This window comes from Lycium barbarum, chromosome 6 (assembly GCF_019175385.1).
Source record: "Lycium barbarum isolate Lr01 chromosome 6, ASM1917538v2, whole genome shotgun sequence".
Lineage (NCBI taxonomy): Eukaryota > Viridiplantae > Streptophyta > Magnoliopsida > Solanales > Solanaceae > Lycium > Lycium barbarum.
In genome coordinates, this window is record NC_083342.1 from 16,928,993 (window position 1) to 17,000,430 (window position 71,438).

General features: G+C 35.4%; 6 protein-coding genes and 1 non-coding gene across 8 annotated transcripts; 5 read left to right on the forward strand and 2 right to left on the reverse strand.

The window, feature by feature from the left end:
* The first annotated feature begins 8,710 nt into the window (after positions 1 to 8,710).
* LOC132643517 (uncharacterized) lies at positions 8,711 to 10,537 on the forward strand. The gene is made up of 2 exons (XM_060359947.1): positions 8,711 to 8,850; positions 9,638 to 10,537. The coding sequence occupies exons 1-2, from the start codon at positions 8,815 to 8,817 to the stop codon at positions 10,442 to 10,444; spliced, it is 843 nt and encodes a 280-aa protein (XP_060215930.1). The 5' UTR covers positions 8,711 to 8,814; the 3' UTR covers positions 10,445 to 10,537.
* Positions 10,538 to 11,578: 1,041 nt separating this feature from the next.
* On the forward strand, positions 11,579 to 12,190 carry LOC132643884 (RING-H2 finger protein ATL1-like). The gene has a single exon (XM_060360413.1). The coding sequence runs from the start codon at positions 11,579 to 11,581 to the stop codon at positions 12,188 to 12,190; it is 612 nt and encodes a 203-aa protein (XP_060216396.1).
* A 945-nt stretch (positions 12,191 to 13,135) lies between these two features.
* On the reverse strand, positions 13,136 to 17,428 carry LOC132643516 (monofunctional riboflavin biosynthesis protein RIBA 3, chloroplastic). Its single transcript, XM_060359946.1, has 6 exons — positions 16,903 to 17,428; positions 15,362 to 15,580; positions 14,703 to 15,028; positions 14,382 to 14,511; positions 13,977 to 14,273; positions 13,136 to 13,618 (listed from the first exon to the last, which is right to left on the reverse strand). The coding sequence occupies exons 1-6, from the start codon at positions 17,239 to 17,241 to the stop codon at positions 13,355 to 13,357; spliced, it is 1,575 nt and encodes a 524-aa protein (XP_060215929.1). The 5' UTR covers positions 17,242 to 17,428; the 3' UTR covers positions 13,136 to 13,354.
* A 9,148-nt stretch (positions 17,429 to 26,576) lies between these two features.
* Positions 26,577 to 36,881, forward strand: LOC132643518 (UDP-galactose/UDP-glucose transporter 5B). Of its 2 annotated transcripts, XM_060359948.1 has the most exons (11): positions 26,590 to 26,973; positions 30,038 to 30,151; positions 30,340 to 30,432; positions 30,544 to 30,609; positions 31,365 to 31,463; positions 33,450 to 33,529; positions 34,650 to 34,762; positions 35,635 to 35,723; positions 35,895 to 35,981; positions 36,067 to 36,135; positions 36,217 to 36,881. In XM_060359948.1, the coding sequence occupies exons 1-11, from the start codon at positions 26,878 to 26,880 to the stop codon at positions 36,343 to 36,345; spliced, it is 1,035 nt and encodes a 344-aa protein (XP_060215931.1). In that variant the 5' UTR covers positions 26,590 to 26,877; the 3' UTR covers positions 36,346 to 36,881. The 2 variants fall into 2 exon arrangements, with proteins under 2 accessions (XP_060215932.1, XP_060215931.1); XM_060359949.1 differs by lacking the exon at positions 30,038 to 30,151 and having other exon boundaries at positions 26,577 to 26,973.
* A 16,128-nt stretch (positions 36,882 to 53,009) lies between these two features.
* TRNAH-GUG (transfer RNA histidin (anticodon GUG)) lies at positions 53,010 to 53,081 on the forward strand. The gene has a single exon. It is a non-coding gene; the product is annotated as a tRNA-His (tRNA).
* Positions 53,082 to 55,252: 2,171 nt separating this feature from the next.
* LOC132643519 (12S seed storage globulin 1-like) lies at positions 55,253 to 57,290 on the reverse strand. The gene is made up of 2 exons (XM_060359950.1): positions 56,809 to 57,290; positions 55,253 to 56,277 (listed from the first exon to the last, which is right to left on the reverse strand). Exons 1-2 carry the CDS (start codon positions 57,002 to 57,004, stop codon positions 55,403 to 55,405), a joined length of 1,071 nt encoding a protein of 356 aa, XP_060215933.1. The 5' UTR covers positions 57,005 to 57,290; the 3' UTR covers positions 55,253 to 55,402.
* Positions 57,291 to 69,165: 11,875 nt separating this feature from the next.
* On the forward strand, positions 69,166 to 71,350 carry LOC132643520 (12S seed storage globulin 1-like). Its single transcript, XM_060359951.1, has 2 exons — positions 69,166 to 69,654; positions 70,341 to 71,350. The coding sequence occupies exons 1-2, from the start codon at positions 69,459 to 69,461 to the stop codon at positions 71,213 to 71,215; spliced, it is 1,071 nt and encodes a 356-aa protein (XP_060215934.1). The 5' UTR covers positions 69,166 to 69,458; the 3' UTR covers positions 71,216 to 71,350.
* The last annotated feature ends 88 nt before the right edge of the window (positions 71,351 to 71,438 follow it).

Below are 71,438 nucleotides of genomic sequence, written 5' to 3' on the forward strand. Positions count from 1 at the left end.
ACACAAATATCTTTGGCTTATTTTAAACTACAAGATTCAAAAGTCTTCCTTCTTTTCTTAAACTCACTTGAATATATTTTGGTGTGATGACCCAACAAAGTGGGTATCTTGTATTTATAGTACAATTACAATACACAGAATGGAAATATAATAAATACAAGGCTACATATAGGGTAATACAATCAATCATAGTAAATACTAAATATCCTATGAATCTGCTAAATGATTGCAGAATATTTCCTAACACCCTCCCTCAATCTGAGCGGAAGGTTCGAACGTTCAGATTGCTAACCAAATCGGTGAATCTAGTAGAAGGTAATGACTTAGTAAATATATCTGCAAGTTGCTGGGAAGATGAGACATGATGAACTAGAAGATTTCCTGAGGCAACTTTCTGACGAACAAAATGATAGTCTATAGATACATGCTTTGTTCGAGAATGCAACACTGGATTTTGAGCAAGATATAATGCGCCAATGTTATCACAGTAAGCTCGAACAGGCTCTTTCAAGAAAATGTGTAAATCACACTATAGTTGTTGAATCCATGTGACTTCAGCCGCAGCAGAGGCCAGAGCACGATATTCCGCTTCAGTACTTGAACGTGCTACTGTGGGTTGCTTTTTAGCTGACCAAGAAATAAGATTCTTTCCAAAGAACACACAATAACCAGAGGTTGAGCGTCGACTAGATTGACATCCCGCCCAATCGGCATCAGAATAAACAAGAAGATTAGGTGATGAATCGCAGTAGAGTTGTAGACCAAAATCAACAGTACCTCAAAGGTAGCGAAAAATTCTCTTGACGTTATGCAGATGAGCATGGCGAGGTTGATGAAGAAACTGTGACGCTAAGTTCACAGCAAACTGGATATCGGGTCGTGTGAAAGCCAAATATTGTAATCCTCCAACCATTTTCCAATATTCAGTCGGATCCTTCAAAAGGGGAGAATCAAGAGTGTGCCAATTTTGCTTACTATGTAAGGGAGTACTCACTGGCTTTGATTCAGACAAATTATGCCGAACCAACAAATCTGAAATATACTTTCTTTGGAGCAGCATTATTCCATCAGAATTAGGAGTGATTTCAACCCCTAAGAAAAATCTCAATGGACCCAAATCCTTCAGGGAGAACTCAGATTTCATAGCATCAATTATCTTCTGAATAAGATGAGGAGAAGAACCAAAGATAGCAATGTCATCAACGTATAAGAGAATAATAATATAAGTACCTGCAGATGAGTATAGAAACATGCTATGATCTGAACGACTTTGGTTGAAACCCAAATCAGAAAGAAATGTGGTAAGGCGCTCAAACCAAGCACGAGGAGATTGCTTTAATCCATATAATGCCTTATTAAGCTTGCAAACATAATTTGGATAATCTGGATGGATGAAACCTCGAGGTTGGCGCATATAAACTGTTTCTGCTAAATTTCCATGCAAGAAGGCATTAGATATGTCTAGTTGGCACATAGTCCAATTCTGAGAGAGTGCAAGAGAAAGGACCAAGCGTACAGTACAAGGTTTGACAACTGGAGAAAAAGTTTGATCATAATCAATTCTAGGTTATTGGGAGAAACCTTGGGCAACTAAACGAGCCTTGTAGCGCTCAATCTGTCCATCAGCTTTTCTTTTAATCTTGAATACCCATTTATTACCAATCAAATTGTGATGAGGAGAAGGAGGAACTAATGTCCAAGTCTTATTCAAAATGAGAGCGTTATATTCGGCGCTCATGGCATCTCTCCAAGATGAATCTTTTACAGCTAAAGAGTAACAAGAAGGCTCACATGGAATAGGGGAGGACACTGCTAGTAAGGAAGGTAAGACTTTTGGCTTCAAAGAACCCGTCATAGAGCGAGTTGTCATCCCATGAATTTTAGAGTGTTGAGCAGCAACCACTCGAGAAGAAGAGGTTGATTGGGACGAGTGAGCAGAATTACTAGAGGGAGATGAGTTTAGGGAATTACTTGAGGGAGATGAATTATGAGAATTATTAGTTGTATAAGAATTTGGACAATTATTAGCGGTAGAACTATTTGGAGAATTAGGAGTATTATTAGATGCAAAAGAGTTAGGAGAATTATTAGGTGGAGAAGAATTAGGAGAGTTATTATATGGAGAAGAATTAGGAGAATTATGTAAATCAGGAAGTCTGTTGGCATGAGAATTGGTTGATATTAAAGGAAAAGTAGAATTTGAGTTGGGAAGGGACTTTATATTGGAAGGTGGCGTATGAATCCCATAATTTGAGGGGAGAAATACATGGGTAGGTGAAGGAGAAATATTAGGAGATGACGTAGGAAAAGTTGAGTTGTGGAAAAAATCAAAGTTGGCAGGAAATGTAGCAGAACTAGATTCAGGAAACATAGCGGGATAAGGAAACATATCTTCTACAAATTTTACATGCCTAGAAATTAGAACTTTATTAGTTGAGGGATCAAGGCATCTATATCCCTTGTGATCTGGTGAAAACCCCAAAAATAAGCACGGAGTAGAACGAGGATTGAGTTTCTGGACATGACCATAGGCAGTATGTGGATAACAAAGACACCCAATTTTTTTTACAAGGGATAAATCTGGTTCTTTTTGGAATAAACATTTAAATGGTGAGGAGAACTTCAAATTTTGACGTGGTAGCCTGTTAATAATATAAGTAGCATAAAGTAGAGCGTTAGACCAAAACGACGCAGGGACATTAGCTTGAAAAAGTAGGCAACGAATGACATCATTGAGGTGGCGGTGTTTGCGCTCGGCATAACCATTTTGTAGGGGAGTATATGGGCAAGAAAATTGGTGAATAATACCCTTATCACAGAAAAAGGATTTAAATTGAGTATTATCGTATTCTTTACCCCCATCAGATTGGAAATATGAAATTGATGAATCAAAGACATTAGATATCATATTATAAAATTCAAGAAATTTGCTATAAGTTTCAGATTTTTGCCACATGAGATAGGTCCAAGAGAATTTGGTATAATCATCCATAAAAATCACATAATAACGATAACCAGAGTTGGACAGTAGGGGAAGTCCAAACATCAGAGTGAACTAGAAAGAATGTTTTATTGGTTGTACTTGTAGAACTTGAAAATGGGAGCCTAGATTGTTTGCCCAAATGACAAACATTACACATAGAAGGATTAAAACATGAAGAACTAGAAATAACTTTATTTCGCGATAATACATCAAGCACAAGTTTTCCAGGATGCCCAAGGCGCTTGTGCCACAATGAACATTGCGAAGCGGATCCAAAGAAAGTAGTGGGACTTGTTGACGGAATGAAGCTTGAAGAAGATGAAAACGGATAGAGAGATCCCGAGTTCCTACATTGGAGCAGTGTATGGTTGGTCCTCGGATCCTTAACGGAAAAAGAAGAGTCAGTGAATTTAGCATAACAATTATTGTCGACACAAAGGCGATGAATAGATAATAAATTTTTCTTGAGTTGAGGAACAAGAAGAATATTTTTAAGAAGCAAAGGTTGTTTAGAAGTAGGAAGAAAAGAATGACCAACATGAGAGATAGGAAGTAGATTACCGTTACCAACCATCACTTGCGCATTACCCTGATATGGAATGGGATCAGAAAGAACATTCGGATTTCCAGTCATGTGTGAGGAAGCCCCTGTATCAGGATACCAGATTGTTGAAGGTACTTCTTTGAGGCTCATCGCTGCCAAACCTTTGGGAAAATTTTGTGGAACAAAAGAATGGTTAAAACGATTGCGACATTCCAAAGCTGTATGATTGTAGTGAAAACAAATCTGACATTGTGTCATCGATTTAGTCGCATTTGGAGTCGGCGGAGGGCCAAGTATGCTTGGAGCAACACGAGTAGAATTATTAAAATTTGTATGATAATTGTTCTGGCCAGATCCGCGACCATGATTCTTATTATGAAATCTCCCATGACCACGATTTTGATTAGAGCCACGACCTTGATTTTGTTGAATAAAGCGGCCAGCATCGTTAGTATTTTTGGCTGCAGTAAAGAGCGCCACTGATTGCTGAGAATCATCAGATGAAATGGCTTTGATGTGTTCCTCTTCAGTAAGAAGACGAGGACGTAGAGCAAAAAATGAGGGAAATGGCCTATTTGCATTTAGTCCAGAAACAAATGTTCTGTATGACGGGGGTAAGCCTTGCAAAGTTTGAGCAACAAGGTCCTCGTCTGATATTGGTTTACCGATGGCAAATAGTGCACTTGATAGAGAATGCAACTGTTGTAAATATTCTTCCATTGAAAGAGATCCTTTCTTGAAATTCTGGAATTTATTTTTAAGATGGATCATAGAGGAAGAAACATGGTCAAGAAAAAGTTTTTCTAGCATGCTCCAAGCTTGATGAGAAGTCTCACAATTGTAATTTAGAAGTGTGTCGAGGACAGATGGCGACAACGTCGCATTGATCCAACTATGAGCAGTTGTGTCACATTGAATCCATAATGTGTATTGTGGATGAGTGAGTTCGAGGCAGGGGACAGAACCTTCCACAAGGTTCAAAAGATTTTGGCTACGCAAGAAAGGTTTGAAAACCTTTTTCCAAGTGAGATAGTTCAAGTAAGTAAGTTCAAGAGGTACAAAATTTTTGATATTAGAAATTGAGGGTGGCTGGAGGGGGAGCACCAAAGTGACGGGTGTGGTGTTTTCCGTAGAGGAAGGAGTGGCGGGTGTGGTGTTTTCTGGAGAAGTGGGTGAAGAAGATGCCATCGTAAAGAAAGAAGAGAAAAGGATCTGTTTTGGCTCTTGATACCAACTTGAATATATTTTGGTGTGATCACCCAACAAAGTGGGTATCTTGTATTTATAGTACAATTACAATACACAGAATGGAAATGTAATAAATACAAGGCTACATATATGGTAATACAATCAATCATAGTAAATACTAAATATCCTATGAATCTACTAAATGATTGCAGAATATTTGAAGAATATTTCCTAACAAACTCCGTGCTCAGTCAAACTATATCACATAAATTGAGACGGATGGAGTATTAGTTTTCCTATATTATCATGTATGTATTTAGGTAACAACAAATCATCTATATTTTGTGAAAAATCTAATATATATATATATATATATATATATATATATATATATATATATATATATATATATATAGACACACACACAAGGATTTCAAAACATACTATTTAAGATAAATAATACAGGTAGATTAGTTATGGTGCGCAAGTTTAGTCTAATACAATCGTTATTTAAAACTCGGTAATATAAATAGAAAAATTAAGGACAAGTGTTATCCAAGGCTAGTTTCTCTCAAGGGCTCTTAGTTATAACTTCCCTTTTGATTAAAAAATGACAAAATTTCCTTGTATTACTATAATATCCTTTCTTCATTCAAGTGATTGTAATTTTTTTTTAAAACTTTGGAACTTCTTTGAGTAATAATTTAGGCGGAGCTTTTACTTGCATTAACCCATTCAAGTACTTATATCTTTTCTTTCCATGCGGACCTTCTACTTGCATTAACCCTTTTCGTAGTGTCTATTTTCTTTCTCTCTTTGATTATTTCTATACCACTCCTAAACTTAATTAAATACAAAAATTTGAATAACTTACACAAAATATTTAAGTTCGTTCTCTCTATAAACCTGTACTCTTCAAAATCTTCCTTAACTTTACGATATCCACTGAATTTTCGAACAACTTCAGAAAACTTGTCACTTCATATGTTGCTCTGATTAAACACAAAACATAACTTAGGAGAATTTGTTACGTACACAGTTCAAAAGTAAAGCTAGGATTTTAAATTTATGGATAAATAAAAAGGCAGTTTACTGGTTCTGAATAAGTTAAGCTAATTTTTAAAAACATATATAGAGTTTAGGAATTAAGCTAAAGCTATTAAATTTTACCGAACCTCTGAACGGAAATGTAGCTCCGCCCCTTACACGCTAGCCTATTGGAGCAATGGGTGCAAACACAGAAAGAAAAGAAGTGCTAGCTTGTAGCTAGATTTTCAATCATGGACGTACAAAAATAAAGTCAGAATTTTCTATACTTATTTTCAGCGAAGAATTCGAAAAAGATCACCGGTAAGAAACTGGGGCAAGTCCTATAATGTTTTATTAGGATACAGCAATTTATTTCACGAACTAAATATCAACAATTGTGTGTTCTTGAGAAGAGAGGAAGAAGAAGAAGATTTTCTTCTCTATTTTGCGTTCTTTTCTTTTTCATTTTTCTTACACCTTTTCAGAGAAAAGCTTCTCTTTTTATTATTTTTTATAACAAATAAACCGCTTATAACTTCAGATAACTATCACTAACTAATTATACTTTAATTTTTCATAATCGGGTCGAACACAGGCGGGTGCAGCTTTATAGTTTTAGTTCAACAGTCATGACTTTTTTGTTGAGGTAGCATAAGTTGATCCGAACGCCATGATTATAAAAAAAAAAATACTTATTCAACTTAACCAAATAGCTTTACGCTGAGTATAAATTAATGTGCTTTCACTAATATAAAGGGGTCCTTTTGACTGAAAATTTTGTAAAAAAAAAGTCACCAAAATTATAAGTAATAAATAGTAGATCTGGGTCTATTATTCTACAAATATTATAGGTCGAATTAAAAACCTTAAGTTGAAAAGATAGAGTTTAAATCCTCTAAGTCGAAAAGTTCACATGCGCAATCCAACTTTCACTCGGTCAAAATTAACCAAACAAAAAGAAAATAAAGTTATTGTCAAAGTAAGAACTATGAAGTGTGTGGAAAGCAAAGCTCTACAACGACACAAGAGAAAAAAAATACTCCGTCTGTTTCATTACTTGGCACATCTCTTAAAAATTATTTATTAGGGTTTTATTTTACTAAATTATTTTTATTAATTATGCTTTGAAAATCTAGTTACTTCATGCTAAGTGTAATATTGGAAGAACATCATAAATTTTTCTTGATTTGCTAAAATAGACCAGTAAAAGAATATATATATATATATATATATATATATATATAGTGTTTAATTAAACGAAACGGAGGGAAGAGTTAATTAAACGGAGGGAGTAACTCTTCTAAGTTGTTTACCAAATTAATATTGCTACTTATAGTAATTGTTAAATTTAACATTAGTGCTCACAGCTTAAAACCGTGTGCCAGTTGTATGGGGATATGGAAAACTTTGTCAAAATGAATTATAATTAGAAAATACACCTATGTATAAAGTCAACAGGTTTATTTCAGTTTCTTGAGCAGTTCACACACCGCCCCCTTCGATTTTTCATTTTTTATGAAATAAAGAAGATATATAAGTAGCACTTCTTATTCATTTTCATGGAGAACTGCGAAATCACACAATCATTAGCCAATTATATATTATCCGATTTCTCTTAAGAAAGACCTTTAATATAGTCTTAACTCTTAAGCATAAAAATATTTGTTTACAATAATTACATATCTCTTTGTTAAACGTCTCATTTAGTTTATTAACATTCCATTAATGGGAACAGGCATTTCGAAATTAAAAAAAAGTACTGTAAATATTATTTTATTTTTCAAATTTAATTTGTCAAAACAATTACCCTTTGTATAAAGGAGGGAGCATTACAAAATGCTAGTGCTTCTTCAAAATTAAATCCAAAAGGCTGCAAATAAATTGTATAACCTTAAGAAAAAATTAAACTTCATATCACTCTAGAAAAACAAGGTACATGATTATACAATTAACATACTTTAAAATAATAAAATGTTTTTCACATATATAGCCAGCTTGTAATAAAGGACATTCTTGCTTAACAAGTACTTACACAATAAAATTAAGAACCTAAAAATGGAAATAGCATTATGGAAGCAGTAGGAGACGGAAAGTTCCATTCTTGCATTCAAAGTAATTTTAGGTAAGAGCTAAATAAATGGCATGATTTTTCTCGAAATTGCCTTTCTAAATAACACCATGCAACATTAAATTCATATCCATATTTATATTTTGGAACCAGCTTTGGCTTTAAACCTTGGTATAGAGTAGTAGTACAACTTCCTTTCATGACTCCTTTTTTATAATTGGGAATTTTCATTTATTGGAGAACATAGTTACCATTTATATTCACCCAAAAAGAAAGAAGAAAAAAAGAGTTATTTTATTCTAACAAAAAGAAAACTTTTTGGGAGATCTAACTAGATATGGTCCTTGACCATATGAATTACATATATGAAAGAGAGAAGAAATGGTACTTATGTATATGTTGGGGGGAGGGGTTTATTTTTTGAGTTTAACTTTTTATATGCCAAAAGTGTAAACGAATTATTTTTATACTATCATATCATATAGTAATAGATAAATATTGGTAATCTTTCATAACAAATATAGACTGTAACACAAAAAATACAACATCTTACATGCTCCAATACTTTAAATATATTGAAAATGTAAAAATTCTTTACACTGTCTAGTAAATTAAATTTCTTTTTAGGTAAGAAGAGACAAGGACCCTAAATGAGCGGAACTAAATTTTCTGTAAGAAAGGAAAAAAAAAAATCAGTATGGGAGAAGTCTTTAGAGAAAATGGGGTCTCTTCTTTTTGTTTTCTTTTTTGTAGTAGTTTAAGTTTTTAATGGAAAGTCTTTAAGATTCCATAATAAACTTTTGTTACCATAATGGAGATTGGTTGCTGCTCTGTACTGGAGCTTATTTTGTCCTTTTCTGGGTACCTTCCTTCTATATAAGTCTTACAACCCCACCACTCCTAAAAACTCCCCGTCCTCAAAAGTTCTTTTCAAGATTTCATTTTTCTATTTCCTATATTTCTTCTTTCAAGTAACTGTGAGTTGTGCGAGTAAGAGAGAAAATGGAAGAAATGGCTTCTTTGTGGTGTTACCAGGAGGTGAATACTTCATTTTCTTGCTTTCCCAATTTCATTTGAGTACCAGTTACTCTGTTTACCACTTCTCAACTAAGTGTGTGTTTGGTAGAAAATGTTTTCTTGGTTTTCCTAGAAAATAAGTACTAATAGACATGAGAAAGTTGGAAAAAAAAAATCTGAAATATGTTTTCCTCCATACCAAACACACCCTAAAGCCTTCTTTAAGGAATATCATTATATCTTGCTAAATTCAACCTTATAGTAACAGTAAATAAAGTGTTTTGTGCTTTCTGTTTCACAGTCAATGATTTTTTCTTTTTATAATTACTGTAGGTTTTTGTTTGGTAAAAGTGGTGCAATCCCATTTCTCCTAATTCCAAACATATTTCACTGTTTCAAGAATCTATTGACAAATTTAAAGAGTTGATCATAGCAGGGCCCAATGCATCAAAAAATTTCTTTAATATGGGTATCCAATGGTGAATCATATGCTTTTCTACTTAATTCTTGAATTTACTGGGATGATTTATCACCTTCCACATGGGCCCTGTCTAAGATGTCATTATCACTATTAAATTTGAATTACTTGTTCAAGGCATGATTATGACCAGATAATTACTGTGAAAGATTTTTTAATTATGATCTTTCTTGAGTAGCATGCCTAAATGACTTCTTTTGTTGTTTTCTTTATGAATCTTAGTGGATCGTGGCAGCAAGGCCACTTTGTCACTTATAATAACTTTCTTTCGTCGATAAAATTCAATGTTTGAAGATTTTTCACTAACTTGATTTTGATCAATTCTTGCAGACCATGGATGAAATGAGACAGAAGTTTCTTTACACAAGTCTTGAACTTGAAAAGTTGAAGGTGCAAATGAGTGAAAAAATGATGAAGAACAAAGAATATGTGAAGCAATTGATCCAACTATTAAAAATGGTTTGTCAAGAAAGAGATGAAGCAAGAGATCAGCTTCAGAAACTACTCAACAAACTTGATAATCCTCTTGTGAAGGCTACAAAAGCAAATTCAAGCATAACTGAATCAAACAGCCTATCTGAAACATACAATTATCAGTCACACTATTCATCACCCGTCGAGTCTTTTTTCGATGCAGTTTCATCCCCTGAGTTTTCCAACATCAACATGGCTGATTCTAATCCAGTAACGTATGTTAACCAGCCTTTGGCTAATGACAATTATGTCCCTCAACTGGCTCCAAAAGTTGATAATGCCACATTGGTTATTGACAGTTATGTGAAAGGGAAAACTTTGCCACAACAAGGGAAACTATTGAAGGCTGTCCTTGAAGCAGGGCCACTTCTGCAGACACTTCTAGTTTCAGGACAACTTCCTCAATGGCGCAATCCGCCTCAGCTTAAGTCGTTTAATATTCCACCAGTTTCCATTAAAGGGTGTCAATCTGAGATCTCAAATCAGAATCTTGGTGCAAATTTGAGCTACATTTCTTCAAGATCATTTCATTCTCAACCATATTTTGACATGTCATGTGGATCTCCACAAATGTTGTCGACGCCTATGCTAAACTTTGGTAATTCTGCTGGTGCAAATATCGGCAGTTCTGTCCACCTCGGAAAGAGACAACGGTTGCAGTAAGACAAGTTGAAAGATGGATGGCTATATTTCAAATTTTTGTACAAAGCATTTTTCCGGGTTTTGTAAATGGGATATTTTGAGTTTTGAGTTTCACAGGATTAGCTTTTTTAGCTTGATGAGTTTCATACTATCTCCTTTGGCTTTTTCCTTACAGTTCTTCAATAAGTATTAATGTGAATTTGAATTTTGATTATCGTTCTTGATATTAATACATTACTCAAAGCTTAAATTATTTCAAGGCAAAAAGAGTTTTACATTTGATATTCACTAAGATTCTAAGAGTTTGTGACTCCATAAAGTGTAACTTAACTTCTTCGCTCAAGTTTTTGCTGTTACGGAGAACTTTTGATATGTTTCAGAAAAAGAATTGCTTTTGTCATTTGCAAAAAGAAAAAGAGCAAAATCCCCCGTTCCGCTAAAGGCTGAGCAAGGATTTGAATTTTATGGGTTCTAAATTTTAAGATAGTTATGTAAGGTTTGTTGGTATTTGGGTTCTGAATTTATTTTTTATATGTATTTAGTGAATTTCTTAATGCAAATTTAGAGTTTAAACTAAAGTTGGGTCGCACCCGTATGTGGTTTCTAGCTCCACCCTGAATTCTCCTAACCCTCTTGCACTTTTAAAGTATTCTGACGGCAAAATTTTGGATTATACTATTTATCAAGCTAGCTGCCTGCAAGATGAAAGCATCTTGGTGGTTGCATAGAAAATGACAAACATAAAAATGTATCAATATCTAGAATCTTTGGTATCATGAAGAGATTAGCTATATCCAAAAGCAATATATAGAATTTGTTCGATCCTATTTTCTACCGTTAAGATGGAGAACTGAATCAAGAATTCACTTGTAGAAATTTGTAACTTCTTTTTAGCATAAGCCTTCCTGCAGCAAAACTTGAAATGAACTTGCCCTCAAGTTAAGTCTGAATGTTCAATTCTTGGATTCATCACCAACCTTTGTCTATATTGATCTAACTTGGATATGACCGTCAGAAAATGTCCTCAAAAGTTTTTCTAAACTTAGAATGCTCTCCAATTACAAAGTTCCTAAACTAAGTTATCCCTCAACATTTCCTTAAAAGCCCTGTCAATTCAATTCTAAGAACTCTTTCCTGTTGAATTTTCAGAATAGCATGTCTAGTCCAGACACCTCTCCAGGCGTTGGACCTTCGCGTTGGGACCCGCTGCTGATTGTCGCGGTCGGGGTAATTTGTTTGATCTTTCTTCTATTCAGTTACTTCAAGATAATACAGACACACTGTTGTGGATTTCTATCTGTGCATTTCTACAGAAACCCAAGGCACCAACTAAACGAGCAAATTCTCGAAGATCCTGATTCACAGGTCCGAAGCCGTGGACTAGACTCTTATATTATGCATTCACTGCCAATCACTCAGTTCAAGAAGAACGACGAACAAACCACCAGACCGACTAATGCAGATTGTGTGGTTTGTTTGGGTGAATTTCAAGATGGTGAATGGCTGAAACACTTGCCTTATTGCTCTCATATTTTCCATGTTGCCTGCATTGACACTTGGTTTCAGATTCATTCGAGCTGCCCCTTATGCAGATCAAATGTAGTTAGTGTCAAGATGCAGCAAGCACATTCCATTACTATGAACTCATTACTGGAAACTCTGAGAAGGGAAGATTTTTATCATGAACGATTAGTAAACAACGAGGATATCCGGTCACAGATACTACATAATCATTCTTCTAGAGCTGTAGAAGGAAGTGTTGACTAGTGGTTTTTCCATTTCCAACTGTGTCTTAACAACTATTAAGAACTTCAGAAAAAGCTCTCTTCTGGTAGAGGACTTCATGAACAAGGAGAATTTGGGATGGATATCATACTTTTGGATTATCAAAGACAAGGCAACGTGCACGAGAGGAAGTTGATAAGAGATAAGTATAATCAGAATGTTTTTTGCCAAGTCACAACTTGTGGTAACACAAAGCGATTTTGACCCTTAAACGCCTTATTCTGCCAGATAAGATTGAAGAGTTTATGTGATGTATCATGTATGACATGTTTTCTTTCTTGTAAGGATGATATCTCCTTGAAATTTCTTTCGGATTCAATGGTTTGGACAGGAGAGTAACTATTCCTTTTACTGAATAGTTTGAATGATCATTCCAAAGTAATAAGGAATTTTTGTAAGAACATTGATATAGACTTAGCAGATACACTCCAAAGTAAAAGTTCATTCTTCACTTCTTTCTCACTGTCCATGAAAGTTATAGTTGTTTATAATAAGTTTGCTTCAGCCAACAGAAGCAGATCTTAATCACTTCAGAGCATAGAAGTGAAAAAATATGTGAAGAACACATTTAAGTAATTTATTCTTTTTTCTGTTTTAGCAGCAATAATCTTGCCAACAGCAACACCAATAAGGAAAAAAGGTACACTTGGAATAGTAAAGTAATAGAAATTATAATTGACTGAGTAAAACTACACCAATCAAATCAAAAACACAAATTACACCAAGCTAATTTGAAGTGTGGTCATCTAAAGTTTGTAGCTCCATTGAGGTATACGTATTTGTTTTAGCTTATCAATTGAAACTCATAATTTCCCCTGTATTGTTAGTTTCATTTGGTTGAACATCGTTGACCTGGAACTTTCAAAATCCCTCAAATAACATATCCTTATACTGAAGGCTGTCCATGTTGAAAGATAAAATGAGATACAGAAAATCAAAGTTCAAAAGAGAATTATTGAACTTTTGGATTCTGGATTAAATCTTTATCGGGAACTACAGTAAGCGCAGAAGAACTATTGCGCATTTAGAAGGTATATATGTATCATTAGTCTTTAGTGTGTTCTTTTGTAATTGGAATTCTACAAAAAAGAATGTGAATCAAGTATGAAACAAATGAAAGTCTCCTTGAACATAATCTGCACTTACTCAACTTTCTTTTCTTTCCTGGGGTGGATATTGTTTCTCTGAACTCCGTTTGATGGATGCCTTAATTGGTCCCTGTACATCAGATCCATACATGTGACCCATCTTTGTTCGTTTGGTTTCCAAATACTTCCTGTTTTCATCTGTGAAGGGTGTCAAAACTGGTACTCGTCCAACAACTGCTAAACCATAGCCCTTTAAACCCGTAAATTTCGCTGGATTGTTAGTCATTAGGCGCATGGTACGAACTCCTATATCCCTTAACATCTGTTGCAATCAATAAATTCGATTAGTTAATAATTACTCTATTAAAATAGGGATAATTACATTTTTGGACCACTCAAAAGAATAATAGCCACCAAATCTATATGTTTTGTATGTTAAGTATAAATATACATATAATATACATATCGTATACACAAAGTATACATTATTATACATATAATATACATAATCAGTATATAGGTTTTGTATATTTTGGCTAGCGTCTATAATTAATTTCGGTTGACTGACAAAATGAAAAGCGACCTAAAAAATAAGCACATGATCATCTATCATACATGGGGAATTGGCCTTAAGAGGAGGTTAGGAAGGCGGGATAGTTATGAGAAACTGTGTCACTAACCTGTGCACCAATGCCATATTCACGAGCATCTGCAGCAAAGCCGAGCTCTAGATTGGCTTCAACAGTATCATGGCCCTGATCTTGCAAATTATAGGCCTGAAGTTTGTGACCAAGGCCAATGCCTCGTCCTTCGTGGCCTCTGAGATAGATAACCAAACCTCTACCAGCTTCCTCAATCAACTGCATTGCCAAATCCAGCTGATTACCGCAATCACATCGCCTTGATCCAAAAATATCACCTGTCAAACATTCCGAGTGTACCCGTACCAACACATCTTCACCATTCCCAATATCACCCTGTTGAAGACGTTGAAATTTAAAGGAATTCCAGATGAATTATGCAAATTATTAGTAGGATAAAATAACTAATCACTAACTGGTATATACTAAGGAGAAACTTTTGACCTTTACAACAGCTATATGCTCTGTGCCATCAAGCTTTGAACGGTAGCAGTAAGCCTGGAATAATCCCCATTTAGTTGGTAAAGGTGATACTGCAGTTCTTTCAACAAGCTTTTCCCTCTTTCTCCTATATCTGCAAGCAGTAAAATATGACAAACAAATAAGAAAGTTGGCCGTGTTTGCCTGTGTACAAATTGAAGGCTGCAATAGGAAAATATGGAACCTGAAACTGCAGTCTAACTTCTCAACACTAGTATGCAGAAATAAGGGAATGAAGAAAGAAATGGGCTACTGAAATGGAATGAACATACATTAATGATTCACCTTACTAAATCAGTTATTGAGACAATCGGAATCTTGTGCTCCAAGGCCAAATTTTCCAAAATGAGCATAGAGGCTATAGAACCATCATTTTTATCAACTATAGCTGAAAGAACAGAAACAGCTTGCAAACCAGCTGACATTACTAAATCTACCGAAGCCTCAGTATGACCAAATCTTCTTAAGACCCCACCATTTCGACACTTGAGAGGGAAAACATGGCCTGGCCTTCTGAAATCTTCAGGAGTAGAAGTAGGCGATGACAATGCAAGTACAGTTTTAGCCCTATCTGAAGCCGATACACCAGTAGATGTACCCATCTTTGCATCCTTTGCATAATTAAACAAGGTACTTCAGTGAGCAAAAATGATATTTTAATATCTCATTAAATTTGATGAATAATCATTAGCACAAAACTTAGCTAATATAATTGTCACATATACAATACGAATCTACTCCTTAAAATATAAATGCAGTATTAATAGAAACTAAGGAGATAGATAGACTTAGTAAAACTGCAGTTTTTCTGTTAATAAGTTGGCCACACTGATGCCAGTTCCCAATCAATTAGTGGTAATATAGTACATTTTTCAGCCATAAAGCATGACAATAAGTACATAACAACACTTTTAGTTATTGAAGGAAGAGAAGAGTCATATTACCACTGTGATTGTGAAGGATGGAGCAGAAGAGTCATCTTCTTTTTCAGGTGACATCAAAGGAAGATTTAGCCTCTCAAGATCCTCTTCTTTCATCCCCACAGAAATAATGCCGGACCCGTGCCTCACCATAAACGCAATTGTCTCAGTGCTAACAAAGGATGCTGCCATGACAAGGTTTCCTTCCACTTCCCCACTTTCATCATCTACAACAATCACAAACTGATACATTTTCACAATCATAAGTTCTACCAAATGAATATCTACTACTATATTAGCTTGTAATATTGAAGTGAAAATAATAAGAGCATCAATAGAACTGTGTGATCATCTCATCCAAAAGTTTAAGCTGTCTGAGAGAACACATGTCCTCAACATAGAGTCTCACATTGAAAGTTTGATTGTAAAAGAAGCTCTTGTCATCTTAAACGAGATAACATCATTTATAGAGCCCAAATTAGAAATGAAATAGGAAAAGTATCTCTTTAAATACTTAAAATCAGTCACTTCGAAAACAAATAATATCATGTATTAGGTGTGCGAATAAAGTCCCACATAATAAAAGTAATCTATACATAAGGTGTATGGATACGTGTGAGACATTTTGGGTTTGGCCAAAGCGGACAATATCAGAGGTGATTTGCACAAAAACCATATGTCTGCACTGCTATTTAAATATGGTCCCCAGTTATGACATTTGTGCAAAAATGGCCTTTTTAAGTTTAATGAAAAAATCCAGTACCAAAATACCCTTAAGTTGGGTGGCATAGAGGTAATCCAATGCCAACAACTATGACATGCAAGTCATGACAGATCGGTATACCTTCATGCTATATTCTACCTAGTTGTCCTGTTCAATTACTCACAAACCATACCGAATCGTAATGAATACAAAAAATGAAGAGCAGTCCTGCAGGGCACACCCCGAACAATATCTTGCAATATCACACCACACTATGTTAAGCAGGGTTGGAACCAGGTGGGAATCCGAACCCCCTTCGACGGAAAATTACATAGTATATATAAGGTCAAAATTTATTTTTATATTTATATACTCCCTCTGTTTCAATTTATGTGAACTTATTTCCTTTTTAGTCCGTGCCAAAATGAATGACCTCTTTCCTAATTTGGAGACAAATTCACTTTATGAATGATTTACAGCTACACAAATATTCAAGACTTATTTTGATCCACAAGTTTCAAAAGTCTTCCCTCTTTCTTAAATGTCGTGCCTAGTCAAATAAGTTCACATAAATTGAAACGGAGGCATCCCGGCTTTTTTCATGTGTTTATTTCTTCATATTTTGAACCCTTTAATGAAAATCTTAGTTCCGCTACTGGTGTAAAGAGTGTCTTTGCCACACCATATTAAGAGCTTTTTTGGGCTGGCTCATCAGACTTGTTGACCGTACCTCAAGCCTTTGTTTTATTTGGTTCTTCTTTCTTTCTTTATGAGATTTCTAACAACTACTAACCCATTCAACTTATTTTACAAGAAATTAAAAAAATTCAAGTCCAAAAACCTAAAATATTAAAGCACCAACCTTTCCTTCATTCAATGCAGCAATTGCCCCTCCAATTGAAGAATAGCCTTTGGAAGGACAATCAGGATCACCCTCTGTTTCACTAACAAAGAAATCAGTAGTTTCAGGTGTTATTTCAGCACTCAATGTTTCAAATACAGAACCATTTTTATTGCTCTCAAATGGATTTTCATTAAAAGAATCTCCAGATATCCCAGTAGCCCAACATGTAGTATTCAAATTAGGAAATACTAGTCTTTTTCTATAGTGGTTAAGTCCAACAATCTGTGAACTCCCAAAAGATGTTGAGTTGATCAAGATTCTTGGAACTGATGGATGCTTAAACATGATGCTGTCCATGTTGGAAGTTAACTGAATTGTTTGTTTTGTTTAACTGGTTTTGTTGGTTGACAGAAAATGAAAATGTACTTAGGATTTGGATTTTGCATGTGGAGGCATTTTGAAGGGAAAAAAGAGCACCTCTTGTTTTTTCTCTTCTTATCCAATAAGGTGAAGCGAAAAAGAAATTTTGAACTTGAACGTAGGTGAACTTAAAACTGCATGCATACAGCCAAATGGATGCACTTGAGGAGTTTAACTTCTACTGCTAGTTACGTACTTGAGGAGAATGAGGCAAAAAAAAAAAAAAATAGATTCATTCGTATTAGAGCTCGGTCCGTCCAATTCATTGTTACGCTCTCATATTAAAATTGACTACCTAAGGGGAGGACCTATGTATAATTTAGTGGTGCTCTAGCACCCGTTAAACTCGACGTAGACTAGGTATAGTTACATAAAAAATATATGAAATTTGGGTATAAATATTAAAAAAGCACCATGAAAACCAACAAGACAGTTGGGTGCTCTGATTTCAGGTGGAACTTTAAAGGTTTGGACGGTTAGGACATCCTGTGTTCGAACCTCTGCTTAGCATTTCAATTTTAGTAATGATAATATTAATTGCAGTTAATTTTTAGTGTTGCATTGGCACACACGCCCCCCCTCCCCCCCCCCCCCCCCCAAAAAAAAAAAAAACAATGAACCAACATTTTCTCTTGTGTTTACGATATTCAAAATCTATATATGTACAAAACAAATTAAAAAAATACCTAATATATACGGTTTAATTTTTTGTCGAGGCTGTTCGAGTGAACACCCTCGACAGGCCCTAGATCTGCCTCTAGTTAAGAGTCCTACATCGGTAGGTTAAAGGGTACAGGGTCTCTTTAGATGGACTTGACAATCATCCCCTCATAAGCTAGCTTTTGGAGTTGAGTTAGGCCCAAGATTCATTTCTTAACGGAGACATTAGAAATTTTGACTACCATTTCTTAACAGAAAGATTGGAAATTTTAACTAAGTCCAAGTAATTATGCTGGTTATATTACTCCCTCTGTCCCAATTTATGTGATACAGTTCGAATTTAAGAGTCAAATAAGAATATCTTTGACCATAATTTATTCGTATGCCATTTAAATATTTTGAACAGAAAAGGCTCAAATATGTCATCGAACTATCAGAAATGGCTCATTTATGCCACTCTTCAATAGTTTGGCTCATTAGCCATCGAACTATAAAAAATGACTCATTTATGCTACTCATCAATAGTTTGGCTCATTTATGCCATTGCCTTTACCAAAATCACTCATCCATGCGATTTTTTCATTAACGTCGATTTTATAATATCAGATGTGACACAACAACAACAACAACAAACCCAGTATAATCTCACAAGTGGGTCTGGGGAGGGTAAGATGTACACAGACCATACATCTACCTTTATGGGATAAAGAGGTTGTTTCCTATAGACCCTCGGCTCAAAATAAATGTAATCGACGCAGAAACGTAGGAAAGGAAAAAAAAGGGATAGCAAAATAGCACATTGAACAAAATAAATGCAACAACGTATATCCATACACATTAGAGAAAAAGAAACTACGCGACCATCCTAAATCATACGATAACGACTTTATTACCTACTAACTATCTACCTTAATCCCCGACCTCCACACCTTTCTATCCAAGGTCATGTCCTCAGTCAATTGGAGCTCTATCATGTCCTGTCTAATCACCTCCCCCCCCCCCCCCCCCCCCCCAATTATTCTTCGGCCTACCTCTATCTCTCCTAACTCATGTTATAGCCAACCTCTCACACCTCCTCACTGGTGCATCCTCACACCTTCTCTTCACATGTCCGAACCATCTCAGCCTTGTTTCCCTCATCTTGTCAGCCACAGAGGCAACCCCCGCCTTATCCAGTATAACTTCACCAATTAGAGGTCTACGTCGTTTAATTAAACCAACCCAATTTTAAATCCCAAATTAATAAAAAAAAATCAATCCATACGCCCGATCCACCAACAACCATAATCTAGCTGAAGACCACGTGTCATATCTGGTATTGTAAAACCAACATTAATGAAAAATGACATGGATGAGTCATTTTGGTAATGACGATTGCATAAATAAGCCAAACTATTGATGAGTGGCATAAATTATCCATTTCGGATAGTTCGATGGCATAAATGAGCCAAACTGTAACGACCCGTTCGGTCGTTATTGCATTCCGACCCTTTTTATCCTTTTTCAAGCTTTATTAGCTCATATTTGACCCGCGCGGACCGTTGGCATGCTTCCCAAGGTCATCGGAGTTGATTTGGATAAGTTTTGGGGGAATTTGGCTGCGAAAAATGATTGGCTCAAAGTTGACTTTTGGGTAAACGGACCTTTTTCGGGAATCAATCAATTCCGAGAGGTCCGGATGGTCATTTAGAACTTGTGTGCATATCTGGTTCGGTTCCCAATGCACTCGGGTGCATTTTGAGACTTGGGTTAGGAAATTGGAATTGAGGTATCGGGGGTTGGCTCGGTCAATGAGACCTTCGTTGGGAATTGCGAGGCCACGAGTGCGTTCGTAGCATGTTTTTATGTGTGTCTGTGTTTGTGGTTTGTGAGCAGATGGCCTCAAGTATTATTGGGATTTCAGGATTAAGATTGTGTTATTTTGAGGAATTTGGTTCTGGTGCCCGCTATAGCGGCACCAACACCGCATCAGCGGCACCGCTATAGCGGTTGCCTGGCCGCTGAAGCGGCTAAAGGCATTGTGAGTGGACCGCCGTGGCGGTCTCATTGGCTATTGAAGCGGTCCCGATGCCGCTGAAGCGGTATTAGCTGAGTCAGATGCCTTTTAATATGTTAAAACCCTTAGACATTAAGTCATTTCCTGTACTCGTTCTTGAGGCTTAAGGAGGTGATTTTTGGAGGGTTTTCACTGATTTCTTCTCTAAGGTAACTATCTTGTCTCTAAATCATTCGTTATCTTTTCCTAATCAATAATCCATGCCTATATTTCTCTTAAATGGTAAGAGCAAAAAAGGGGGTTTTGTGGGTTTCTTCTCTAATGACCTTATGATGATAAAACCTTGTCTATTTGGTGGAATTAGCATGGGTTAGCATGATATTTATGGGTATTAGCTATTGTAACTTGAATCTTCCTTTTTCCAAGGCTTAATTAGTAAATTTAAAGTTAGGGTTTATACCCAAATTTAGGGGTTTTTGCCTAGAATCCGAAATAGAGTGAATTGTTGATTATTCTAGCTTACTGATGATGAGAATTGATCACCTAGAGGTTTAATTTCATGTAGGGACCTTTAGATCCCTAATTTCACCCTTCTAGTTCATAAACCCTATTCCATAGGTTGGGGATTTGGGTCTTAATAGAAGCAGGTTTGTTTTGATGTTCTTCTTGATTCTAATTCCATGATTCGAATATGCTTAGACTTTCTTGATCTCGAACCTCAAAGGAATGGAAAGGCTAAGGAGTGATTACTGGTGTTATTGTTGTTCGGCCTTCCAGGTAGGTTATGGTTTATCCTATGGTGAGACTTCGTTTAGCGAAGCATATATATTTAGATAATATTGTAAAAAGCATATAAACCTTAGGGTATGAAGTTGGGTTGGATATTGTCTTAGGTTAGGCCTTGTTGTGTGATTGGGGTTAGCCACCCCATTGTGTTGTGCCTTATCTTGTTCTATTGTTGTGGGCTTGATGCCACATGTAGATAATGGATATTGGATACTATTGATATATCTTGTTCATGATATTGTGGTATCTTACTTGTTGATGTTTGTTACGAGGATAGTGTTCTACATGGCTTGTGTAGCCTTTCCATGATATTGTAATATCTTACTTGTTGATGTTTGATACAAGGATAGTGTTCTATATGACTTGTGTAGCCTTTTCATGATATTGTTAGTGTTACACCTCAGAAAAAAAAAATTTGAGTCCATAAAATAATTCTGCGGGTGAACAGTAGACGCGGATGAACAGTAGACGCGGGTGAACAGTATCCGGTGAACAGTAAAAATCAGAAATTAAAAACCGAAAAAAAATCTGATTTTTTTCATTTTCTACCTCTCTCTCTCACTCTAAACTCTCTCTAAACCCTCCCAAACCCTCCTAAAAGCTCTCTAAATCTTTCAAGTTGAATTCCTCCAAATCAAAGCAAGATTTCATCTTAGGAAATTGAAAACTAGTTAGGAAAGGATTATAGTATTTGGTGCTTGATGTGTGGCTGATTATTGAAGCTTGGAGCTAGGATTTTAGTTGAGTTTTCTGGGCAATAAGGTATGTAATATACTCTATTCTTGTTAATTAAGTTATTCATGGGAGAATTCCCTAGTTTAAAGTGAAGGGAATTATGTTATGAAGTCATAGATTAGTTGGTTGATATGATTGCCTTGAGGGTTGTTTTTTTATTGGAACTTTGAGAGATTTCTAGGTGATTATATTGCTATATGAGGTTGTTGATATTGTTGTTGATGTTGTTCTTGAATTTGGAAGAATAAAGTGTATAAAGATATTGTATACAAAGCGTATACCGGGTTGTTTTGTGCCGATACTTGGGGCTGTTTTATGTAATTTTTGTGGCTGCTTTATGACAATATTTTGGAGCTGTTTTATGTAATTTTCGTGGTTATTTTGTGACTATATTTTGGGGCTGTTTGGTATAATATTTGTGGTTGTTTTGCGATGATATTTTGGGGACTGTTTTATGGTCGTTATAGATTGTTTTGAGGGCTGGAATATCGGAGGATTGGCTGTAGTTGTTGTTGTTATATTATGAATATACGGAAATAAAGAAGTGTATACAAGCATTGGCATCCGAATGTATATTGGGCTGTTTTGGGAGTAATTTAAGAATGGATTTAAGTCTAGTTTGATATGAAATTGTTGGTATTGTTGTTGTTGGTATTTTGATTGACGTTTGGCTAAGTTGGAATTTCGAGGATTGTTAAGTTTACAGGGGAAATGCTGCCCAATTTTCTCTAGAATTTACGACGCGTTCTTATAGTCGATTAACTAATGTTAATACAAATTCTCCCGTGAAGGTAACGACGTGGCATTGGGGGAGAGCAAGTGAACGATAACATAGCTAAACGACAAAGGTATGTGAGGCTAGTCCTTTCTTTCTAATGGCATGAATCCTATAGCATGAGTTCTTTTCCTCTTCATGAGTTCCTATTTTCCGGAAAGCTAGAAGCCTAAGTCCATAAATGTCTATATAAGATAAGAGATAAGAGATATGATATGATGATGCCATATTGATAATAATGCTATTTATTTCTTACACTCACCTTATGTACTAATTCCTTCAAGGTGAGGCAGAATGTCAATAATTACTCCATAATGAAATCGGGGGATCACGACCTTACGCCACCGCGACAGAGTATAGTTGATCTTGAGTCTTATGCATGTACTATGATAAGCATATTATGATAAGCATATTATTACATGTATTTTTTTATGAGAATGTCATGATCATATTACACCGCGCCTAGTTGGCCGGGCAGTCACCGCCAAGGCGGGCAGCTATACGGATACACCATGACTTTTTGGCATGGGCAGACACCACTAGTGGGCGGCATGAGATGGTACCCCGGACGCGGGAGGCCTGGACGCGGGCTAATGTTATTGATTATCACACCGTTCCGATATGGACGGGCAACTTGCATATTATACATATATGAAATTATGATGAGTATGAGTAAGACATCATGCATTACTTCTTTTATGATTGTCATTCAGATTCAGATGTTTCATATTGATGATCACATTATATTATCACTGTCTTTCTTTATTATTTATGCCTCTCATACTCAGTACAATGTTCGTACTGCCGTCCGTTTTCTTTGGACGCTGTGTTCATGCCCACAGGTAGGCAGGGAGGTGAGCTTGGTCCAGACCCTTAGTAGCTGTCAGCTGATTGAGAGCACTCCATTGTCCGGAGGTGCTTATGATTCTTCTTTGGTATATATGCATATTTTGGACACGAGGGAGTCTTGTTCAGTCTATATGTTTAGTATGTCAGTAGAGGCTCGTAGATACGCAGTGTGGGTCAGATGGTCTCACAAGATGTTATTATTATGTATATATTATTTTGATGGCCGAGAGGCAAATGTATATAAGTATTTATGTTTCTATATAAAATATAATTTTCCTACAATTCGTGTATAAAATTGGTAAAAGGGCATTAAATGAGTAAGATGAGTATTAGAACGAGTGGTGCTCGGTGGCTAGCCCCGGGTACCCGTCACGGCCCCTAGCTGGGTCGTGACAGTTAGCATACCCATGCTTGGTACTGTTGAACTCATACATTGCACGTATTCTGATCCTTTATGATATTTTGTTGACACATTGATGATACTTGAGGAAACACTGTGATGAGCTGGGCTAAGTTGGATAAGAGTGACGTGAGGACCGATAGCTGATGGTTGTTTGGGAATCGTGGTTGTGTGGTAGCGATTCCCGAGGTTTGTGCCGGGAGCGTGAGACAGCGATATCCAGGTTGTTGCCGGACCGTGAGGTACATGGACTCCGCGGGTCCCCCATGGGTTGTGCTACCGAGAAGTCGATACTTCCGTCCGGAGTACATATGCACAGAGTATTGCATTGCATTCGCATTTAATACATTATTGCATTGCATTGCACTATGGCTTGATTGTGATGATGTTGGTGATATACTCGTGTTATTTGGATTTGGATTGGATATATTGAGACTTGACACACTTAGATTTAGAAGTTATAACCTAAGTGATGACGTGTACTCGGTGTCTGGCTTATGTTTGATTTATACTTGTTGATTTACCCATTTATCTTACTTTATTGTCTGGATTATGTTAGCTAAACTTAGTCGGCCTATGATGCCTACCAGTACTGTGGTTTTGTACTGACCTGCACTTGCTGCATTCTTTTATGAATGCAGAATTCCAAGTGAGTTCGACCTCTGTTTCTCGTGGCTGTTAGTCGCTCCGAGAGTTGCTTAGAGTCTGCAGGGTAAGCACGAGACGTCTGCCACCTTGAAGATTCTTCCTTATTAATGTCTTATTTTCTGTTCTGAGACATATTCGGACGTTGATGTATTATTGATATTCCAGACTTGCAGACTCTAGTTAGATGCTATTGTATGGATTAAACCAGACTTTGAGGGTGTATTTTCCTTATTTCTGCATTTTCTCATTTATATCATAATTGTGAGACTTTCGCCGTTTTACTTCTTCCGCTATTTTCTATTATTATTTGTGAATGTTGAGTTAAGGGTTTGCCTAGTGAGGTGGAAAAGGTAGGTGCCCGCACGACTTAGTGAAATTGGGTCGTGACACAAACTATTGACGAGTGACATAAATGAGCCATTTTTCGGTTAATTACTGTGACTTGTAATACTTTTTATGTAGTTTCTATATATGTAAATTATTTTTCAAAAAACTTAAAGATTGTATGTCCGAATTCACGGTCAAAATAAAAGAATTTGACTATCGAAATACGAACTGTATCACATAAATTGGGACATAGAGAGTATAATGTTTTACAGAAAATGATCAAAAATATCTTGAACTATTTGAAATAGGTTAATTTTATCCCCCGAGACCCTTTTTTTTTTTTTTTTTTTTTTTTTTTTTTACGTTTTTGGCACAAAAATTCTCTTGCCATTTGTCAACCAGCTAAACATATTCTCTAACTAGTCAAGTAACTTAAAAATACTCTTTCTATTAACATTTGCTCCAAAACGAAGAGAAAAGAGCAAATTTTGATCTTGAACTATTCAAAATGAAATCATTTAGTTTGGGAGGAAGGGGAAGTAAATGTGTGAAAAATTACAATAAAAAATGTATAAATAGGATAAAGACTTCCCATTTTAACTAGTAAAAGACGATGACACACATATTTTTTTTGTATCTTTTGATTCCTTAAACCTTAGGTATGAGTTGTTATTTCTAAACATGAAATCATGAGAGTAAGAAAATTTTGCAGTCCGTTCAAAACAACGAAAAGATATTTGAACAACCTAAAATTATTTAAACATTTTCAAGTTGTTTAGTTAAAAAATCAGTGTATATATTCTGAGAATTTTTTTTAATATATCATTTTGTTTAGTTCAAACAACCGAAAAATGTTAAAATATTCATTGGTTGTTTAGAGGCCGGGAAGGAGGACCACACCATAGCGGCGGGCCGAGGGGTGGGGCGGGGGGGGGGGGGGGGGGGGAGGAGTACGGGTTTGTGTAATAAAAAAAAAAAATGGAGTTTTTAAAATACGTGTCATTAAAAAAGAATAAATAGAGTTATAGATTTTTTTTTTAGTTTTTCTTTTTATTTATCTATAAATAGAGTTGTAGATTTTATCTTTTAATACAAGAAATAATTTGAGAATCAATACAAAGAGTTATAGTTTATTATTTCTTCAATTTTCTCTTTAGTTTCTTCGATTTTTAATTTAATCTTGCCGGTTAAGCTAATCTGCACCGAATATTTTGCATGAAACATATTCGGATAACGATTTTTAATGTGAGACGTTAACGTGTTCATGAATTACAAATACTTTTGGGAAAAGGACACAAATAGCCATCTGACCCAAACTATTGACAACCGGATGACCCAAGAAGCTTAAAAGACATTTTTAGTCTTTTTAAAATAATTTCATTTTGGAGCCTTTTTTCAACTAATTTTAGCATGTGTATAGAAATTGTATCATTGTTGTATAGAAAATCTATCAAATGTATAGAACTTGTATCATTGGTGTATAATTTTTGTATTATTAATGTATACTTACTAATTATACACATATTATACATGTTTGGATATTTCTTGAAGGCTCAATTAACGTTTACTTACAAATTCTAAACATACATGTTTCGGGATATTTTTTTAAGGCTAGCTCAATATAATTTTTTTTCGACGATCTTTAGTAGTGACTTTTGATCAAAGTCGCCACAAGTAATCCCGGTCTTTTTGTAGTGAATCTTTTAGTGACGACTTTTCGATCTTTTGTCTGATTTTTTCTTTTGTAGCGAATGAGCCGCTAGACTAGAGCTTTGCAATCAGGGGCGGATTTAGAGGGTGCCCAGGGTGTTCACCGGAACACTCTCGGCAAAAAATTTCATTAGATATATAGTGTAGATTTTCTGTGATTATGCACATATATTAACTTTGGAATACTTTGAACCAATGCAAAATGTTAGATCAAGTGGTCTAGGGTGTTGAAAATTTCCTCAAGCGTCCTAGGTTCGATTTCCAGGAACATTAATATTTTTTTATATGGTTAGCTTTTGTTATTTTTTTCGAACTGTATGAGTAAAAATTAAACAAAAAAGTCCTCATTTTGGTGGCAAATGCAAACCCAGTCCAGAGCTACATCACGCTCCTCATAATGTCGTCACTAAATTAGTAGGTGGCATCCATCTGACGTGCCCTCACACTCTCACAACTTTACAGAATAAAAAAGTAGCAAAATTATTACTAGTACTGTATTAGTAGTTAAAAAAGGAAACAAAAAAAGAGGAAAGCGTAAACTTACCGGCGATTGCCCTGACGATCTTCATATTAAAATAAAAATAAATCTCCCTCTTCCCTTCAACCTTCAAACTTGTTGAAATACTGAGCTGTAGCAAAAGAAATTATTAGGGTTAATTTGTTTTTGATAAATAGAGGTGGTGGGATATGGCGGAGCCACCGTTGAAGGAGAACAAGTTAGCCAAAGGAACTTTTGCGGTGGTTGGAATCATGTCTACTCTCGTCATTTATGGCATTTTACAGGTATGTGTGATGGAATACAATGTGTGTTTTGTTGATTAATGTTAAGTTTGTTTCAATGTTTTGACTTTACACGGAGATTAAGAAAGTAAAATTGTGGTGTTAAACTAAAGATAGGTGGAATGTACCAAAATGCACTTCCAATCTCTATAGTTGGCCTCCACGCGCCTATTGTTGATTGGGAACAAATATTTGACCAACTCAACATCGAGGTGTGTTTTAATACAAAAGGGAGCGATAGATAGTTTAGGTAGGTAAATGGAACAATGAATAGTTTGAGATATGAAAGTCGTAAAAAAGTAATAGAGTTTAGGTGTGTTTTTGACCATGAACTCTTAATACAGGGAAACACAGTTACAAGAACTTGTATGTGTTATACGTCTCTCTAGCTTTAGAGAAGGGCTTACTTGACGTATTGCTTGATTAGGTGAAGCTAATATGACAGTTGAAGAGTTTATGAGTAAACATTTTAGTGATTGTATGCTGCCTAAAAGAAAACGAGGAGAAACAATTATAAAGTTTGATATTTATCTATTTCATACTTGAAAAGAAACAAGGAAAAGTAACTGCCTTTATGATGTGTGTGGAGAAGTGCAGAAAGCTCTTGCCGCTTGCCTTGAAGTTGGTAAAGATAGAATTTTTGAATGTTTCTTTTGCAGTTTGGGAAAAAGGGTAAAGGAAAAAGCAGATTTAGTATTTAAGATAAAAGAAGTGTATAGTTTCTTGTCTGATGGGCTTTTGATTTGTTAATACTCAGGCATTTGAATGAACACTTGCCATTTCAAACGAAAAAAAAAAAACTAAGACATTTGAATGTTTATTTGTAATGCATGAGTCTCTTTGATTCATTTGCTTGGCTGGGTGTTTGAATGATTAAGGTTGAGCTTTTTATAACTTCTTCTCTTATGACTAGTTTTCAGCTGCTATGATATTTTGATCTTCTATGAACCGAGACAAGTTATTGTATTCTTTTGTGTGATAGAATGGGATAAGTGAACATTCCTATTTAATATTGTGAGTTCCAAGGTGAGATTTATTCTGAAATTGTGCGAAACTGCAATTAATGTTTGTTGTATTCAAGATTTGTGCTTATGGTGAGGACCCTAATAATTTAACAGGGAAAGCCATAAGATATGAAGATCACCTAGGACATGCACGGTTATAAAGAACTTTTCTTTTGATGAGGAAGTAATATTACAGCAAAGGAGGGGATGACTCACAATACATGAAGTATACATGCCAACTCATTTAACAAAATAAATAATGAAATCCCTCCAAAAAACTCGCCGAATCACCTATACTTGTTAGTATAGTTTGAGCTGTTTCACTTTCTTCATCTTTCTCCATACGTATTTTTTGGATTGTACTACATTATCAACCATTTATGTTTTCAGAGACAAGATTTCATAGCTTACGATCAAAAGAAAGTATTTCATACCGTGAGCGCTTTTTTGGTAGATTTTTGCTAAAATTAAGCTATTGAAATTACCATCACAAGATATGCAAAGACGTTTCATTGAGGGAAGTTATTCTCTCTTCAGACTAGTCTATAGAGTATGTGAGTGGAACTACCAGGAAAAATCCTGAGGTCATGGCTCTTCCCTTTAGCTTGATATTCTTGTGTTATCCGATATCAACAATGTCCCATTCTATATGGCCACTTTGGTGCTGGACATGATAACACACAAGTGTAAATATGAGATCCGTGATGGACATGGTCAACTCACATCTGGTTTTATGGCTTTTGCGACTAAATTAGCATACACAGTGTGGAAGCTCCTTAGAGGAAAAGGAGAGAAGGTGGAGAAGAAAACAACATAAGTTTGTTTTTAGCAGGCCAAAGAAACGAATATGCACAAAAGAAAAACTTAAGTTATTATTGTAGAGTATTTTCGTGCTGATGTCTAATAAATTGATGCATATTCTAGGTGTCATTCAGCACGTGTTCTTAATTTAATGGCCTGGGCAACAAGAACCTTGACATAGAGTTCATCTATGAGCTGGTACCTGACTCCATTTATAATTGTGTCATTTATGGTGTAGTCAGTTGACTCCAGCATAGCCCGTGCCTAGATAATAGAGAAGGCTATTGTAGGTTGCTGGCTAGCATGAAAATAGTCCAAGTATGATGAATTTTCTATACTTGGATATAGAAATCTCATCTGGTCAACCTCAGCTAGTTTGGGGTTGACGTAGTTGATTAATTGATACAGATATTGTATATCATTCAGTGGGGCCACATCTTGCGATAGCGCTGAGTCTCTTCAGGCAGCTTACAGATAATATTAACAAAACAAATCAGTAAATCATACATTCTCGCGAACAGTTATCTTCTACAGTCCAGTCTCGCAGAAGTTGAAGCAAACCTACATGATTTCATACAGTAACTTGATGCCATGAATTTTTCTCGACCCTGCTAGGGGTAACTGTTTAGTGTCTACGCATTTAATAACAGTCTATGGATTTTCCATTAGTTAATTAAGAACTCAATTTTCTTAAAGTATCTACTGTAAGTTTAAGGCACTATCATATGGCTCATGGTTTGTCTTTTCTGTTCAGTATGGTGGATAGTGGGTACTAAAGACTAATGACCTTTTTATCTCTCTGCACAATTTGTTGCGTTGTTTGTCCTTTGGACACATTATAGAGTTTTGCTTATAGTTTAACTAGATAAACTAGAGACTCACAGTACCTTGTAAAAAACAAGCTGTTGATGATGAAAGCTATCGAACCCCCCCCCCCCCCCCCCCCCCCTCTTCCCCCTTTTTCTCTTCTATCAAGGCCTCTTTCGTAAGTGAAATTAGGTTTAATCTAAAAGGAAATCTCCGTAGCCAAGCATATGCTCGTTTCCGTCTTCTTCTTCTTCTTCTTCTTCTTTTTTTTTTTTTTTTCAATTTCCTTCTGTAGCTTCATTAGTGCCTGTTTAACCATCTGCCTATATATATGTTCGGCTCTACTTGACACTTTTGTCCATTATGTACTGGTAAAATAAAACATCTTTGCTTCTCATATTTACAATAATAGGTATTTTTTAACTTTAACATGGTGGTGGGATTTGTAACTGCAGGAAAAGATCATGCGAGTTCCCTACGGGCCGAGTAAAGAATATTTTTCATACTCATTGTTTCTTGTCTTTTGCAATCGGATTACCACCTCTGCTGTCTCTGCTGGAGTTTTACTGGTAGTGGAATGATTCCCGGCTTAGTTCATCTACTTTCTATTGTGTATTAAGAGCAAAAGCCTTATATAGCACTGCAAATATTCTTCCGCATTCTCTAACCCGATGTACTTGTTATTCCTAGGAATCTTGTAAGAACATTTAACATTTTGCTCCGTTCATTATTTGATGTTTATTTTTTTATTTTTCAGGCAAGTAAGAAGGCATTGGACCCGGTAGCTCCACTTTATAAATATGGTGTTGTTTCTGTTTCTAACATCCTTACAACTACTTGTCAGTATGAGGTAAACTAAGAACATTTTGAGAAGAAATTGAAAAATGACTTAAAGCGTTAGAAGATTTATCAAGTTGTTATATAACGAACCACTGGCTTTTTTGATGAATTCTTGCTTCAGGCTCTCAAGTACGTTAGCTTTCCTGTTCAAACCCTGGCAAAATGTGCGAAAATGATACCTGTAATGGTAAGTTGTTGCTGGATAGATTGTTGTAATTGCTTAGTAACTACTGCATGCAATTCCTCATTCCTCTTGGGCTGGACTTCTCTAGTATATGCATGAATAAAGCTCTATCACATGTGTTTGAGTTGTGGTATTGCTATTTTTAGGCTTAGCTTTGGCATTTTGTTTGGAACTAATCACAGCCATGATATCATATTAGTCTACTTTGCATTTATTATTTCTAGAATCTTACTCAATTCTTATGGAAATCCAATTGTCTGGTTGAAAATTGTGTTAACTGAAGTTCATTGCAACACTAAAACTACTGGGATTTGCTAGGTTGTGTGTCAACAAACAACAACAGCTTATCCAGTGTCTTCCCACAACTGGGATCTAGGGAGGGTGGGGTGTACGCAGACCTTACCGATACTTTGTGTGAGCTAGAGAGACTGTTTCTAGTAGACCCTCGGCTTGTGTGTCATTTTAGATATATAAAGTAAACCAAGAACCCTTTGCCCCCGATACTGAAAAAGTCTCTTTGTATAATCTTCTATAAGGCATCTGATAATTGGATGTCATCTTTTTTTTTTTTTTTTTTTGATGACATGGGAATCCACAGCCGCTACCCTTCGGGTGCGCACAGGGTAAAACCAGCTTCTGTGCAATAGGATAATTGGATGTCATCTTGCTTGCAATGTTCTTGTGTAGACAGATTGTAAATTATTTAACTGTCCTTTCTAGTTGATGTCGTTTTCTCTTTAACTTTTGTGCTGATGCAGATCTGGGGTGCTATCATTATGCAAAAGAAGTACCAAGGATATGACTATCTTGTGGCGTTCCTAGTAACCCTGGGTTGTTCCTTATTTATTCTGTATCAGGTAATTACTAATATCTTGTTTGAATTGCCTGTTGGATATTATAAATTGCTACTTTCTCAAATTATGTCAAGAATCATTTTCAGAATACATCAAACATCCATAAATGATGTTTGCTTGTCGAACAAAATCTTTGATAAATGATGTGTATTTGATGTCACAGCCATGGTATCATTTTCATCAATTACTGCAACTTTCTTCGATTATGTTTGAGAACTGCTGAATGATCTCATGCTTTTCCATGTTCGCTCAGTACAAAACACTAAAAATCTTAAACCAATTTAAGATGATGATGCATCAGTTGACTGTTGATGTGGTCTCTGAAGCTGTTGGAAAGTCCAGTGATTGGATTGGATACATAAATATCAATAAACTCAAGTTTCAGAGCGTAGTCTTTTTTCCTATTAACCATGAAATTACCTAGAAGAACCAAACCCTAAATTGAATCTTCCCTGAAGCTAAACTTCTTGTTCCCACTATTGACAAACCTCACCATGGTGCCCAATGCTCCCTTTTCGGTTGAGCACAAGGGACATCCAAGTTGAAAATGTCAAGGCCTTAGTTTTCTGGCTGTCCAGAAGAGAGTGCAAGCAAACATGTTATGGTTGAGCCCTTGAGTCTTTCATAAATAACTGAGTTTCACAACCAAAGAGTCATGACGTCCAAGTATCCCATCAATACTATTAACTAGCTGAGATCCATGCTCTTTGATATTGCGGGCTTTCGTTGAGTACAGCGTCTCTTAAACTATGATTTCACTAGCTTCTTGGGGGAAACAGTCATTTTCTTGTTTAGGTATGGTGTTACTTTATCATTTGTAATGTCAACAATCAATATATTGAAGTTTTCATACTGTTTCCTTGAATTTAGTCCCAGAAGTTTGTCAATGTGAACTCACATAGAACTTGTCTTAATTAGAAGGTATAATGGCCTTACTTGGGAAAGGCAACTTTTATTTTAGGAACTGAAATATTATAGATAGTGTTGTATTGTTTGTTTTTCAATTCTAGAATATACTTCTTATTTACGACTTCCAACAATACAGAGATATATAGCATCCCTGTTCAAAGAACACATGCAATGGCCCACCGTGGAATGGTTGTAGCTCTAGATGATGGGTCAGATTTTTGTTCACAGAGATCATCTAACTAAATTTTCTAGTTGTTATTCTTTGCAAGCTATATCAAACTTCTGAGGCAGTTTTGTACTATACCTCCCTAAAACTCTGCGATAATGGGTAGTTCTTTGTCTCCATCTTTTAGAATGACTGAAAACTGCGCAGGGATCAATTTGGAAAAGCTAAAGGGGATGCTGCGGTTTATCTTGTTAATTTGTGTCACCTAAACCATTCATTGTATATAATTACCAGCACAGGACAGGTTTTCGTAGTTTTTACTGATTCTCCAAAAATGATAGATGCTCACTAAAGAGATTCATGTTTTTGTATAATTTTGGAGCGCTAACGATTCACCCACTTGTTGAGAGGACTGGATTAATTTTGTAGAAAGAAGCTCCAGCTTGCAGAATTCTTTAATGATGTGTACTTCCTGTTACTGGTTAATCCCATTTTTCCAGTTAAATTAATACAACTACTAGGCCTCAGTCCACAACAAGTTGGGGTCGGCCGTATGATTCCCCAGTTCTTCATTTAAGCTTATTGTTATATTATATAATAAATAGCAATAACAATAATAATAATAATTAATAATAATAATAATAGTAATATATTTTATTATTATTATTAGAAGTTCTCCAACGGGTCTAAAACCTATCCTCAACTAGTAGATATCACCTATATAGATCTTTTTCTTCTATTGTGCCCTATCTTTAGCTAAGTCTACATTGATATCAAGGACTTGTTAGTCATCGATGGATAGAATTTTGTTTCTGATAGCCATGCTTTTATTTGATTTGCTAAGTTCTGGACTTACATTAGCTTCACGATTAGTCCACTTGGTAATACTTTTGCCATTTTGTGTTTGGTTTTAGGCTGCAGGTGACATCAGTCCCTTCAACAGAGGAAGGGAAAGCACAGTCTGGGGAGTTTCTTTGATGATAGGCTATCTTGGGTATGGATTATAACTCACATAATCTTCCAGCATTTTAAACCTTTAGTCATTGGATTAACTAAATGCTACACAACTCAATTTGCTTAGCGTCAAGACTTGTTTCCTCAAGAAGATTCAGTACCTGATGTTGTAGAAAATTGGCTTTCAACTTACCATCTCATTGTGTGAATTTGACTGATATTTGAGCATTGAAATGCTATGTACTGTTCGCTTCTCTTTTCCTTGCTCACTGCATCATCTCAATTATTCTGTAAGATCACCAAAAGAATGATCGACTGAATACTGTTCTAACACATACTACATCACAATCTTAACTGCCCCCCCCCCCCCCCCCCCCCAAAAAAAAAAAAAAAAAAAAAATCCTGTAATACTTTGACAAAATTACTGAACTATCAAATAGAAAGTCATGGTATTTACATCAGCTTTTGTTAGTTTGGCTGTTTAGAAATTGTATTTGATATCATATTTACTTATTGACCATTCTCAAACTTATTACATGTCTTTACCCCACCGATAGGATAATTCTACTTTTCTGATGTTGTGGCCCAACCCTCAAAGCCCTAATTAATTGGTTAACTGTAGAATTGTGACAACACCTGAGCGAAATGGAATGGTCAATATCATGGTTCTCCACCCCTTGCTCCGCCCAAGTGCAAATGTAAGAAAGATTATTTGGTGCTGGTTAGAATGAAAGATTTTGATGTTAACTGGAAAGTGGAAAATAAAATAAATATTAGCATATTGTAGTTTCCATGAGTTACATATATATCAAATACTCACAACAACTACATTTACATAATTTTACATTAGAAAGAAAGTATACTTTTCGCAACTTTCTCATTCTTCAATTTTGTTACCTCTTTCCCCTGCCTTTTCTTGTGTAATATTTCAATGGAAGACATTTTTTTTATTTTTTTTTGAATGAATACCAATATGCTTCTGATGTTTTACGCAGGATGTATTGTTGCTTTTTTTTTCTTTTTCATTTTAGGTTGTTGGGATAGTTATCTATTAAAGGGGCAACACCACATTGTTATCCTCCCTACGAAATTGAATTTTGTTAGTGTCTGGATATATTTCTGGGATGTTCACAAGCTTTATCAGTCATCTGATCTCACAGGTTTGATGGCTTTACGAGTACATTCCAGGATAAACTTTTTAAAGGCTATGATATGGAAATACACAATCAAATATTCTATACAACAGCCTGTTCGTGTCTTCTTAGTTTCATCGGTAAGATCTCTCACTTATTGACGCGGGTAGCAAGCCTTTGCAACTATGAAATACAATGCCATTTCAATAAAGCCTTGAGTTTCATGTCTTCTTAGTTTCATCCGTGAGATTTCATTTATTGGAATCGAGTAACACGCCTTTGCAACTATTGGATACATTTCCATTTAAGAAAAAACCTTTGCAACTATTGTGTGTGTAGTTGGTGGACATTTGAGAGATTCCTTTACATTTCCAGAAGATAATAATGCTGAACCATTCAGTTGTTTCAAATGTCTTTTCACTGAGCATGATATATCCAATTCTTTACAGTCTATACCTGTCTGTACGTTTTTATTGTGCACCATGGCAGGGAAGGGTGTGGCTCTTACTTTTAGGTACCTCATTGTGGTTATGTTTTTACATAAGAATCTTTAACGTTATAATGATTTTTAAATTTTGTCACAGAAAAACTGTCAAACACAATGCTGATTGGTTAGCTTTCAAGCTTCAGTATGTTTGGCTTTGAATTAGTTGTGAAAGCAAAAGATTTTGAGTATTGATATCATTTGCACTCAATTAATTTTCCAAAATTATTTCGAAAACATATTTGCTATAAGGATTTATTATGCACTTTTGTTTACGTGATTGTGGATTAAACTCTGGCAGAGACATCTGACCCCCTGCGGGCTACTGGTTATATCTAATTATATGCCTGCTTTCCTGCTATTTAGTTATAATTAGTTTTTACTACAGGTACTAGTGCTCAAATTAAGTAGTGTTATTTGCTTATGATGTCCTCTTGATGCCACGCTTCATATTACTTCGGATGTTTATTTATGTTATAGTCCAATGACTAGATATTAACTGGACTATGTTCTCTGATTCGCATGCAGGTCTAGTTTTGCAAGGCAATCTTCTCATGGCAATAGATTTTGTATCCCGCCATCATGATTGTTTCTTTGATATTGCTCTGCTAACAACTGTAAGTTGTTCCTGTAGAAGTTGATTTGCTTAAACAGCTATCCTGCTTTCACAAGTATCTGTGCTGCCAAACTTGCTGTCACTTAAAGATGCATATCAAGAAGCCAACTCCTCTTTACTTTTGGAATGGAAAAATTCGGAGGACGGAACTGATATCGTGTTCTCATTGCAGGTAGCGACTGCAAGTCAATTTTTTATTTCTTACACAATCCGCACATTTGGTGCTCTAACATTTGCAACCATAATGACCACAAGACAGGTATTAAGAAATAGTTTGAGAGTTTTGAAGTTTTTGTCTTCTTCCTGCTAAACTAAAACTGTGGCGCCTAATTCAATTTGTGTAGTTGGTGAGCATTTTGCTTTCATGCTTGTGGTTTGCCCATCCTTTGAGCTGGGAGCAATGCATTGGAGCTGTAAGCATCAACTTAGCTCTGTTGGTTTTTGTAAGCTGAAAGTTCTTTACTTAAGTGCTCTAATTTGATTTCTTTTTTCAGGTTATCGTCTTTGGATCCCTTTATGCAAGAAGCTTCTTGAAGACTAAACAGAAGCCATCATCATTGGAGACTAAACAGAAGCCGTCATCATTGGAGATGCCTGAAACTAAAGCCCCAGGTCCTTCATAAGGAAATCTATCTCAAAATAACTTGTGACCTTTGGAATAAGTGAATTGAAATAGCTCTCTGCAACTTCAAAGCTGATCGGAGAAAGATGTAATTAAACTAGGCATGAATGGGATTGCTATTCTTTAAAATTCCAGATGGAAGGCTAGCTTGCTGGTTATTGCATAACAACGTGCATATAATGGCCATATGCAATCGAGCAAGATTTTGACGAGCCTTCATCAACTGTCAAATTACAGCCTCACTAAGCAATAGAAGTTCTATGATCTTTTGTTCACTTAACCATGGACTTCCTTTTCCCCATTTTTTGGAATTTCAAAAGAATGTAACAGATGGTTAGCGGTTCTCTCTTTTTAGGAATTTGGAACTATACAAATAGACATAAGAAATGTATGAGTTGTCTTGTGGCTCTAACCTTTTTCAACTCTAACACAATATCAGGAGGTGGGTTTTACTGGGACTTCATCTACGTAAGCAACGTGTAAATGTTATGTTGTGGAACATGACATGTTTTGCATATCAAGTTGAAGAATTGTACATTTGGAACTGTCATAGTAAGGGAAAAATTGAGGAAATATACTACAGATTGCTTCTAAAATTCTGAATGGCGAAGAAGCAAGAAGAGCTTCATGATGTTTGTTCTAACGCTTGAACAGTCGTGTGGTTGATGACATGAAAATGGGGACATTAAGCTTATGGAATTCATGGTAAAGGACTTTAGGGGAGATTTCCCTTTCTTTTGTGTGAATAAGTTGTGAAGAGTTTAACCATAAAATAACCCCTTAATCAGCTTATCAAATAAGTGGAAGATTCATTAAACTGTGAAACCCTGTCATAGTGTGATGTGCTTCCAATACCAATATTGGGGTGCAAATTAAAAAAAGAGAACAGACCTAGCGCACGGGTAACTGGTATGCTATTAGTGAAAGCAAATCAGAAAGAAAGAACAAATGAGCCTGATTGAGTCAGTTGATTGAAAGTAGCTTGAACATTATTAGATGCTGAAAAGTATTTTTTGATGTTGAAAATGGTTTATAAATAAGCTCTTGTATTTTTGGCTTGTAATTGATTCTAACCAGTAAATGTGTTTGGTAAAAAATTGTCGATATCCTTAAATTTATTTACAGAAATTATAAATTAAAAAGTAATTATTATATTATTATTTTACTACTATTAATAAGAGAAAGTGAGGTGCTTCGGGTTAAAGTGAATTTACGGAAAAATCATACCATTTCAATTTATTCCACTTTAGTCATAAAGGGTTTTAGTTAAGGGAAAAGGGTCAAAAATACCCCTCTACTTTGAAAAAAAGGCTAAAAATATCCCCCGAACTTATTTTGGATAAAAAATACCCCTCCCGTCCTTAAAGTTTTCAAATATACCCTTGTCTTGATGAAAATTATCTCCCAAAATAACCCGAAATTATTTTTTAAATCCGCTCCATCATTTAAACCCTATCCAACTAAATAATAACCCATAAGATCCCTCAATTCCCTCAAACTTCATACCTACATATTGGGGGAATAAGGGGATCTTATGGGCTATTATTTAGTTGGGTCGGGTTTAAATAATAGAGCGGGTTTAAAAAAGAATTTCGGGTTATTTGGGGGGATAATTTCCGTCAAGACAGGGGTATATTTGAAAACTTTAAGGATGAGAGGGGTATTTTTGACCCAAAATAAGTTCGGAGGATATTTTTAGCCCTTTTTCTAAAGTAGAGGGGTATTTTTAACCCTTTTCCCTTTAGTAAATTCATAGATGAAGTAAAACTTCGAAATTTTTACTGAAGGTGACTTTTAAGTTTTGAAATTACTAGAGGTGACTTGTAGGGACCACATCAAGTCAAAATGGGGTTGAAAATGTATTTTTCCAAACTTGTTAATCTTTTATAAAATACAAAAAAGACCCCAAACCATTTAATTCAACCCCCCATTTATTTCAAACTCAACATCGGTCCATATCAAATCCCACAGCTTTCATTCAAAACACACGACCGATCAACTGCTCCTTCAAACTTTCAAACCCACGAACTGATCTCAACTGCTAAATGTGCTTCTTGAAACCATCGTCAACCTCTTTACAAGCAAAATCAACGAACTGCTGCTCTCCATTTCTCTCAGGTAAAATCGCTCAACTTTTTCTTCTTTTAAAGTTAGGGTTTTGAAATCAAAGTGAGAAAATGATGATTTTGGTCAGAGAAGAAGAAGAATAACATGGGTTTGTTTGCAATGTTGTTTATTTTGTTGTTCAATGCTTGAGAAACCCTTACTTGCTGTATTTGTTCGAGTTGTTGGGGTTTGTATGTTTGTAAATAGTATATGTGGTTGTGAAATTCTGGTTTTTGGTGTTGTTTGTGTTCTTTCTCTCCTTAGGAGTTCGAAAAAAGGGCTTGTTAGGCTTGACAAAACCCGTATTTGCTCTATTTGTTCCACTTGTTGGGGTTTCTATGTTGTGAAATAGTGTATGTGGTTGTGAAATTATGATTTTTGGTACTGTTTGTGTTCTTGTTCTCCTTGGGGTTTCGAAAAAAGGGTTTGATTTTTTTTTGAATTTTTTCCAACAACTGAGTAAGTTGTTGCAGCAATTTCAGCACTTGTTTGACAGTTGAGGTTGGTTTATTTTGTTTAACTTGTGATGGTTGTGTGTTTGTAGTGAAACAAATGTTTTTTCTGGTTCAAAAGTTAGGGTTTTGAAATAAAAGTACGAAAAGGATGAATTTTGGTTAAAGAAGAAAAGGAAGAACATGGGCAGGGTGTCTATTCAATGCTGTGTATTTTATTCAATTTTTTACTGTTGTGTGTTTGTAATACACTGATATTGCCCCTTGATAGTGAAATAGATGTTGTTGTCCTGTTGTTGTCCTTGTAAGGCTTAGGAAAAAGGGCCTTGCCTTTTTATTTTTATTTTTACCCAACAGCTGAGTAATCTGTTGCCACAGATTTCTAATCTGTTGGTAAAAACCCAAACAGTTGCTGAGGTTGTTGCAGCAAGTGAATATGTTGTTGCAACAGATTTAAAATCTGTTGAAAATTGTTAAAACAGTTGCTGAGGAAGCTGCAGCAATTGTTCTGATGGTTTCCAACAGATTTGTCTATTGGAACAACTTAATCATATGTTCCAACAACTTTACCAGTTGTTGCAACAGATTATCCATCTGTTGGAAATAATCAATACAATTGCTGAGGAAGCTGCAACAACTGTATTGATATTTTCCAACAAATGTATAATCTGTTGCAACAACTTATGAAGTTGTTGGAACATATGATGGAGTTGTTTCAATATATTACACACTTGTTGCAATATATGCTTCAGCTGTTGTAAAAATTCATTATTTGTTTACTTTAAATGGTGCGCAAATCAATTGAAAGTGTTTTTGCTTATCTCATGTGTGCAGATAAAATGCCTTCACGAAAAAGAAAAGGGGAGGAATCATCTACAGTTAGTAAAAGAGCTAAGGGGGCATCATTAGATGATCTTGCTGAAGAGGCAAATATTCTTTTTGAACAAACTGCTGAACAGGAAACCTCTCAAGTAGGAGTTTCTGGCCAAGAAAGTAAAGAAGATCAAGTAGATGAACAAGATAAAGAAGAAGAACAAGAAAATTTTAAAGAAGAAGAAGAAGAAGCAGAAGAAAGAAAAGAAGATAAAGAAAAAGAAAGAGAAGAAGAAGAAGAAGAAGAAGAAGAAGATGATGTAAATAATGATGACAATGAAGAGGATAAAACTGCATCTTTTGAAAGGTCGACGACCGGGGCTGTTGATTCTTCTATTGGGACTGATATTGACAGACCTTCCACTGATGAAGTTGTCAAAACTTTCAGTATTGAAAAGTTCCGTATGCAGATGCCGATGGATAAACTAGGTGATTTGAATGGTGATCTTGTTGTAAAATCAATCATAGCCAAGCCTTTTGATTACTTTAGAAACATACTTCAAGAGGATGACTTGCCTGGGGACAACAATGCAAGGTTTCAAATGACCATTGTGTATGGTCTTCTCAAACGAAGAAATATTTGCAGCAAAACTAATGAGATATGGATAAACTGTTGCGGCATGCCAGTTTGTTTTGGCATCAAGGAGTTTGCCATAATCACCGGACTGAGGTGTTATGCTCCTTCTCAGCCTCTTCCTACAGTTACATTAAAGAAGGGAGCCAAGACACCCAAGTCATCCAAGGGAGCTAAAACACCTAAGTCATCCAAAGCAGCCAAGAAAGGCAAAGCCAAGGTTGATGATGATTTGGATTTAGTGGATGTTGTTGGAAAGAGCTACAAGGTAGCAGATTTGCTAGCAGACTTGAAGTCAGAAACTATGTCAAGAAAGCACAAGGAGTCATTGTGCTTAGTTTGGTTTGTGAATTCTATTCTTTGGGCAAAGGATGTAAAGAATAATATAGAACTTGGTTTGATTAAACTCTTGGAGGATCATGAGGCATTCAATAACTATCCATCGGGTCATAAAAGTTTTAAGTTGACTGTTGAATATTTGTCCAAAGCTTTGAACCCTAATGTGAAGACTTCCAACATCTATGGCTTCCCTTGGGCCTTCATGGTAAACTTTCTTTCTTCAATGTTTTATCTTTTTAATTCTTTTCCTTCATTGATTATTCTGATTTTTGGTGGCATAATTTTTTCTAGGCTTGGGCATTTGAAGCCATTCCTCACCTACAAAATCAAGTCAGGGACTACTCGGAAGAATTTTGTTTTCCATGGATCCTCAGATGGTTGACTACCAAAAACAGCAACAAAAAAATGAATCTTGGTCCTTTTAACCCCCCCAAGGAAGCAGTAAGTCAGAATCTGTTGAAAAATATCCCTGAATAGTTTTATAACAATTAACTACTTGTTGCAACAGATACATTTATCTGCTGCAACAACCTCAGAATATGTTGGAAAAATCAAAACAGTTGCTGAGGAAGTTGCAGCAACTGTTCTGATATTTTCCAACAGATAGTGAATATGTTGCAACAACTCCTAAGATGTTGCAATAACTTCTAAGATGTTGGAACAACTTACTCAGTTGTTGCAACATATTCACTATCTATTGGAAAATATCAGAACAGTTGCAGAGGAAGCTGCAACAACTGTTTTGTTTTTTCCAACAGCTAAAGAATATGCTGCAACAACCTAGGAGGTTGTTGGAACATATGTGGGGGTTGTTCTAACAGATTACACACTTATTGGTTGAATATATCTGTTTGTTTGTTGTAGGCTGTGCACCCAAGGCTTATCCCGACAAAATGAGAGGTGCAGATGCTATGTCTTGTTAGTTTAGGGCATAGGAAATCTGTGCCTGATGAATTGATTGATCAGATAAAAGAAGAATTGGCTGGAGCCATAACTATCATAAGGGTTGGTGTTGTTGATGGTGGTGGTGGTGATGGTGATAGTGATGGTGATGTTGATGTTAATGTTGGTGATGCTGTTGATATTAATGTTGTTGGTGATGGTGATGGTGTTGGTGATGTTGTTGATATTAATACTGTTGTTGATGTTGCAAGACAAGCAGTGGAAGCTCTTGCTGATAAAAGAAGAGATGATGATGATGGTGGTGATGGAGTTGGTGGATATACTCCCCAACGTGGTGGTGGTGGGCAAACCACAGATATCCCTTATAGGTTAGGTAGATATTCTTCAGTTGGTGTCGGCTCCTCCAAGGTGTATTCTTGTGCTTGTGAATGCATTATTTGCAGGTTTAAAATGGAGGGTCTGATAAACAAGGTTGAAGAGTTGCTTCAGGCACAAAAAGATACAAATTCGGCTATAAAGAGTTTGATGTCCAAGAGGGGTGTCCAACCATCCAAAAAGCTCAGCTCATCCTATACTCCTATTGGGATTCGCAAGAGGGCAAAAAAATTTTCCAAGGCACTTGTTGATTGTAGAGCAAGGAAAACAAGTACTCCACAGAAGTCTATTGCTACTCCTCCTGCTGAAGTTGTGTCACAAGTGCTAAAAAAAGTTGATATTTTCAAGCGTGTAAACCCCCCAAAAAAGAAGAAGCTTGAAACCTTGATAAAATCCAAAAAGAGTGGGAGAGCAATGTACTCAATGCATGAATTTGGGGCCGAAGACTTCAAGGTTATGACAGACATGCATGTATGGTCGGAGGATTGGGTAAGTTTCAACACTTATGGATATCTATATAATTCGGTATGCTGTTTGAACAAGTCATATAATTCGATGAACTTGTTGCAACAAGTTAACTAGTTGTTCCAACAAGTGAACAACCTGTTGCAGCAAGTTCATTAGTTGTTCCAACAACTCTAACTACCTGTTGCAGCAAGTGGATGACTGTTTTGATACTTTTACTGCAGTATGTAGATGAAATCTTATTGCTGATGCGTATGAGGCAACTCAATTTCCCTGAGCACTATGATTCCTCTGATAGAATCATGGACCTTAACTTCTACCATCACTGTCGCAACAGGTACTTAGGGTTAGCCGATGAGTCTACAAATGTGGGTGCCGTGCCCTATGATGAAAAACTTTCTCTCTTTAGGTGGAACAATGATGGTCTCGCTTTTCCCAAAGGTAGTGTATCCTACCCAGGTGGCTGCAAGTGGATTGGTGCCAAAAGGATCATAGCTGTCATGAATATTAATGACAACCATTTTGTCACTATTGAGATCATCATTGAGGAGGGTATCATAAATGCTTATGATTGTAACATCCCATGTAATGAAGAAAGTGCTTTCTTCTGCCATATGCAGCCGTTATTGGATTTGTTCCCCAAGTTGCTAAAGCAGAGTGGCATGTTCTTACACTTGCCTGAAAAGTTGTTGAATGAATCATGGAAATTTGATCGGAAGAAGGATATCCCCCGCAATGAGACCAATAAGGCATGTGCTTCCTGGTCACTTGCTTTTGTTGAAGCTTTGCTTACCCGCACGAATATGACCAAGCCCGATACCTTATTGAGTGACAATATTGTGGAAAAGATGCAATGGAGGTGGGCTTGTGGAATTATTGATAAGGTGTTGGAGCCCTAATGTGGGGACAAATAATTTCTCTTAAACTATGTTTGCATTAAACAATTTCTCTCATATTTTGCTTGCATTTGAATAATGGTGGATGAACACATTATGTAAATTTGTTAAATATATATTCTATGCTCAGTATCCTTATTTATTGTTTAAGTTGTCTCAGTAGTTTTACGCAAGTGACAGATATGTTGGAACAAATACCTAAATTATTGGTAAAAATAAAACAAATAGTGCAAATATTGCAACAGATGTGAAAAAAGTTACTAAGTTGTTACAGCAAGATATGGATCGTCTGTTGCAAATAATCCAGCAGCTGCTGAAGATGTTGCAACAAGTAAAGAATCTGTTGGAACATATGGATCTTCTGTTGCAAATAATCTAGCAGCTGCTGAAGATGTTGCAACAAGTAAGGAATCTGTTAGAACATATGGATCTTCTGTTGCAAATAATCCAGCAGTTGCTGAAGATGTTGCAAAAAGTAAGGAATCTGTTGGAACATATGGATCTTCTATTGCAAATAATCCAGCAGTTGTTGAAGATGTTACAACAAGTAAGGAATCTGTTGGAACATATGGATCTTCTGTTGCAAATAATCCAGCAGCTGCTGAAGATGTTACAACAAGTAAAGAATCTATTGGAACATATGGATCTTCTGTTGCAAATAATCCAGCAGCTGCTGAAGATGTTGCAACAAGTAAGGAATTTGTTGGAACTTATAAATCTTCTGTTGCAAATAATCCAGCAGCTGCTGAAGATGTTGCAACTAGTAAGGAATTTGTTGGAACTTATAGATCTTCTGTTGCAAATAATCCAGCAGCTGCTAAAGATGTTGCAACAAGTAAGGAATCTGTTGGAACATATGAAGCTTCTGTTGCAAATAATCCAGCAGTTGCTGAAGATGTTGCAACAAGTAAAGAATCTGTTGGAACATATGGATCTTCTGTTGTAAATAATCCAGCAGTTGCTGAAGATGTTGCAACAAGTAAGGAATCTGTTGGAACATATAGATCTTCTGTTGCAAATAATCCAGTAGCTGCTGAAAATGTTGCAACAAGTAAAGAATCTGTTGGAACATATGGATCTTCTGTTGCAAATAATCCAGTAGCTGCTGAAAATGTTGCAACAAGTAAAGAATCTGTTGGAACATATGGATCTTCTGTTGCAACAATTTACTTAGTTGTTGAAACAATGTACTTGCATTGTAACATAAGTATTCCATTGTTTATCAATACATATGGTTGATTTTCATTGTTTATCACTAAATATGGGTGAATCAAGTAGTTCACATCAATTCACTCTAATGATCACTCGATTTAGTGCATGCTGACTTATGAGATCCTCTTTTCTAACTCAAAATACATCATATTGATTAAGTATTATACATTAATCACTAAATATCGTTGATTTCCTTTGTTTATCACTAAATATGGGTGAATCGAGTAGTTCACATCAATTCACTCTAATGATCACTCGATTTAGTGCATGCTGACTTAGAAGATCCTCTTTGCTGACTCAAAATACATCAAATTGATTAAGTATTATACATTGATCACTAAATATCGTTGATTTCCTTCGTTTGTCACTAAATATGGGTGAATCAAGTAGTTGATCACTAAATATGGGTGAACCAAGTAGTATCTGTTGCAGCAAATGTAGTATCTACTGCAGCATGTGAGGAATCTATTACAACAACTGTAGTATCTGTTGCAGCGGCTATAGTATCCGTTGCAGCAAGTACAGTATCTGTTGTAGCACATGTAGAATTTGTTGCAACAATTGTAATATCTGTTGCAGCAAGTAAGTAAGTTGTTGAACAAATCCTTACTCTTGTTAGATAAAACACAAGTTGTAACACATAACTTAGTTGAAAAAACCCCAACATGTAACTTAGTTGTTGCAACAGATTTATTAATTGCTGGAAACTATTCAACAATTTATTAACAAATACACACATTTGTGATTTGAACAAGATCAACATAAATTACCATGCTAAGAAACAATAACATTAAAATATCATAAAGTTCCAACAGATAACTATTATTAAAACATAATGCAATTTACAACTATGGAGCATTTAGGCTTGGACATGTCTTTTTGTGGCCAGCTGTTTTGCATAAGGAGCATTTGTTTTTCCGCGTTGGAAATGATTTTCCGATTCCACGCCTCCTCTTTGTCTGCCTTCTTCCGGGTTTGCTTGGATCAACATATGGAGGAGGTATCTCTCTTTCTAAAATCTCCAAAGGAACTTCCCAAGATTCTTCAGAAGGCACATGACAAATTTCCTCACAATATGCAATTATGTAATTCTCCACCTTATAATATGGAGAGGAGTAGTCATAAATCCGTCTTCCAAAGTCGTCACCATATTGGACACGAAGCGCTGCCATTGCATGTGGACAAGGTATTTTGTCCAGGTCAAAAACTCTACAAGTACAAGATCTACTTTGCAGATCGACTGTCGCAACTACACCGTGACCGATGACGCTGAACTTGTAGTTAACTATTTGATGGGCTAATAACTTGTTCCCCAAGTTGACAAATTTTGAATTTTTTTTTCAACTGAAGGAACAAAGATGTTTGGTGAGTCGATGAACTCCATACGCCTCTCATGAAATTTTTCTGCAAACCTCCTGTTTATGGCATCAAATAAAGCAGTAATGGGAAATTCTCTTTCAACATTGAATATTGAGTTCACTGACTTAGCAATGTTTGACGTCATAAGATTACACCTGTGGAAATAAACAATAACGTAATTCCTTAACGTATAAACGATTATAGCTGTTGGAAAATATCAAACAGCTGCTTAAATATGTTACAACAACTAAGTGACATGTTAGAGCAAGAGAGTTAGTTGTTCCAACAGATGTGTTACTTGTTGGAAAGAGCTTCAGTTATTGTCTCTGTGTCATAACAAAATGCAACAACTAAGTGAGTTGTTGGAACAACTAACTTACCTGTTGCAACAAGTGAGTTAGTTGTTCCAACAGATGTGTTACTTGTTGGAAAGAGCTTCAGTTATTGTCTCTGTGTCATAACAAAATACAACAACTAAGTGAGTTGTTGGAACAACTAACTTACCTGTTGCAACAAGTGAGTTAGTTGTTCCAACAGATGTGTTACTTGTTGGAGAGAGCTTCAGTTATTATCTCTGTGTCATACCAAAATGCAACAACTAAGTGAGTTGTTGGAACAACTAAATTACCTGTTGCAACAAAGGAGTTAGTTGTTCCAACAGATGTGTTACTTGTTGGAGAGAGCTTCAGTTATTGTCTCTGTGTCATAACAAAATGCAATAACTAAGTGAGTTGTTGGAACAACTAAATTACCTGTTGCAATAAGTGAGTTAGTTGTTCTAACAGATGTGTTACTTGTTGAAGAGAGCTTCAGTTATTGTCTCTGTGTCATACCAAAATGTAACAACTAAGTGAGTTGTTGGAACAACTAATTACCTGTTGCAACAAGTGAGTTAGTTGTTCCAAGAGATGTGTTACTTGTTGGAGAGAGCTTCAGTTATTGTCTCTGTGTCATACCAAAATGCAACAACTAAGTGAGTTGTTGGAACAACTAACTTACCTGTTGCAACAAGTGAGGTAGTTGTTCCAACAGATGTGTTATTTGTTGGAAAATTAATGTATTAATACCTATTTCCGGGGAAGAATACCCTGCTCCATCTGTGGAATCCAACACGTTCAAGATGTTCGGCGGCCCCAGGGACGGTATCTCTGATTTGATTGAAATGGTCATTGAACTCATTATATTGTACGATTTTGCTGCTTTATAAAACTGAGATACGACCTTTGTATTGTGAGAGGTGGTTTGGAGATTTTCCCCAAGGTGCTTTATGCAACAACCATAATAAGATAAAGGGAAGACAATTGAAACTGCCTTTTTGATACTTGGATGCCTATCAGAAATTATGCACAACTCTGTGGTATCATCTACAAAGCTTCTCATTTGTTCAAAAAAATATTTGTATGAGGCATCACACTCCTTGTCCACTACACAAAATTCCACATGAAAAACATGATTCTCCGCATCTTGCCCCACGGCTGACAACAACACTCTTTCGTACTTGCTCTTCAAGAATGTCCCATCGACAGCTATGACTTTTCTCATTTGCGCAAAACCAAGCATCCAAGCCTTGTAGGCTACAAAAAAGTACTTGAACTTCCCATTAGCATCAACTTTCAATGTTGTCTTACTTCTTGGATTTGCGGAACGAAGTATATAACGATACGCATCAAGCACTGCATACCCGTGCTCATATGTCCCCCTTGTCAAAGCTTTTGCAATCTCCATGCCCTTCCAGACCTTCCAATAACTTACCTTACAATCCAATTCTGTGCGGAATGATTGGCTCATATCTTTTGTAAATGGGGCTTTACCGTTGGGAAACCTATCTTTGAAGTATTCACCAATGACTTTTGTTGTGGCGTGTGGATTATGGCTAGTAATATGCTCAGAACCACATGTGTGATACTTTACGTAGGTTGTAATACAAAATCTGTCTGGAATTAAAAGCTTCATAGCCCTCAGCCACCACTTGCACTCCGGATGTACACATCTAAAGCAATACACAGTGCGCGAATTAATCACCTTCTTGAGTGTAAAATCTTTCTTCACACAAGCAAGTTTCAACATAGTTGCTAGTTGTTCCTTGTTCTTGAATGACATTCCTTTATAAAAGCCTGTTTCATCATCTTGAACATGGCTGCATAGTGAAGATTGTGTAGAACACAGTGTATTGCTCGCAACTTCGGGCGTAGGAATCGGCTCACCCCCACTTCCATTATCTGGAATATCCATATCCATATTCACGCCATCCAATTTATCATTTAACACATCTTGTTGGTCTTGACCTAAATTATGGTTCTCTACCGGGCTTCCAACCACGTATATCCTTAAAATGGGCCTAGCTACATCATTCAAATAAGTATGCAAACGATCCTGATCGGTTATCTTAAAAAGCAATACCCTCTGGTTTTCAAAAGAGCTATGCATGTAAGTGATGGCAAGATCTTTCGGTTCATAAGTTAATTCACAATAGATGATGATTAAGTTCACAAAATCATCAAACACAACATCTCTTTGGACACTCATCGCTATCGTCTCTAACATGTGACTACCCTTCCATCGCCAAATATATCGATTGTTCTTCTCGATCCATTCGTCATGGCAATCAACACCTATTGTTATTGAGTCCCTCATTAATGCTACCTGAATATATTTTGTTTTTTTAAAAAAAGTCATGACAGTATAGTAACAAAATACAATAACTTAATGACTTGTTGGAACAAATGAATCAGGTGTTGCAACAAGTGGATTACCTGTTGTAACAAGTACTATCCTTGTTGCAACAACTAACTAATCTGTTGGAGTCAGCTTCAGTTTTTTGAGTTCTATTTCATCCAAAGACAGTTGAAGATGTCCAACAGATTAGTGAGTTGTTGCAACAAGTGTATTACTTGTTGCAACAGGTAATACACTTGTTGCAGCAACTAAATAATCTGTTGGAGTCAGCTACAGTTTTTTGGGTCCAGTTTTTGGGTTCTGTTGGACTGAAGCTGAATCCAACGGATCAGTGATTTGTTGCAACAAGTAAGATACTTGTTGCAACAGGTAGTACACTACTTGCAACAACTCACAAATCTGTTGCAACTTATTCATACTACGTATTTAACAACAATTAGTATAGAAGTTGCAACAACTACATAATCTGATGTAATTGTGGCAGCAACTACAATAGTTGTTGCATAAACTATAGCAGCTTTTGCAAAAACTACAACAGTTGTTACAAAAATTTAGAAGCTCTTATACTGCAGCTTTAGCACTTGTTGCAACAAGTACAATTGCTACTGTAAATTGTTGGAAAATCAACAGCAAAACCCAAATAAATAATTGAAACAAAACAACAATATTTTACTTACCAAATGAGCGGAAATTACTTCTGAAGTAATGCCCAGCCAAAAAATTGCAAAATTTGCTGGTTTCGTTTTTTTTCTTTGTTGAGCAAATTCTTCAAAATGCCGCACCAATGGAAGAAGAAGAAGAAGAAGCAGGGGAAGCAGCAATACTTATGAAGTAATGCCCATGTAGACACTAACGAAATCCAGCTAAAAAAATTGCAAATCTGGTGGTTTAGTTTTTTCTTTTGTTGAGCAGATTCTTCAAAATGACACAGCAATGGATGAAGAAGAAGCAGGGGAAGCAGCAATGGAAGATGAGGAAGAAGAATGGAGGGAGAAAAAGAATGAGAACGGACGGATGGAAAAGAAGAAGAAGAAGAAGAAGAAGAAGAAGAAGAAGAAGAAGAAGAAGAAGAAGAAGAAGGAAGAAAAACGAACCGAGGAAGGAGAAGAAGAACAGTGGAGGGAAAAGAGCAAAAACGGTTGCGGCTATTGGCGCCCTCTTTTTTTTTTTTTGGACCCATTTTGGTATTTTAGGGTTTATATTGGCCGGGTCAAAGTGTTAAAAATAAAGTTAAGGGTCAAAGTGTTAAAATGAAAACTTTTGAGCAAGATCAAAACCTCTTAATCACTAATAAAAAAATATCATCTCCACTTAATAATTAAAACTTGAGCCACTTTCACTAAAAAAAAAAAAGACTTAAGAGTCACATATAATTAAATGGCCCAAGTAACTTGATTGGCTAGCAAAAGGAGTTACTGTAGCTACCGTTCAACTTTTTGGATCTGTGGACTAATTTGCCTTTTAGGAATACAACACAACTTTCTAAAAATGTGGGGCCCATTTAACTTTTAGCTGCAGGCTTTTGATTTCTAAACATGGCTGCTTTGGTGATATATCTCTCACCTGACCTGCCAATCATATACGAGTAAAACATGGATTGAGAAAGTAATTATGAGCCCGTTTGACTTAGCTTATAAGTTGATAACAGCTTATAAGCTATTTTTAGCTTTTTTGAGGGTTTGGTTGATCAGTTTATAAATCATTTTGCGCTTAATATAAACTCAAAAAAATAAGTTGGCCTTTTGGATGGGCTTAGGCTCTTATAAGCTAATCTAAACGGGCTCTATATACGCTGAGGTGTTCTTTTGACAGTTTGGAGAAAATACGAAAAAAAGAAAAAGAAATTTGGCCCCATATTAACTTGAGATAAAAGTTGCATGATAAAATGGGACTTTACCTTCTAAAGATCGGAACAATGAGCAAAATGGAGAAAACTAGATTTATCTTAAAACTGCAGCCAATGATATTTCTTAATTAATCACCTGAGGAATAATAGTTTGTGTTCCCAAGAGCTTCTTTGGGTGGAGAAAAAAATTACTCCCTCCGTTCTCTTTTACTTGTCCATTTTGACTTTACACGTCCCTTAAGATTTAATACGAAAAAAGAAAAAGAAATTTGGCCCCATATTAACTTGAGATAAAAGTTGCATGATAAAATGGGACTTTACCTTCTAAAGATCGGAACAATGAGCAAAATGGAGAAAACTAGATTTATCTTAACACTACAGCCAATGATATTTCTTAATTAATCACCTGAGGAATAATAGTTTGAGTTCCCAAGAGCTTCTTTGGGTGGAGAAAAAAATTACTCCCTCCGTTCTCTTTTACTTGCCCACTTTAACTTTACACGTCCCTTAAGATTTAATACGAAAAAAAGAAAAAGAAACTTGGCCCCATATTAACTTGAGATAAAAGTTGCATGATAAAATGGGACTTTACCTTCTAAAGATCGGAACAATGAGCAAAATGGAGAAAACTAGATTTATCTTAACACTGCAGCCAATGATATTTCTTAATTAATCACCTAAGGAATAATAGTTTGTGTTCCCAGGAGCTTCTTTGGGTGGAGAAAAAAATTACTCCCTCCGTTCTCTTTTATTTGTCCACTTTGACTTTACACATCTCTTAAGATTTAATAAATGAAGTATGTATTTTTCTATAATACTCATATTAGTTGGTGCATAGTCTTATTGGACATAGAGAATAATTTAGAAATGAGTAATTAATGTTAAGGATAAAACAAGAAAAAAAAATTGTCTTTCCTTGATATGCTAAAGTGGAGTAAAATTAAAAATTTATTTTTGGTATAGTGGACAAGTAAAAGTGAATGAAGGAGGGAGTAGTACATAAAACACTAATCTATATATAATATAAAGCTAGGCATAGACAAGATGATGTGACATTTCTCCATGGCCTAGAAACCCATTTATCTTTTTTCTCTTTTTTTTTTTTTGACTTTTTTATCTATTTAATTTATTTTCAATAGCCCTAGAAGTCTTTAAATTAATTAATTAACTTTTCACCTCCCACTGTACATCACCTCTCTATAGCCTAGAAACCCATTTATCTTTTTTCTCTTCTTTTTTTACTTTTTTATCTATTTAATTTATTTTCAATAGCCCTAGAAGTCCTTAAATTAATTAATTGACTTTTCACCTCCCACTATAATTATCTACTTTATTAGATATCTTAATATGCATTTATGTGTTCTTTCCATCCTTCTAAGCAATTAGACATTTATTCTTCCAATTTCTACCCATCAAGTTCTTCTTAATTTAATCCCAATTACTCTTCACAATTGTAACGTACAATGGAAGCAACAACTAAAGAGCCACATATTTAAGAGTCTGACAACTACTTATTAGATAAAGTTTCAACCTTTACGAAAATCTTAGAAAAATAAATAGCACAAAAAAAAAAAAATTAAACAAGGAGCATAAGCGAAAGTATGATTCAAAAAATTCAGTATATTATTGGAATATTTAGAAAACAAATACTCTTCACAAGTACTCTTATGTAAGAAGTACAACAAATTAATGGAATATTTGCATACTAAATTTTATTTGCCTGCAAATCAACTTTTAGATTATTCTAATTTACTTATCGAATTTACAAAGACTTAAATTAGGATGCACATTTCACCAAGATGTCCAAATTAGTAATGTAGGGATTCATGTGATGCATGAATTAATAATGTGAGGCTTGTATATATTAAAAATAATATACACAAATACCCGCATAACTTATATACTTACCCATGAGAAAGAAAATGTTATATTAATTAATAGAAAATTTATATATTTATATTGACTTATAAGTGAAAAATATGAAATATATATTTTAATATTCAAATATTGGGCTCGTGCACACACGGACTTAGCGCCCCTAGTAAGGAAAATAAGGAACAATAAAAATGAAATGGAAAGGGAGTTAGGAGTTCTATTTTAGAAAGTGTATTTTGAGATATAGAAAAGGGATAGTATAATACTTGGTCACAAAGTACTTATAAGTTGAAAGTGATCAACTTACGAATTTTAACTGACTTAATTAGGTGTTTACAATATGCGTAACTAAGTTAAAAAATGCTTAATAAACTATTTTGATTAGCTTACAATGCAGACGCTCACAAAAGACAATAGGGAAATGATAATTGGCATTGTGATCTTGGAAATGAAACATTTAAATTCTAGATAAATAATCAAAATATAATAGGGAAATAACAATTGGCATTCTAGATAAATAATCAAAATATGATAGGGAAATAACAATTGGCATTCTAGTGTTTGAATGAAACATTTAAATTCTAGATAAATCAAAGAAATTTTGCTACAATTGAAAAACAAATTAAATTTAAAGTGTGAATGAGGATTGTTGGCGAGGAATTGCTCGTTCATTTTCCATAATAAAATAATTGATATCGAAACCTCGTTCATCAAGTGGCTGTAGTTTAGTGGTGAGAATTCCACGTTGTGGCCGTGGAGACCTGGGCTCGAATTCCAGCAGCCACACAACTTTTTTTTTTTTAAGGGTTAAAGTTTGTATTTATCGAGACTTGGGGTGGCCAATTGGTGTTATCAAGGAAAAAGAGGAGAGGATCTGAAAATACGGGATTTTTATATCCAAATACCACATTGACTATTGAAAAATAGCCAGTCTAACAGTTGATTTTGCCATAATTTCGTTAAAGTTTGAAAGATTGAGTAAGGGAGAATTTTGAAAGTACGTACTTTGGTTATTTCAAGGAGAAATAGCCATTGGGATTACTATGTTTTCAGAGTTTTAAGGTCATTTTTATTCATACAAAATAATTGAATGTTAAAAACCTTTCTTAATTACGTTTAAGAGCTAAACTTATATTAGGAAGGTACTTAGCCAAATATTAGTATGGCGGATAAGGATTAAGTATCATTAAGGGGAACATGTGCATTTAATTTTGTTAATCAATTGATTATTGATTTGAGGAGACAACTTGCTCTTAATCCTGTCATTTAATTCAGTATTGGTTTACTCGTCCCATTGCAAATGATAATAAAAGAATGAGCAAGTATAAATAAAAAAAACCGTGGTTTTGCTATACAGTCAAACCCCTCTATAACGGCATCGTTGGGTTCGAATTTTTTTTGCTGTTATAAAGAGTTGTTGTTATACACCTATAGCAGCATTTGCCATTAAAATAATATGTGACTGTATAGGCAAAAAAGATGCATAAAACCTATGCTTTTTATTTTTAATGTTGTAAAAAATAACAAATTATTTAAAATTTAAATCTCAAAGATATGAATACTTCACTAACTAAATATTTAAGAAAGTTAATGCAATTTCAATAAATTCATAACTGAATGTATAAAATTTTAAGCTCTAAGACAGACATTTTAAATCTATAGAAATATAATATATTAAAATATCAAATTAAATATTTTTCCATGAAGCTCTTTTATTTATTGTAATAAAACAATGATACTCATATGTATATTAAATAAAGTTATAGAAGACAATGATATTCTTAGATTACAAATATGTATTCATATGTAATATTCTGTCATAAATATAATATATTAAAGTATCGAATTAACTATTTGATCAAAATCTATACACTTATTATTGGTAACCATATATATTCTATTTTTTATAAAGATAATTAACTACTATATTACCCGAAAAAGCAGATAGCTATTATATGAGGGGTAATTTTACAAAGAGCGTACTGTCATAAAGTTGGCCGTTGTCGTTATAAATAAAATGTTGTTATAGAGAAGTAAAATATAACATAAAAGATAGCATCCGAAAAATCTTAGTTGTTATAGAGATGTGTTGTTATACACGGATACCGTTATAGAGAGGTCTGACTGTACATACAAAAAGATCTAGGGTATACGGAAAATCAGATCTCAAAGATTTATGAAGCAAACAAATCCTTAGTTCCCTTCAAGGTAATAACTTATGTTAGAGGAGTTGAGTTTTAAGTAGTTTTAAAATCTGAATCTTATAAGAACTTTAAATTAAAGCAGTAAAAGAAAATTTTGCGTTGTTACAAAAGGGGGATTGATCTCAAGATTCAATTGCTAAGGAACCTTTGCCTAAAAGTAAAGCAACAAGTAAAGGAAGCGCATCCCAATAAGCATTTTCATCCATAGTTAATCCATGTGAGGCCCAAATACTCTCGAGGTCGTTTGGATTACAGACTAAATTATTTCGGAGTTATAGTCTCGAGATTATAATACTTGGACTAGTTTATCTCACCTGGGAGGTAAGATAAATAATCACAAGTTTGTTGGGATAAGGTGAAATATCCATAATTAATTAAGTCTGAGCTAAAATTCATAGTGGGATGAATTTATACCGTCAACCAAGCGCAATATAAATTTAATCTCAGACTTAAACCTGAGATATCCCACCTTCTCTCGCATACCAAACGACCCCTCATAGTTCTATGTGGTGTATGGGAGGATGATCCATAGCGCCAGTAACATGCAGTCATTCAATAAATTTGTGTAAGGCGTTATACTTGTTCGGGTGGAGATGAGATTTACTGATACCTGTATATTACTCTTCACAGCTTCAGATCTTAGTAAAAGATCATGTAAATTACCATTATATACGCTGCAGATTATCATAACTACTGGTTAAACAAACTTAATAGGCTGATAAATCAGTTTAAAGGTAACAAGGCAACCAAACAAAGGAGCAATAGTTAAACTAGGATCTTATTGTAAAAACTGAAGAGCCGCAAAGCTACTTGTTCTCAACACACCATAAGGAAATCTAAAACAGAATTTGAAAACCCTCTATACTATTATTACTAAGTTTAAAGGATTGGTGAATCAATCAATCAGTTAGGTGGTGGGAAGAAAATCTCTTCAGCTGTTCTCTTGGAGCTGAATTGCTTCTCTACATCTGGCGAGACCTTGAAAGCGGCCTGCAGCACTTGTGGTGATAGCGCCTTCCATGCTGAAGTTCTTCCAGCCAAGTGAGTGAACATTGGATTTGGTGTGGTGATGATGGAGAACCATTCCATGCCATCTGGATCCCCGATTTTCGAGACCACAAAGAACCTCGGAACGATGAACAGACAACCAGCTTTGAGGTGTGTTTCAAGAACACGCTTACCATCAACGCCAACAACCTGAACTCGGCCACTGCCCCTGACAATGTAAGTGACCTGAAGAGCCGAATCACATGAGAAACCGGGAGAGCACATAGCACTTCCGTTCAACCTAACAAGATCAGCACCGAGTCCAACTTCACCAACCAATGGCAAGTTCTTGGTGTTCAAAACAACCACCTTTCCACCACCCTTGATGTCAACATCCAATGGGGCTTCCTCACAGTTGAGTACCATGCCATCCCTGTGGGCTTGCTTAGGCTCAGGCATTTGGAAGCCAGCATCGAGCTTCACGATGCCCTTCGCAGTCTGGGAGCTAACTAGAGTCTTAGCCACACTCTCTTCTACATTCCACGCCCTGCTAACAAACTCAGTCGAAAAGCCAGTGAAGATCCCATTGGAGCCGGTCAAGTACATGTCGGTGAATGAACCAGCCTTGTGTGCAGTTTTGGTATCGCCAAGGAAGAGAACGACAAGTTCAGTGTCATCTTTGTTGTACCACCATGTTACAACACCAAAAGGGAGGGCAATGGCATCACCCTTCTTAATGGGCACCACCTTCTCTTCTTTCTCTGGAAGAACAATTCCAGCAGTCCCACAACCTGATAGGTATTTTCAGAATTTTAGTAAACAAGTGGCTAAAATAAACAGATATATTTATACCCAATGTATATAGCAACAAAAGCAATATATTCAATTAAGAAGAGACCATTGAATCAAGATCCTAACAAAGTACACATGTATATAGATGAAGACCAACTTCCAATTTTCTATCTTAATAGTAAAATAGTCCACAAACCAATTATCATTATTCAAAGTAGAGTATGATCTTAACGATATTAACATATAGAAACACACAAAAGTCATGTCACAATCAAAAACCAAATGCAAGATTTACAGTAAAAGAGGGATCAAACCCTTTCAACATCATATCAAAATAGTAACAAATGGATCACACAAGACCTAGATCACAAACCGAACCATCAAATCCAATACTAACCCATAAATTCAAACAATTAAATTCCATTAAAAAAACAAAACCCCACCAATCAAAACAACAAAACCATCAAGATTCATAAAAATAAAAAAATAAAAATAAAAACTGTAAAATACAAGAAACCCCAAAATTATACCTTGAAGAACATAGGCAACCTTAGCAGAATCAGAGTATTTTGGCAAAGCAAAACCATTTTTAGAAAGAGCAAGTTTAGCAGCACCAATATTGCCTTCTTTCAACATTGCAAGTTCATTTGGACACCATGCATGGTATGATCCTCCTTCTCCTCCATACACTTGCTTTGCCAACTTTGGTGTTAGATCAACATCCATCTTTGTATATATTATAGAAAAATATAATCTCAGTGAAGAAAGCAAATAGAAGAAAATTAGAGTGATTGTAAACCCAATGAGAGTTTGGTATTTATAGAGAGGAAATTTGACACCAAAGTAGCGTAGGATAAGGATTTTAATTAAATTGAGTTTGTGATAGAACAGGATTATAGATTACTCTTGGGGTTTGCGGTATTTGAGTTTTAGATAAATGTGGACAACTTTTTTAGATTAGTATGAAATATTCAATGCTAATTTACTTGATGATTATATTGTATGTAGCTTTATTTACTTTGAGACAAATTGTAGATAGCTTCATCTTTATTAGGTGCTTTATTATATCTGCCAACTGTATTCTTGTTTTTATTTTCCTGTGTTTAATACTCACTGTGATTTTTTAATTGTTTTTAATCCTTGTCTAATAAATGTTAAATAAAATTTTAAGAAGTCTTGCGATTGTTTGGTATGATAGATAAGGAAAAATAGTACTGAAATAAGAATTTAGTACCACTATATCCTTGTTTGGTTACTAATTCTAGATAAGTTATTTCATAACTTGTCTTCAAACCAAACGACCGCCTTAGAAAGAATAGAATGGCTGTCTGAAATAGAAAAGGATTTCCAACTTGAAACAAATTATGATCCTGACTAGTTTTCTCCTGCAAGGATTAATTTCTAACCACTAATTTCCTAGTTAATTAGCGTTTCTATTATAAGTAGTGATGGCATAATTTGGCCAAAATTGAAATTTAAATAAAAAATTAAAATTCAATCCGAAATTTTTAGATTCAATTTCAACTACCTGAAAAATAAGATCTCTTGCCCTTTTATAATTTGAATAGAAGAAAATAGTCTATTCAGATCTCTTATGTTTTTTTTTTTTTATATCTATTATGTGTAAAAAAATGAAGATCTTTTATAAAAGGGTCATAAAACTAAAAAAATTTATAAAAGAATTAAAATACCATTTCTCCAAATCTGATAAGATGATTTTATTAGTATATAAGAAGATAATGACATGTCAGAAACAGAAAAAAGAAGAGAAGTTAATGACACAAAAAAAGTGTGATTAGGAGAAAATGACCCATTGGTGGGAATAATGAATTAGGAAGAAGAATTCACGTGGGCTATTTTCTAAAGGTTAGTGCCAAATTACTTGTTGGCTACTAAAACTTTTCTTTTTTTTTGTTTCGAAAGAAATGTTTGTAACTTTAATTTAAAAAGTTCTCCACGATGTAAATTCTTTTCATTTTCTCTTATCAAGAATTTATCCGTCATTATTAAAGCAACTAATATAATGGAAGGATATGCTTTATGATTTTCTATTTGATTACGAATTATTACAATATAAATAAACGTCTACTTCAGTACTTCTCCACATTGCCTTGTTGGCCAACGTGAGTAAGATGTTGGATCGAGTTTAGATTAATTTTAATTTAGCATAATGAATCATTTTGATCTTTTGTCCCAATCAGAGCCCTTGAATAATTCACGATATATATAGAAAAAAAAAGATGCATGATAGAACATTTAATTTAAAGAATAATAATAGTAACGATAATAATGTAATTAAAGTTAATTCCTTGCACAAAAAAACAACTTATTATCTCGATATCAATCAAAGCTGACACATAATTTAAATTGACAAAAGGTCTCATTCTTAACAATTTCAACTTTTAGATAAAATAATCATAAAGTACAATATGATGGTATATGAACATAAAGATAACAAAAGTGCATTTCTCGCAATCACATAATTAAACACGAGTAAATATATGGTCCACACTTGAAATAACATGCTAAAACATGATTGAATAAATTAAAAAAATTAATCTAAATACTTTAAAGTTATGTAAATGTGTGATCACACAATTTCACAAATCAAAAAGGAAACTTAACTATTAAAATGTTGCATTGATTTACAAATAATTAAGACAAGTCAATTGACAATAACTTATACCAAGCTAATATTTAATTTGCTCGTTTGGTCGAATTTCGTAGTGGATGGAGTCACCCAAACTAACAAGAGGAAGATCTCTTGCTGCTTTCCCTGGCGAAAAGTATTTATTTTATTTCCCAGTAGGAGTAGTTACATTAAAAAACTGCTCACTATAGGAAAAATATTAATTATCAAGGGTGTATTTAATTTGACGAAAGTTATTTTCATAATGAATATTCTTAATGCTTTTGGTTTTTGACTGGTGAGTGAAAAATAACAAGTCGGAGAGTGTTTTAACAAATATTTGAGATTACGAATAAATAATAAATAATGTCTAAGTGTTAATTGAAGCAATTAATATGAAGTTAAAATTCAAGATAATTATACAGAGGTAGTTATTATACTCATTTTGATTGTGGTGAAATTTATTGGGGTACGACTACCTATAAAGGGTGCTAATTAGCTTGTACTCCTTTCAAACCCTACTTATTATGACATATAAATGCACTGTTATAGATGTTGTAAAAGAAAAAAAAAACTCCACCATAATATGACGGTTAGGTTTCAAAAGAGAAATTCTCTACATCTTGATAGAGCATGCATAGGTAGGGGAGAATATAGGTATTAAAAATAGGTCATGTGAATTCATGGTCACCCGATTAAACTCGATATATTATGTATATAATTCTTAAAATATATCTAGTATTACTTTTTGGAATTCATACTACAAAAGGTTTAGTGGTGCACTTGGTTGAAAGTTAAGTTTTTTACTTGAAGATTTTTTTTTTTTTTTTAATAAGCCATCACCATGGTTGTGATCCTAATGGCGTGGGGGGTTAGGCTTGACCCCTACCATGTCAATTAATTCACAAAAATTTACATATGTTAGAGGGGGACATGGACCAAAAATCTCTAACCAAATCATCTTTTCAAGAACTATCTAAACGGATATGAAGGACTAGCCTATACAACATCCTTCACTATACAAAAAAAAAAGAACTTTCTAAATGGATATGAAGGACTAGCCTATACAACATCCTTCACTAACAAAAATATGGACAACGTAACTTACAAAGAAGTTGCATTTCTCATATCTTCACCTTATAGTAGGGAATTGCCACTTATCTAGAGGTTCAAGATCCTCCCCACTTAATGCATTTCTTTCCTTTTTTTTTTTAGTAGTGAACTCATCTTTTAGAAATCCTAAATTCGTCTCTGTGCATAGGCTGTAAAACTAAGGGAGTGTATCTGTCTTATGAAGATTCCCAATGGTAAGGTGGTCACAATTATATATAGATTGTGAGACATAAGCAATCTAGTTAAATTTCGACATAATTACAAAACTATGGAACTTTATGATGTTCACAAAACATCAACTAATAAAACTTTAATCAAGAAGACTTATATAAATTCATAGCGTTTTCTTGAATTATTTTGAGCGGAAGTGCTTAAATTTGCAACCAAGCCTGAAACTGGAAACAATGTGAGTCTGATGTAATCTGGAGTGACACTTGTGAAGTTGTAAGTATCAATAATCTCCAAAATATGTGTTGTTGTGGATCTTCATGTGGTTTACCCATGAACTAACCCTGTGATTGGACCGGCTACACCATATTTTGCTTCAGCCCGAAATGGCCAATGATTTCAAGCTTGACAATTATGGCCTAAGTCACGTTCTTAATGTTAGGCCTAGCTGCCTCAACCACAACCCTCTTCATGTTTTGTGTCGGGCGTTGGTGATAACGATCCGGCTTGTGGGACACGGATTCAGACAACAAATACGCTGAAACTAAAATAACAAGAAAATGAGGGTGAGAATTGAAGAAACTGGGATGAGAATAGATGGATAGAAGCAAGACACAATTAGGATTGAATTTATGGGCAAACTTGGAAATATGAAATCCAAACCCTCCCAATTGAATTCAACCCAAGAGAATCCATACTATTTGAAATCAAGGCAAGAGAAATTCAATTGATATCCACAAATGAACAACTCTTCATGAAATCAATGGAAAATGGGTTCAAAAGCCAACAATGGATTCACACTCCATCAACTAAGTCTAAAACTAAGGCTAGTAAGCCAAACGAACTATGATACTTATATCAACTCCCAATTCATAATAAACTAGCCTAAATAGTGAATGACCAAGTATGGTATTTATACTAAAGAGGCTAAAGAAGATTAGGCAAAAATACCCTTAATGAAGTAAGAGCCTTGTTTAGTAGTCTTCTTTAGGGATGATGACTTGAATTTCGAGAATATCCTCTTTGCATTGCTAGACACCATCGTCTCATCCATCTTATCTTCACTCCACACGCCCAAGCAGTCATCCATACGTCATACGCTCAATTTGAGTCATGTGTGCTCCTCAAGATCGTATTAGTTGGTAGATCAACAATTTCCCCAACTGTTATCATCTATGTGCTCGACAGACAGTTTAGCTTCTTTGAGCTTCATAACGCACGCGTAAATACATGTAGTCGTCAAGTCATAAAGTGATAAATAAAGTAGCGTTCCTACGAGGACTTGTTGTCAGTTTCGTAAAAGAAAATCTCAAAATATATCCTTCCATTATACTCCCTCCATTCCAAAATAAGTGTCTCTTTTAGTTCATGCACACTCCTTAAGAAATTGCTCACTCCTAGAAAACTAGGAGTGTTTTTACCAACTTACACCTAATTAATGCTTAGAAAAAGAAAAGTTATTTAATGATTCTTGATAATAAATAAGGGTAAGTTTGGAAGAATAAAATTAATTTCTTCTTGAAAATCCTAAAGTGTCACTTATTTTGGAACAAAATAAAAAGCCTAAAAGGACACTTATTTTGGAATGGAGGGAGTATTAGTTGCTTTTATGACCGATAAATTCTTGAAAAGAGAAACATGAAAAAGAATTTATTCCGTGGAGAACCTTTTCAATAAATACTCCCTCCGTCTTAATTTAAGTATCTTAGTTTAATTTTGTACGAAGTTTAAGAAATAAATAAGTACTTTTAAATTATGTGGTCTTGAATTAAAGAAGTGTGTAATTCTTTATATCTTGTGATCCTGAACTTGTCAAAACTTATCAAATATAAAAAGATATACTATTTTTGAAATAAATTAAAAAGGGAAAGTAAGATACTTTAATTGAGAACGAGAGAGTATACACTTTTTGGAAAAAAAGAGAAAGGAAAAAAATTGAGGAGCCGATAAATTAGTTGGGCACTAATCTTTAAAGAAATAGCGCACGTGGAATCTGCTTCCGAATTTATTATTCCCGCCAAAAGGTCACGTCTCCTAATCACATTTTTATGATTATGTTTTTTCACCACTTCTTTATGATCATTACTCATTATCTTCTTCTTCTTCTTCTTCTTAGCTTTTGTTGTTTCTGACAGGTTTCTATTACGAATAGAATCACTTATCAGATTTCTATTACGAAAAATTAGGGTCCGGAATCAAAATGCCTCTAAAAAATCATTTTGAATCAAAATATCCCAACAAAAAAAAATATTACAAAAGTACCTTTAGCGCAGTAAAATACTGCGCTATATAAATGTTTCTCTCACCTATAACGTAGTAAAATACTGCGGTATAGGACTCCGCCTTAAAACCCATCGGGTTCCACCACTGGTCCCTCCAGTGGTTAAAAAAAAAAAGTTGAAACGCCATTGGAGGGGAAACCGAGGTGGTCCCCACATCCAAAAACGTCATTTTCTATTAAATTTCGTCCGGAAAGTTTAGATTCTCGGTATATTCAAGTCAAGGAGCAAGATTCTAAGTTCGAATTTTGGGAAAAAGCGGCGTACAACTCGATTAAAATAACTGTACAAAAAATCATCGATTAAAGTTTTCTACTATGAACTTTTGTTATTGTTTTGTTATATACATTATATTCTAAGCATGCTTAACATTTAATCCTTGCTATTTTCCAAAAAAAAAAAAAACAATTTTTTTTTGTTCTTGTTCGAACTGGGCAGCGGCTTTTGCCACTGTTCCGATTTTTTTTTTTTGTTTAATTCATTATTTGTTAAATGTTTATGAATTGTTAATTTGTTAAATGTTTATGAATTGTTAATTTGTTATATGTTTATGAGTTGTTAATTTGTTAATTATTTATGAATTGTTAATGAATTATTATTTTTTTAATTGATTATTTGTTAAATATTGATTATGAATTTATTAGTTGTTAAATATTGTTTATGAATTGAAAGAAGTTGATTGGTAATGAATTATTATGTTGTTAACACTTTGTTTGGATGATTGTTATGTATTGTTTTGACATTTATCGTATTGTGTTGTATTGTATAGGACCAAATTAGTGGTTACATAAAATAGGACCTTTCGTCGTTACATAACAATAAAATTAAAGTAACAATCAAAGCAAACATTTTATTTAAACTAACAACATAATATAATACAATAGGTAACAACCATCCAAACAAGTTGTAAATGATTATGAAATGTTGATCTATATAATTTTAAAAGCGTGAATATATATGTTAAATAAAAAAAAGATTATCTTAAAAAGAATAGTTAAAGTTCTTCTTTTCATAATTACATAAGCTAACGAAAAAAATGTAAAGTTTGTAGGAAAATATGTGGTCGACGAATATACTCCTTTAGTTTAATTTTATCATAGTTGTGTTGGCTATTTGGTCAACTAAAAATATATCACATATTCAAAATAGAGTTCCAAACAAATATTACTGCTGAATTTCGATTCCCAAACTAATTAACTTAACAAGTCTTTGTCATCACATAATTCAAAAGTAATTAACTTAAAAATCTTTGCCATCACATATGTGTCCTTACTATCGCATATTAAATTTACTGCATATCCCATGTTAATTATTCACAAGATGTAATACTACATAATTCACATATTCCCTACAAATTATTAATTAGTTAATATAATTTATCTTTCATTTCAAGAATAATGACTAATTTAGTTTGTACAGACCGGACTCTTTCATGGATCCGAATGTTAGTTCCCCCGGGCCCGATGTTCCCCCGGCGCCCGATGCTCACCCGGGGCCCGTTGATAGATCAGTATTGTTTTTGCAAGATAATCATAGGTAAGAGTTATTACGGGCCGGTACTATAGGGATATCTACTAGGATCCGTCCCCGTAGGCTGCAGAGAGCGTGGACTCTTTTACGCGAGCACTCCCCACACCCTCGCGTGTTGGAGATATTGTTTCGGGGCGACATTTACCGTTGCGCGTCCGTTGGTCGGGTACAGCATGATTGGGCGCTCATCACGGCCATGGTTGAGCGGTGGAGGCCAGAGACACATACCTTCCATCTTCGCACTGGTGAGGCCACGATTACACTTCAGGATGTGGAGGTCCTCTTTGGATTGCGGGTATATGGAGAGCCACTACACACTCGGTACGAGCCTCCTCCTGGTCAGACGTAGGCGACAGAGTTGACTAGGCTCACCCACTTCGTGCCTGATGCCGAGGGCCAGATTTCGAGACAGAGTCGGGTTAAGATTAGTGCACTCTGCACTTATTTGGAGGGTCTGGATCCGGTTGACGACGGCACCCCGCAGGACGATGTTGATCGTCATGCCCGTTTGTACCTACTTATTATATTCGGGGGCATCTTGTTCCCGAACTCATCGGGTGCTTTTGTCAGCTTACGTTATTTGGTTTTCTTGGAGCATCTGGACCGCCTGGGAGACTACAGCTGGGGTAGTGCTGTTTCGGCGTATCTTTACAGATGCCTGTGCCGAGCGTCTGTTGGTGTTGTCAGAGATGTGTGTGGATTTTTTGCTCTTCTGCAGTTAATATTTTAAGCGTGTCTTCCTTTAATGTAGACAAACCTCTTTAAATGACAACTTAAAAATCGTATTTTCTAATATCGCTTACAGTTATGGGCGTGGGGGGGATGCTGCCTTTTCAGCCCGTACCTGGGCATCACCTCGAGATTGACATACATTATGCGAGGAGGTGGACAGCGGGTTTTGACCGGGATGTGGATACGCACCACAGTATTCTTCCATTTCGGGACCAGCTTGATCACATGACAGATGATGCGGTAAAACTATTTAAATTTACATTAATAAATTAATTAAACGTCTTTTCTACTTGGTGATACTAATTTGTATTTATATGTTATGCAGCTATTTATATGGACGTCGTACGCTGCTATATTAGATGGTTTGCCGCCCTTCTGTAGGGCAAGTCAGGGGGTTTGGAGGTCGCGGTGTCCATTGATACACCTGGACATCGTAAAGGATCACATGCCCGAGCGTGTCTTACGACAGTTTGGGCATACATAGAGTATACCCCCTGACGTCCGTCATGAGCTCCGACACTACCAGTGGGACGATCGAGCTGCCGTTGATGATGATTTTCTGGATTTCATGGATGTCCAGCTCCATCGTTGGGAGAACAGGTTGGGCACTTTAGCGGTGGTCGGCCATTTGACTCCCATTGATCATTACATGCGCTGGTATCATCAGATCATATGCCGATTAATCGGCAACCCAGCTTTGCGTCCCCCTAGGGATGTAGGATACTCAGCACTCGCGGGGCAGTACGAGGCATTGGTAAGTTTATCGTATTTAGATTTATTTAATTGCATTAATTGTTACGTTTTAAAAATAAACTTTTTTTATCTGTTAAACACAAATACAGCTGGTGGCCGTACAACGTTTACGCATCTTGGGGTTAGAGCATATGCCTTACCCTGGGCTTGCGGGGCTTGCCGCGGAGATGGTACGGATATCCAAGGATGGTATCCGGCAGACAGGCGAGATTAGGCGCAAGGAGGAGCCTGTTTCGGAGGCTGAGTATCAGGCAGCGTTAGGAGGAGGACCGGATGCTCCCAGAGGAGGAGGCCGTGCTGGCAGAGGACGCTGTGCTGTCGGAGGACGCTGTCCGCGTAGAGGACGCGGCGCTGCTGCTAGAGGACCTGATGGTGGAGGACACCATCTGGTAGATGAGGCGGATGAGGCCGATCCCATTCCAGAGGGCATTCACGGTCTAGTCCATCCGCAGCCGTTCCAGGCCGGTGGCAGCTCACCTGGGGACTCACCTACGTTTACGCCGACGCTCTTACTTGCTGAGATACCCGGGTTTTCATCATAGCCGAGACTGAATGCATACATGGAGGAGCGTGATAACGTTGATTGGGCGGCGTTACGCGCTTCATTAGCTGATGAGCGGCCTGTGAGGAATTTAGAGGGAGCCAGGATTGTTGACTTCGATGAGTTTTTGATCCCGGTTAGTATTAAAATATTTATTTGTTCCTTTAAAATTATTTATTTTAAATATATATTTGTTACTCATTATTTAGTAATATTTTATATTTTAGGATTCGGCGCCAGCGGGTCCACCAGAGCCACCCACTCAGGCGTTTTCTCATGGGTCTGCCGAGCCAGCGGTGTCTTCCCATATGACTACCGAGCCACAGGTAAGCTTTTTATTAAAATTTGTTTTATTCAATATAAGGTCAATATTTAATATACATATTTGATTATTTAAAGTACTTATTTTAAATATGTATGTTACTTATTATTTCGTTTTTTTTTCATATTTTAGGATTCGGCGCCAGTGGGTCTACAGGAGCTACCTATTCAGGAGCATTCTCATCAGCCTGCCGAGGTAGAGGTGTCTTCTCATGAGACTACCGAGGCGCATGTAAGTTTTTTACTTAAAACTAATTTTATTCAATATAAGGTAAATATTTATTTAATTTTTATAACCTTTACTTGGACTTCGAACAACATCTCGTCCAGGAGACTACCTCATATTCACCACCACACCCATCTCAGGAGCCTACAGACCCATCTCAGGAGTCTACTCAGGCGCCCGTTGACACACAGGTTTGATTAAATAAATAACGTTAATGTATTAAATATAAATAAGAAATGACACTAATTATTATATATTTTTTAGGTTCATCCTTTGGCGCCCGCAGTGGCAACTCCTGACGAGGAAGAAGTCGAGTTTCCAGACCTAGCTTAGCCTGAGGTTCTGAGTGTGCCAGCGGGACTAGATCCCAAGAAGAAACACGTTCTAGTTAAGGGTGCAAGGGCTAGGGGAAGAGGAGATGATCATGACTTGGAGCGCCCGGTTATTAAGAGGAAAAAGGGCGATGGAGAAGATGGCGAGGGCGGTGGGGATGGTATGAGCCTTAGGCCTAGGGATAGTCTCCAGCATACTACATGTGGGACCCATCCTCGATAGTGTATATACATTAGTGTTGTACAATTTATCGTAAATATTATATATTTTTTGCATATTTATAAATATTATCTTAGTCTTTATTATTGCTTATAGTTTCACATCCTAAATTGATAATAAAAAAAAACGTGACACATTCGAAATAAAGTTAAGCATTAATTTAAAAATAAGACGAAACCCTAAAAGATAAATAACTTAAAGCTAATGACTACAAGTCTTCAAACAAAAAAGGACTTCGAGCACTTTTCAACCACTAAAACGACAATCCAAATTATTGCGTATTCTTGATGTGTTGAGCCTATTTTATTAATTGTACAAATATAACTAGAGTTATATATAAAATATTGAAGTTCCGGAATCTCAAAGCATGATTAATATACGGCTAAACTACGTAAAAAAGATAAACTACGTAAAAAGGAGTGAAAATGTAATGTTTTTGGAAAATGGCGGAGTTCTATAGCGCAATATTTTACTGCGTTATAGGTGAGAGAAAGATTTCTATAGCGCAGTAAAATACTGCGCTATAGCACTTTCTATAGCGCAGTATTTTACTGCGCTAAAGGTACTTTTGTAACATTTTTTTGTTGTTGGGATATTTTGGTTCAAAATGATTTTTTTTGGGGCATTTTAGTTCCGTACTCGAAAAATTAGAGGTAGATGTTTGGATAGTTTAAATTGGACATAAATAATTAGATTTGAATTTTCGGTTTTCGGTTTGATTTGGATTTTTTTTCCCCCTCAAACTATGTCCAATCTTAATTTTATAAAAGAAACACTAATTAACTAGGAACGTGGTAGGAAAATAATTTTGCGGTAGAGTTATAGTCTGTTTGGCCAAGCTTATTTTTCTCCCAAAAGTACTTATTTTTTCAATAAGTGCTTATCTTAAAAAAAGTGAAGTGTTTGACCAAGCTTTTGGGAGAAAATAAGTACTTTTGGGGAGTAGCAGAAGCAGTTTTTCAGAAGCTAAAAAAATAGCTTTTGCCCAAAAGAACTTTTTTGAAAAGTACTTTTGAGAAAATACATATAGAAACACTTTTTAAAAGCTTGGCCAAACACTAATTGCTGCTCAAAAGTAGTTTTTAAATTAATTGGCCAAACACAAACTGCTTTTAGCCAAAAGTACTTTTTAAAATAAACTGTTTTTAAAAGCTTGACTAAACAGGCTATTAATCAGGAATTATTAATTTATTTCAATTCTGTTTCTGACAGCTCTCCTATTCTTTCTAAGAGTCAGAAGGTTAAATTACATGTATTAACAGATATTGTTGTGATAATCAGAGGAAACTTCCTCTGGTCCAAAATAAGTAAATTTTTGGGATGTAGCAAATCTGAGAAAATTAATCATTTACACTAAAAAAAAGCCATTTGATAATATTTTTTTTTCTTTTCTCAAACTTTTCTTAAAAGTAAAAGTTGATAACGTTGGAATTTGAAAAATCTATTAGATTGAAGAATAACTTTTTTGGGTTTTGAATAATTCATTTATTTTGAAAAAAAAAAATAACACTAAAAGTTCAGTTATTTCGGACCGTAGGGAGTAAATAATTTTACTTGTTAAACTCTTCTACTCCCTCGATTTCTTTTATATAATAACTTTTAAAGGTTTGACGCACTCGTTAAAAAAGTTACTTAATAGTACTTACTATGTCCCAATTTATGTTGTACCATTTGCATCGATATGGAGTATAAGAAATAAAAGTTTTTTTTTGAAATTTGTGATTCAAAACAAGCTTTAAATATTTGTGTTGTTGTAAATTTTTTTGACAGATTAAAAAAAAAATGTGTCACATTAATTAGGACAGAACGAGTACTAGTTAAGTAAATTATTTTTTTACAAATTTATCCAACATTTTAAAAAAGAAATTTATATCTTCCTAATTTTATTTAAAACCCCTTTTTTTGGGAAAAAAATTGAAAAACTAAAAAATTACTTAAAAAGAAATAGAGGGACTATTAATTATAGGAAAATAAAAACAAGAATATAGTTGGCAGATATAATAAAGCACCTAATAATGATGAAACTATCTACAATTTGTCTCAAGTAAATAAAGCTACATACAATATAATGATCTAAGTAATTAGCATTGAATATTTCCTACTAATCTAAAAAAGTTGGCCACATTTATCTAAAACTCAAATTCCGCAAACCCCAAGAGTGATCTATAATCCTGTTCTATCACAAACTCAATTTAATTAAAATCCTTATACTACGCTACTTTGGTGTGAGATTTCCTCTCTATAAATACCAAACTCTCATTGGGTTTACAATCACTCTAATTTTCTTCTGTTTGCTTTCTTCACTGAGATTATATTTTTCTATAATATATACAAAGATGGATGTTGATCTAACACCAAAGTTGGCAAAGCAAGTGTATGGAGGAGAAGGAGGATCATACCATGCATGGTGTCCAAATGAACTTGCAATGTTGAAGCAAGGGAATATTGGTGCTGCTAAACTTGCTCTTTCCAAGAATGGCTTTGCTTTGCCCAAATACTCTGATTCTGCTAAGGTTGCCTATGTCCTTCAAGGTAAAATTTGGGTTCTTTTTTTTTGCTTATGATCCTAATGGGGGGGGGGGGGGGGGGGGGGTTCCCTCTTCTGATTGTATGGGGTTTCTTTTTTATGAATCATGATGGTTTTGTTGTTTTGATTGGTGGGATTTTCTTTTGTTTAAAGTTAATTGTTATTGTTTTGGAATTCTATAATCGTATTTGCGTTAATTTGGGGTTTCTGTTTATGAATCATGTGGTTTTGTTGTTTTGATTGGTGTTTTTTTTTTTTTTAAATAGAATTTACTTGTTTGAATTTATGGGTTTAGGTTAAGTCTTGGATTTGATGGGTTGGTTCATGATCTAGGTCTTGTGTGATCCATTTATTACTATTTGATATGATGTTGAAAGGGTTTGATCCCTTTTTTACTGTAAATCTTCCATTTGGTTTTTGATTGTGACATGACTTTTGTGTGTTTCTATATGTTAATATTGTTAAGATCATACTCTTCTTTGAATAATGATAATTGGTTTGTGGTCTATTTTATTATTAAGATAGAAAATTGGAAGTTGGTCTTCATCTATATACATGTGTACTTTGTTAGAATCTTGATTCAATGGTCTTCTCAATTGAACATATTGCTTTTGTTGCTATATACATTGGGTATAAATATATCTGTTTATTTTAGCCACTTGTTTACTAAAATTCTGAAAATACTTATCAGGCTGTGGGACTGCTGGAATTGTTCTTCCAGAGAAAGAAGAGAAAGTGGTGCCCATTAAGAAGGGTGATGCCATTGCCCTCCCTTTTGGTGTTGTAACATGGTGGTACAACAAAGACGACACCGAACTTGTGGTTCTCTTCCTTGGCGATACCAAAACTGCACACAAGGCTGGTTCGTTCACCGACATGTACTTGACTGGCTCCAACGGAATTTTCACTGGTTTTTCGACTGAGTTTGTTAGCAGGGCATGGAATGTAGAAGAGAGTGTGGCTAAGACTCTAGTTAGCTCCCAGACTGCTAAGGGCATCGTGAAGCTCGATGCTGGCTTCCAAATGCCCGAGCCTAAGCAAGCCCACAGGGATGGCATGGTACTCAACTGTGAGGAAGCCCCATTGGATGTTGACATCAAGGGTGGTGGAAAGGTGGTTGTTTTGAATACCAAGAACTTGCCTTTAGTCGGCGAAATTGGACTTGGTGCTGATCTTGTTAGGTTGAACGGAAGTGCTATGTGCTCTCCCGGTTTCTCATGTGATTCGGCTCTTCAGGTCACTTACGTTGTCAGGGGCAGTGGCCGAGTGCAGGTTGTTGGCGTTGATGGTAAGCGTGTTCTTGAAACACACCTCAAAGCTGGTTGTCTGTTCATCGTTCCGAGGTTCTTTGTGGTCTCGAAAATCGGGGATCCAGATGGCATGGAGTGGTTCTCCATCATCACTACACCAAATCCAATGTTCACTCACTTGGCTGGAAGAACTTCAGCATGGAAGGCGCTGTCACCACAAGTGCTGCAGGCCGCTTTCAAGGTCTCACCAGATGTAGAGAAGCAATTCAGCTCCAAGAGAACCGCTGAAGAGATTTTCTTCCCACCACCTAACTGATTTATGTTTTTCCATCCTTAGTAATATGAGAGGGGCACTAGTATAGAGGTTACTGTTTTAGATTTCCCTCCTTATGGTGTTCGGAACAAGTACTCTTGAATTGATACGATAATATCATAGTTTAATTGCTCTTTTCCTTGGTTGCCTTGTGTTATGCTCAAAATTTCATCAGCTATAGCTATTACATTACTGGTACTGATTCCTCTTTAAGCTCTCTCTGCTT

What these genes read in the sequence shown, in the direction of transcription:
- LOC132643517 (XM_060359947.1), top strand. Translation starts at nt 8,815, where the DNA reads ATGGAAGAAATGGCTTCTTTGTGGTGTTACCAGGAG. An exon ending in CTTTGTGGTGTTACCAGGAG is followed by an intron (nt 8,851 to 9,637) that starts GTGAATACTTCA and finishes CAATTCTTGCAG; the next exon opens with ACCATGGATGAAATGAGACA.
- LOC132643884 (XM_060360413.1), top strand. Translation starts at nt 11,579, where the DNA reads ATGTCTAGTCCAGACACCTCTCCAGGCGTTGGACCTTCGCGTTGGGAC.
- LOC132643516 (XM_060359946.1), bottom strand. Translation starts at nt 17,241, where the DNA reads ATGGACAGCATCATGTTTAAGCATCCATCAGTTCCAAGAATCTTGATC. An exon ending in CTGCATTGAATGAAGGAAAG is followed by an intron (nt 15,581 to 16,902) that starts GTTGGTGCTTTA and finishes AAAATGTATCAG; the next exon opens with TTTGTGATTGTTGTAGATGA. An exon ending in AATATGGCATTGGTGCACAG is followed by an intron (nt 13,619 to 13,976) that starts GTTAGTGACACA and finishes TGATTGCAACAG; the next exon opens with ATGTTAAGGGATATAGGAGT.
- LOC132643518 (XM_060359948.1), top strand. Translation starts at nt 26,878, where the DNA reads ATGGCGGAGCCACCGTTGAAGGAGAACAAGTTAGCCAAAGGAACTTTT. An exon ending in ATATTGCTCTGCTAACAACT is followed by an intron (nt 35,724 to 35,894) that starts GTAAGTTGTTCC and finishes TTCTCATTGCAG; the next exon opens with GTAGCGACTGCAAGTCAATT. An exon ending in CCATAATGACCACAAGACAG is followed by an intron (nt 35,982 to 36,066) that starts GTATTAAGAAAT and finishes CAATTTGTGTAG; the next exon opens with TTGGTGAGCATTTTGCTTTC.
- LOC132643519 (XM_060359950.1), bottom strand. Translation starts at nt 57,004, where the DNA reads ATGGATGTTGATCTAACACCAAAGTTGGCAAAGCAAGTGTATGGAGGA. An exon ending in GGTTGCCTATGTTCTTCAAG is followed by an intron (nt 56,278 to 56,808) that starts GTATAATTTTGG and finishes AATACCTATCAG; the next exon opens with GTTGTGGGACTGCTGGAATT.
- LOC132643520 (XM_060359951.1), top strand. Translation starts at nt 69,459, where the DNA reads ATGGATGTTGATCTAACACCAAAGTTGGCAAAGCAAGTGTATGGAGGA. An exon ending in GGTTGCCTATGTCCTTCAAG is followed by an intron (nt 69,655 to 70,340) that starts GTAAAATTTGGG and finishes AATACTTATCAG; the next exon opens with GCTGTGGGACTGCTGGAATT.